Genomic DNA, 72,089 nt, shown 5'->3' on the forward strand with positions numbered 1-72,089 from the left:
ATTATCCGTTGCTTCCTAGGGGTATTAACATGAAATTGGTTTGGAAGTGGAGTACCCAAAACTCAGATTAGCACTGCAATATAGGATGTGGGCATCTGTTGTGACTGCTAACAAATTGGAAATCCTAGAGGAAAAATCAACAGATTCCTGGACATACACAATATACCAAAATTGAGTCATGAAGACACATAGAAAAGCTAAACAAACCAAAAACCAAGACAGAGATTGGATGAGTAATGAAGACCCTCCCAACAAGCAAAAGTCCAGGATCAGACAGCCTCACTATTGAATTCTACAGGACTTTTAAAGAACTAATCATTCTCAAATTATTCAACACAATTGAAAGAGAGACAATCCTCTCAAACTCCTTCTATTAATCCTGCATCACCCTAATTCTTCAACTAGAAAAAGATACAGTTGAGAGAGAGTACTATAGAAAAATATCCCTGATGGGGGCCAGTGCCATAGCACACTGGGTTGATCCTCCACCCGTGGAGACAGCATCCCCTATGGGTGCCAGTTCTGGTCCCGGTTGCTGCTATTCCAGTCCAGCTTTCTGCTCTGGACTGGGAGGGCAGTGGAGGATGGCCCAAGTGCCTGGATCCCTGCACCCGCATGGGTGACCAGGGAGATGCTCCTAACTCTGGCTTCCGATTGAACCAGCACCACCTGTTGTGCCATATGGAGCATAAACAAGCAGATAAAATACTTATGTCTCTCTGCCTCTGCCTCTCCCTATAATTAACTACACCTTTCAAATAAATAATTCTTTTGAAAAAGTCAACAAACAATAAAGGCTGGTGGAGAGGGAGAGAAAAAGGTACCCTAACCCACTGTTGGTGGGAATGAAGCCATTATGGAAGGCAGTATCAAAGTTCCTCAGAAATCTGAAAACAAACATACCATATGATCCTGCCATCTGACTCCTAGGAATTTATCCACATGAAATGAAATAGAATATGCATAGGCATGAGTTATCTGTACCCTCATGTTTATTACAGCTCAATTCATAATAGCTAACATGGAATCAACCCAGATGTCCATCAACTGGTGACTGGAACAAAAATATGAGCTATATATACAGTGTAAAATACTATTCAGCCATAATTGTGAATGAAATCCTATCTTTTGTAACTAAATGGATGAACTGGAAAAAAGTATGCTTCATGAAAGAAGCCAGCCCCCAAAAGACAAATACCATATGTTTTCTCTGACTGGTGGTAATTAATATATAGACAACGAAAAGTAGCATATGAGTTAAATTGATATTTTGAGATTTGAGTATTGTTCATAGCACTTTTCTGAACTCTTTGATAGAGTAAACAACATATACTCATTGATATTTCTGCTACTACTTGCTGAATTCTTTATTTTGTAGAGGGTTAAAGCTTGTGATTCTAAAATAAAATCAAAGCATGCAGCTGTCAAAATTAAAAGAAAATAAAACGAGAAGGAGGGAGTTGGAAATATGAGACCAAGGGAAGATAGGGTAGGATGTTATCAGTTTGCTCTTCAATCTGTATATATAAATTACATGAAGTTTGTTCACTTAATATGCATTTAAAAATATAAACTTAACACTGGAAAAAAAAGACCTGAGATCAGTGTTTTCTGGATCACCATTAAAAAAATTTAGTCTTCATTTATGTCTGACCATATTTAATTTCTTATTTATTTATTTTATAAGAAAATTAACATCACCATTCCTAACAAGTCCATCCTGCTTCATCCATATCTATCAGTTCCCACTATGCTAATAATTTCTCATGAACTTAAATCCATATCATCTTAAAGTGATGTAATGTGGGGCAGGCGCTGTGGCATACCAGATAAAGTTGCTTCCTGCAATGCTGGCAAGCCATGTGGGTGCCAGTTCAAGACGTGGCTGCTCCACTTCTGAACCAGCTCTCTGCTATGGCCTTGGAAAGCAGTAGAAGGTGGCCCAAGTCCTTGGGGCCTTGCACACATGAGAGATCCGGAAGTAGCTCCTGGCTTCGGATTGACACAGACCAGCCATTGCGGCCAACTGGGAGTAAACCAGCAGATGGAAGACCTCTATGTTTCTGTCTGTCTGTCTCTCTCTCTACCTCTCCCCTATTTGTGCAACTCTTTCAAATAAATAAATCTTTAAGAAAAAAGCCAGAATCATGTCATTATTTATGTGTTTTAGAGGCTTTGCAGATGTTGATTACATGTGCCATGAAAACCCATCAAAATGCAAATCCTATAAGAGGCAACTCCATGTGCACTAAACTGGTAAAATCCAGTGCATGTGTTGAGAAAAACACACTAGCAATACATTTCAAAAAGCTGTGAAATATTATAAGTGGCTGTCAAAAGCTAAAAATCTGACAATGACTCATTATGTCATTTATTTATACATAATGCTGAGAAAATCAGAAGTATTTGTTAAAAATTCTGCTAAAATGCACTAGATTTATAATTTTTAAATGCATCGTTCCTAGATGTAATGCAGTCCTGTGCTACTTTAGAGTATCAGAAATTTAAAATGCTGGACTTGTGCTGTGTTGGAGCAGGTTAACTCCCTGGCCTGAAGCACCAGCATCCCATATGGGGGCCGGCTCAATACTCAGCTGCTCCACTTCTGATCCTGCTCTCTGCTATGGACTGGGAAAGTAGTAGAAGGTGGCCCAAGTCCTTGGGCCCCTGTACCCATCTGGGAGACCTGGAACTAGCTCCTGGCTCCTGGCTTTGGATCAGCACAGCTCTGGCAGTTGCAATCAATTAGGGAGTGAACATCAGATGGAAGACCTCTCTCTTTCTCTCTGGCTCTTCTCTCTGTCTGTAACTCAACTTGTAAATAAATAAATAAATCTTTAAAACAATTAAGAAACTTAAAAAGGGAAAGGTTTTTAAAAATGTATTTATTTATTGTGAGGCAGAATTACAGATATAGAGAGGAAGAGAAAGAGAGGTCTTCTATCGACTGGTTCACCCCTAAATGGCCAGAATGGCTGGAGCTGGGCCGTTTGGAAGCCAGGTGCCAGAAGCCAGGAGCCAGCAGCTTCCTCCAGGTCTCTCACATGGGTGCAGGGGCCCAAGCACTCAGGGCATATTCCAGAGCTTTCCTAGGCCATTAGCAAAGAGCTGGATTGGAAGTGCAGGAGCAGGGACTCAAACTGGTGCCCATGTGGGATGCTGGTGCTGCAGGTGGATGCTTAATCTACTATGCCACAGAGTGGGCCCAGTGAATGGTTTTAGGAAGACATCTTTCATGTAGACTAGGCTGCAATATTGCAAGGTAAGGTTTAGCTTTTATTCCCACACATCAGTATTCATCTTTTAGCAACTATAAATACTGAATATCATACATATAGACATAAATATAGGTAATTGCAGATTTTTTTGTCATTCTTTCTAATTCTCTTTTTAATGTCTGCTAATAGGCCATCTTATGGATTATTATATTGATGTTACCCGTACACAACCATCAGGCATTTCCACTGTTGAATGTGTTTATGTGTACAGGTAGTTTTGTTTGTGTGTACATGAATGCACATTTGATGGAGATAGCACTGACAGTAATACTGTGAGAATTCCTAACGCTGATTTCAAACTTTCTGTCCTCCGCAGAGATGGCTGTCATTGAAGTAGACCACAGGGCCCCTTTTGCTGTTGTGAACTGAAATGTGCCTCCCTAAAACTCAAACACTGAAGTGCTAATCACCAACATGACTTTACCTGAGGAAAGTAGTTTTAAGCAGATCAAATGATAGATGTGTCTGTCACATCGGAGAAAGGCTTCTGGAAAACTCGAGCCTATTAGCACCTTGATCTGATATTTTCTACCTCTACAACTCTGAGAAGTAAAATTCTATGATGTAAATCATATTCTCTGTGGTATTTTCTTAGCAAATTAATATATCCTCATTTCTGCCAGCATTTTCTGCTGTCATCTAGAAGGTCCTCGTGATTAGCAGAGAAATATAGAAACTAATAACTATGATTTTTGATTACCAATTATCTACTAACACAAAAAAGATATCCCAGAAGCAACCTACTACCATCCTCCAGGACCCAGAAAAAAAAAAAAAAAAAAGGAATGAGTCAAGATGCAGGGCAGTAGAAAAAAGTGAATAATGAAAGATCACAGCAGAAGTAAATAAGGAAGGGTTTGATGCTGTGGTGTAGTGGGTTAAAGCCTTGGCCTGCTGTGCATGCATCCCATATGTTGCTGCTAGGAGACCAGGTGCTCCACTTCCAATCCAGCTCCCTACTAATGCACCTGGGAAATTGGTGGAAGATGGACCGTGTTCTACAGTTCTGGCACCCACATGAGAGACTTGGAAGAAGCATCTGGCCTTTCAAATAAATAAATAAATCTTAAAAAAAATAGAAGCAGTGTTAGCACTATTGGAAAACAGACAAATAGTTCAATGGAAAAGAATAGGCAGCTGAAATTTACCGACTTTTCTACAGGCAACTCCTATTTAACAAAGGAAAGAAAACAAACAGGAAAAAGAAGAATCCCTTTAGCATATGGTTTAAAGGAAAGTGATTATCCATATGTAGAAGCCTGAAAATATACCCAACACCTCATACACTATGTAAAAGCAACTCATGGTGAATTAAAAGTCTAAATATAAAACCAAAAACTAAGTAAACATATGAGAAACTATAAAACATAAGCATAGATAACAGTTTTGGGTAAGATTCCAAAAGCACAAGTAACAAAAATAAAATATAGAAATTTGAGCATATCAAATTAAGATACATCTTCACAACAAAGTATTCAACAGAATGAACATACAATGGACAGAATGGCAGGAAACATTGAAAACTCTGACTATGACAAAAGATTGATAGCCAGAACATACATATATAGAACTGGAAAAACTCCAAACAAGAAGTAAAATGTACACTTAAGAAATGGGCAATGATCAGAATAGATGTTTCTCAGAAGAGGAAATCTCAATGGTCAAGACATATATGAACATGCCCAATATCACTAGCCATTAGGGAAATGTAAATCAAAACCAATAGCAGACTCCATCTGTGGGAGAAGACAATGCTTGGGTTTTCATTTGTGCAACAAGTGGGTTTAGAGGACCCTGTTCACCATAAGAGGGCAGAGTCTACATGGAAGTAAGGAAACCTTAATGTTTTCCTAATGGGCTTGTTAAATTCTTGACCAGTGCCTATTACCTTTGCCGCAAACTTTCCAGTCTCACTACTTTCCTGCTTCTTCCTCTTCTCTGTGGCTTGCAAAAACAGTGTACCTTCTATATACGGAGGATACTTTTGTTTTGTTTTATTCCTCCTATCTCATGATGTTCCTCTAAGAAATCACAACCCTCCAAGTATTCATTAATTTATGCAGTCTGCAGTTTTCATGGGCTACTACATGGCAAAGTACTAGGTTAAAGGAAAGGTATAGGTCAGGAACTGAGCAAAGTTCACAATGATGAAGCCATTGGGGAAATGAACCTGATGGAAGACCTCTCTCTCTCTCTCTCTCTCTCTGCCTCTCCTTCTCTCTCTGTGTAACTCTGATTTTCAAATAAATAAATAAATCTTTAAAAACTAACTAAATAAATATACTAATAACCTGGTGGCAACACCTTTCTATAAGAACATGTGAAGCACTCAAACACAGTTTGTCCCAGAAAGTCAGCCATAGTTTTCAAGGGCACGTCTTCTCCATTTGTGGACACCTCTGTGTGGCGTAAGGGACACTTATTTCTTCCCCTCTTCTTTCTTACCACTCTCACAGTTATAACTTCTATCGATGCTTCCACAGACCAGTCTCTATGAAATTGTAGAACTAATATCCTCCCATGTCAAAAATGTCATGGGTTTAAACACAGAACCAAAATAAAACAAGTAACTGGCTTTCTTAATTACACAGTGTGGAAAGTAAGATTCTCAGTGGATCACTGGGTAACTGTAAAGTACTGCGCAGAGAAAAACTGTAACTTATCTGTATTTATGATGCTGTAATTCTCCACTTTATGCATACTCAGATTAAAAGAGCTCCCGTTAGTGTGCAGCACTGTTGCATAGTGAGTAAAGCTACTGCCTTCAGTGTCAGCATCTTATATGGGTGCTGGTTGGGATCCTGGCTGCTGCACTTCCCATCCAGCTCTCTGCTGTGGCCTGGGAAAACAGTAGAAGATGGCCCAAATCCCTCATCTCCTGCACCCACCTATGAGACCTGGACAAAGCTCCTGGCTTCTGGTTGTGGATCCAAACTGCTCCAGCCATCTATCTCTGTTTCTGCCACTCGGTAACTCTGCCTTTCAATTAAATAAATAATTATTTAAAAAAACAGCTTCATCCCAGAAGAAGTTCCTGGCTACAGGCTTCAGACTGGCACAGCTCCAGCTGTTGCTGCCAATTGGGGAGTGAACCATCGGACGGAAGACGTCTCTCTCTCTCTCTCTCTCTCTGTCTGTCTCTCTCCTCTCTCTGTGTAACTCTTTCAAATGAATAAATAAATCTTTAAAAATGTAGCTCCAGTTATTGACAACACAGTAGACTTGCATTAATTTTAGTTCCCTTCTCACTTTGCAAAGGGATCAGTGGCAGGTCAAAACAGTTGACAGCCTTGCTAACAGGAGAAGAGATAGCTGAAGACAGAAAATGAAAAGCAGCCAAATACATCATCAAAGAAAGAGAAGTGGACCCCATCCAACACAAACCTTTAAAAGTGGATGCTCACAATTAACGAGTGAAACAGCTGCCCACTGAAATCTTATCTAGGGAGGGAAGATGTCCTAAGTTCTGCTTTTGTAAACTTCAGTCATAAATCTGTCCTAATAAAGCTGTCCCTGGCATCTCTTTTACAAACACACTGGACCCACTGACCATTGGAAATTGTGGTCCTAAGTCATGTAGGCTGCCATTTAAACCCACCAATGCTGTAACAGCTAAGAAACTTGAATTTGATGCTGAGTTCTCAGGAAATCATTCCAGCTGTGCCTAGGGCCATTAATAGAAACTCCTTGGATCCTCCCCTGTCTCTGTGCCTGTTTGAAAGAAGGGAGTTTTCCCACCCCAGGTTTCTGGAACAGCTTCAAATTCCACATTGGAAAAATCTGATAACTAATACTTGAGAGGGATCAATGCATAAAGCAGCTATTCACGCTTCACACTGCTCCCCACCAGGAAGATGAGGTGCAGGATGAGAGCAGTGGGGCAGATCCTAGTCAGATCCTTCTTCCCACCCCTCTGCTGCCCCAGGCTCCCTGCTGAAGACCATCCAGCCCCACCCTGCAGGAACCAGCCCAGGAAACATCAAGAGACCAGGCCAGACTGCATTCTGAAAACACCCACAGTTGGAACCCAGCTTATTTAACTGTAGAGAGTGGGAGTCTTTCTGCCTTTCTTCCCTGCATATGCAAGTTCCCAGAACGCTGCCCTCTCTCTCCTGTAACCACTAAATAAAGCACATTAGGGACAGTTTGGATGAGGTTCTGCAGGAGAGAGTCCAGCCTGAGAAGCAGAGGTGGGAGACAGAACAGCCCAGGACCCAGCCCTGACCTCAGGGGAAGTTGCCAGGATCACTGGTGCCCTGGCACCCACCCTTCTCCCACACATGTCCCCACCCCTTACTGCATGTCAAACCTGCAGCAGAAAGTCCCTGGAGCAGGTACGCTTTCTTCCAGAAACATGGGGAGCGAAGCGGGCAGTGTGGGGAAGAGAGTCCCTGGTACATGGGACCCACAGGCAGAAGATGAAGAGGGAAGAAGCAGTAGGAGGCAGGCTCAGGGTGAGCACTTGGAAACTGCCTGGGATTGCACGTGCAGGGCAGGAGTTGCAGTAAATGCCAGAGAAGGAGAAGCACAGCCCCTAGGGCTGACCCTGATCAGGGAATGAACTCCCTCTGGTCCAACTCAGACCCCCAGGGACTGGCTGTTAGCAGGCACATGGGCACAGGCATTTGGAAGGCAGAATAGGTCGGAGCTCCTGGGAACTCTGGGAAATGGAGTCCAGTCCGCAGCATTCATAGAGACACCAGCTGGCCCTCCCCAAAGTCTGCAGTCGGGGGTGGGTGCCCACAACCAGAGGGCATTTCCTTTTGTTCAGTCCCTCCTTCCTTTCCTTCCCCTCCAAAAATCTCAGGGATCAGTTGCTGTTCTTCCTTTCCTGAATCAAATCTGAAAGAGTGACACTCACTGCTGCTAACTGACCCCAAATCCTGGCTCCCTCATAACCTCTGTCTCTTCCAGAAAAATCTTATTTACTACTTTGGCCCTAGAAATCATAAATGACTATGATAGAATGTAACTTTTAACAGAGGTGAGGAAGGCATGGTTTAATATCCAGTTTTGAGAATACAATTTTCATTTGTATTTTATTGATGTTTATAGTTCTTTTAAGATTTATTGATTTATTTGGAAGTCAGAGTTACAGAGAAGGAGAGGCACACAGAGAGAGAGAGAGAGGTGTTTTCCATCTGCTGGTTCACTCCCCAATTGGCAGCAGCACCACAGCGCCGACCCCTTATAGTTCTTTTCAAATCATTTTACACTGTCTTTTTATTCATCTAGTACAGAGACAGAAGAATGGACACAGAGCTAACATAGCTGAGTATTCAAGGAGACAGGTTAAGGGGTTAAATGCCTCATATCATATTATTTATACCTTAGATTAATTCTGGGGACAGTATTATCTGGAGTTTACAAAGTAGAAACTGAATGGAAAGAGCTTAGAAAAATACGGTGTTTTTTAATATCATTAAAAAGGCCTATCAAGGGGCCAGCACTGTGAAATAGCAGGTAAAGCTACTGCCAGCATGGACATTCCATATGGGTGGAGGTTGAGCCCGGCTAGTCTGCTTTCAATCCAACTCTCTGCTATGGCCAGGGAAAGCAGTGGAAGATGGCCCAAGTCCTTGGGCAGCTGCACCTGTGTGAGAGACCCAGAAGAACCCCCTGGCTGCTGGCATTGGAGCTGTACAGCTCCAGCCATTGTAACCAATTGGTGGGTGAACCAAAAGATGGAAGATGTCTCTCTCTCTCTCTCTCCCTTTCTACTCTGTGTAACTCTGACTTTCAAATAAATAAATAAATCTTTTTTTAGAGAGCCAATCAACATATAACACTAGCATAAAAATCTTTCTTTTGTCTTGGGTCTCAGTTTTTAAAATCTGATTTCTCAAAGGGAAAAAATGTGAGAGAGATGAAGTATACCAACAAAAATAATGTACTGTAATTATTTACTGTAATTATATATTGTAATGATGTACTGTAATTTACTGTAAAGAACCACATAGGATTATAACTTGTCTAGAAAACAAAGGAGATTCAAAGTTGCTATTATTTCATGGTTATTTTTTCTTATTTTTAATATCAAGATAGTATATAAATATTATGCACTCCTAGGTATTTGTGTGTTGTTTGATATGTTTTATTTTTAAGCAGAAATTCAAAGAGATAACTGGGTAACATGGAGTTCTGTGTTTCTGATTACTTCTCTCAATTAGAGATCATGGGATTAGAGTTGGTGCTAGATTAAGAATGCTTCAATTTTTATCCACTGACTTCACACCAGCATTTACTATGTTAAACAATATTCTTGGGGTAGATGGCTCTTTCTTGCCAGACTGTAAACTTCATGGGGTCTAGAAACATATTTGCTTTGACACTAAAACTCAGCATCTTGACAGTCAGTCTTTTAGTTGAATAAATACATGATATACAAAATAAATATTTCTGCCCCTCAAGAACTGCCTAAGAGAGAAGAAAATAGAAATCAATTTGATGATTCTCAGTATTAGGTGAATATATAATTTGTCGTTCTGACATAAGCTTGGTCATAAAAAGGGCATATGAATAATTACACACAGTTGAAGTGTATGAACACCTAGGGCCAAGCGGGATAAATGTTCACCCTAGCTATGTATGGCACTCCATGTCAATAGGAGAGGAAGGAGGAAGAGGGGAGGGAGTGTAGGTGGGGAGGTGGTTACGGAGGGAAGAATCACCATGCTCATTACTTAGCAGCAAAGAGGGAATCTGTGATCATTTGTTGCTTAAGAAACGGTGATAGGCATTATTTAATTATAATGCAGGCATCAGTGTTCTCCTGTCTCTGAAATAGGAAGTCTATAACTCAGAATTCCTTGCTGTTTCATCAAAAACAATTCAAAACAAAAACCTAATTAAGCATAAGAGGAAGTTATGCATTAGAAGTCTATTCTAATCTCTAGGAGGTTCAGGGGTTGGAAAATTCATCCAAAATCTTGCTGCCAAATGTCCCATACATTTTCCATGACCACTATCCATAAGCATAAGCTCTTTAAAAAAAGATTTATTTATTTGAAAGTCAGAGTTACACAGAGAGAGGAGAGGCACAGAGAGAGAGAGAGAGAGAGAGAATCTTCCATCTGCTGGTTTACTCCCCAATTGGATGCAATGGCCAGAGCTGAGCTGATCCAAAGCCAGGAGCTAGGAGTTTCTTCCAGGTCTCCCATGTGGGTTCAGGGGTGCAAAGACGTGGGCCATCTTATATTGCTTTCTCAGGCCATAGCACAGCTGGATCATAAGAGGAGCAGCTGGGACTTGAACCAGTGACCATATGGGATGCTGGCACTGCAGGAGGCAGCCTTACCTGCTACACCACAGCACCAGCCCCCATAAGCCCTATCTTCTGCAGAACCAGCACCCCAGACACCAGCCACCACATGGCATCCCATGGCACACTCACCCCTGGCAATGTGCTGCAGCTCCTGCTCCTCTCCACTTTCACTGGAAGAATCTGCAACTCCTTGTTTTCATGCAAGCAATTCTGATTCAGATGATGCCCCTGACACAATTGGCTGGCAAGTGCCATGGCATGTGTCCACGGCCTAGCTAAATGCAAAGCTGGAACATTTTAAACTTTTCACTACCATGGTGAGACACGGACTCCATCTAATGAAGTAGGGGATTTTTCAGGGAGTCTAGAGAATCAAATATGACAAAATGACAAATCTTAACCAAAGAGTGCCGTGGTACAGATGAAGAGAACCCAAAATGTATTTTTCTATCTTTTCTTTACTGAGTTAAGTGCCTAAAAACAAAGCCAATGAGGGTTAAACAGACCCATTCTGAAAATTCCTTAACATCTTCATTTTCATCCAAATTAATATATTGCTTGAAGAAAATAAATTTTACATAAATGAAAATGCAGTACCACAGACAAGTGTACAGAACATAGGCCCTCGGTTAGCTTCAAACCATCTGGGTCCATTAATGTGTTCTTCCAGAACCCAAGCTGCAGTACAATAGAACCACAGCCTCTGACATTCCTCCTCCACCCTGATGGATCTTGGGTTTTCCTCCCACCTCCCCTCTCCTGTGAATACATCAGTAGCAGAACAAATGGAATCCAAAGATACGATGATGTTATTTAACATGGAATAAACATAGTGTTTTAGTCAGTACAATCCTCAATACTACACTAATAATTCCGAGTTCACTGATTATGAAAGTAAGTATAAGAAATCTCTTCCTAAGTAATCATAACATCGAGAGCTGAATGTAGACTTTCAAAGTGAAAGAGAGAATTGTGTAGAGATGTGTATCTCTATAATACAGATTTACCGCTGTACTTTATAGACAGTACACCATGTTTGTATTTTTTTTGGCAGTCTAGCATAGTTTATTATATCCAGCTTGTCAGTTTGGAAATTTTATGATTAGACACTAATATACAATGAATTTTGAATCCTTACAGATAATATAGAGCACCCTAGGTCCTCCCAAGGGCAGAAAACAGACCAAGAGCTCATAGACTGGCTGCAACTGCAAGAAGCAGATGAAGATATCGTCAGAAAGATACATATTCCTGCAGTGTGGCTGCTGAGCAGTTCTGCCCTTATGGATCTCATCTCTGTTTCAGATCATTAAAGAAAGTTGATGCTTTATGAAATTTCTAAAGATTTCACTAATGAGAATCTAAGATATGTTCACTATGCTAAGAGCCTCAGAACAGCCCAAAGACTTGGGCCATCTATTGCTTTCCCAGGCCATAGCAGAGAGCTGGATCAGAAGAGGAGCAGCCGGGACTAGAGCCGGAGCCCATATGGGATGCTGACACTTCAGGCCAGTGCTTTAACCCGCTGTGCCACAGCACTGGCCACAATGTAGTATTTCTAATAGAAGAGATGGTTAAGTCATTAACTCCTCTAAAATACAAGTTAAGTATTAGTTTTTAAACTCTGCTTCATTCATGAGAACAACAAAATTTTCTCTCTTTGCTTCTGGGTATGTAAATTTTCTTCTAAGAAATTAATCATGACTTTTACATCTCAGACCCTATTATGAGTAAGTAGAGAATATTGTGGGGTCATACGCTCATTCTATCAAAAGAACATTTCTCCAATTAAAGAAAACATTATGGGCATCCCATATGGGCACTGGTTGGAGTCCTTGCTGCTCCACTTCTGATCCAGCTCCTTGCTATGGCCTGGGAAAGCAGTAGAAAATGGCCCAAGTGCTTGGGCCCATGCACATGCATGGGAGACCTTGAAGCTCCTGGCTCTTGGCTTCAGATGAGCCCAGCTCCAGCCGTTGCAGCCAACTGGAAAGTGAACCAGCAGATGGAAGACTTCTCTCTCTCTATGCAACTCTGCCTTTCAAATAAATAAATCAATCTTTGGGAAAAAAAAGATGTCCAAGTCTTACATCAGAGTACTGGGCTTCAGTGCCTAGCTCTGGTTCCTAACTCCAGCTTCATGCAAATACTGATCCTATAAGGCAGCACTGATGGCTCAAGTATTCAGGTTTCTGCCCACACATGGGAGATTAAGAATGAGTTCATGGGCTGGCGCCATGGCTCACTTGGTAAATCCTCTGCCTGCAGCACCAGCATTCCATTTGTGTGCCGTGTTCTAGTCCTGGTTATTCTTCTTCCAGTCCAGCTCTCTGCTGTGGCATGGGAGGGCAGTGGAGGATGGCCCAAGTGCTTAGGCTCCTGCACCTTCATGGAAAACCAGGAAGAAGCACCTGGCTACGGGCTTTGAATTGGCATAGTGCCAGCTGTAGTGGCCATTTGGGGAATGAACCAGCAGATGGAAGACCTTTCTTTCTGTTTCTCTCACTGTCTTTATCTCTACCTGTCAAATAATCAAAAAAATTGAGTTCACACTCCTGGCTTCAGCCTGACCCAGTTCTGGCTGTTGCAGGCATTTGGGGGAGTAAAGCAGAGAATCAGAGTGCATTTTCATTCTCTCTCCCTCTGCCTCCTAATTAAGTAAAAAAAAATTAAAGACACTCAAACTGGACTAAAGGAAATAATATAGGTAAGTGTCCCACTTCTTTCATATGACCAACAACTAGGTACTAAAAGTTTTCAGTTTTTCCACTCACCACATCCTTTGCCCATGGCATTTAATTTCCTAGGTTTTAATTTTTCTTTTCCCTAGGTAAAATGTGACCACTTGGTGCCAGTGCTGTAGCATGAGGTAAGACACTGCCTGCAATGCCGGTAACCCATATGGGTGCTATCTGAGTCTCAGCAGCTCCCCTTCCAATCCGGCTTCCTGCTAATGGTCCCAGAAAAGCAACAGAAGATAACTGGGGCCCTGCCACCCACATGGGACACCCAGATGAAGTTCCTGTCTTCAGTCTGGCCCAGCCCAGGCCACTGCAGCCACCTGAGGAGTAAACCAGCAGATAGATAATCTGTCTCTTCCACTCTGCTACATTTTCAAATATATGCATCAATCTTCCTTTAAAAAATAAAAACAAAAACCATTTAAGCTTTCAAAGGTATACAAGAAAGAAGTTTACAGCACTGATAAATTCAGGACCTAAACCATCTTCATGAGTGAAAAAAGCAAAGCAAAGAGCAATATACAGAATGATACTGAGTGGGTTTTTAAAAGCATATATTTTGATCCCTAAATTTCTAAACCATGAACATGATTATTACATAAATATATTTATATATTTTTAAGAATTGTTTTATTTACTTGAGAAAGGTCTTCCATCTGTGGCTTCACTCCCCAAATTACTGAAAACCTGGGGCTGGGCCAGGGCAAAGCCAGGAGTAGGGGCCAATGCTATGGCACAGCAGGTTTACAACCTTAGCTTGAAGCACTGGCTCCCATAAGGGTGCTGGTGAAAGACGGGGCTGCTCCACTTCTGATCAAGCTTACAGCTTATGGTCTGGGAAAGCAGTAGGAGATGGCCCAAGTCCTTGGGCCCCTGCACCTAAGTGGGAGACCTGGAAGAAGCTCCTGGTTCCTGGCTTCAGATCAGCACAGCTCCAGCCATTGCAACCAGTTGGGGAGTAAACCATCAGATGGAAGACCTCCCTCTCTCTCTCTGTGTGTGTGTGTGTGTGTGTGTAACTCTTTCAAATAAATAAACAAATCTTTAAAAAAAAAAAGCCAGGAGTCAGGGAAATTTCATCCAGGTCCCTCGCTTGGGTGCAGGACCCAAGGATTTGTACCATATTCTTCTGCTTTCCTAGGTATGTTAGCAGGGAGCTGGATCAGAAGTAGAACATGCAATTGGTGCCCATAGAGGATGCTAGTGCTGCAGCTGTTGGTATAACCCATTTTTGCCACAGTGCTGGCCCCGACAATTTTTAATTCCTAGGAATTAACAGGGATGAAAGAAGTATGGCAGGATACCTTTTTATCAGAAAAAATATTTTATTTATTTGAAAATGTTATATAGAGATGTAGAGAGAGAGAGAGAGAGAAAGAGAGAGAGAATCTTCTGTCTGCTGGTTCACTGCCCAAATGGCTACAATGGACAGAGCTGAGCTGATCTGAAGCCAGGAGCAAGGAGCTTTTTCTGGGTCTCCCACATGAGCAAAAGGGCCCAAGGACTTGGGCCATCCTCTACTGCTTTCCCAGGTGCATTAGCAGGAGGCTGGACTGGAAGTGGAGCAGCTGGAACTCTACCAGCTCTCATATGGGATGCCTGTATTTCAGGCCAGGGCTTTAACCTGATGTGCCACAGTGCTGGCTCCAACAGGTGACCTTTTACTCTCAATAATCTCTTCTTGCTATTGGCAGCAGTTTGTAATTTTTTGTTTATTTGCCTTCTTCTTAATCTATATTTTTAAAAAATTACAAAAAGTTCCAGCACCCTGAGAACCTCCATCACAATGGCGTACAATCAGATGTTCATCCACAAAGTGTGGTGTAGATGCAAGGTGGAAAATGCAAGGTGAGTTGATTCATCTTTCTCAGGCTGTGGTTTCCATGGGCAACTTTTACAACCAACTGCCTTATTTGTTCCTCTTCCACAGAGTGGAACACATGTTAAGTCATCCTATTTAGCCAAAAGCCAGTGGCAGCACTTCAATATGTCATCAATCCAGGGCCAGCATTGTGGCACAAAGGAGTAAGTTGCCAACTGCAACAGCAGCATGCCTTATGGCACTGCTTTGAGACTCACCTCCTTCACTTCTCATCCAGCTCTTTGCTTGGAAATGGAGCAAAGATTGCCCAAGAGTTTGGGTTCCTGCACCCACATGGGGGACTGGGACAGAGTTCCAGGGTCCTGGCTTCAGCCTGGCTAGCCCCAGCTATTGTGGCCATCTGGAAGTGAGCCAGCAGATGAAAGATAGAGATCTCTCTCTCTCCTTCTCTCTCTCTCTCTTCCTTTTACCTAAGCATACATTACATAAATAAATGAAAATGCATCAATATAGCAACTTTTTGAGGAAAAGTCTTCTGATTATTGCAGGTATTGTCTCAATGCATAAAAATATTCAGACACAAAAATTATAAACTGATTTATATTTATATTTCTCAACCACATACTTTTCAGAAAAAATTGTCTGCCATTCAGCATCAGGTATCAGTTTGAAAGCATTCATTAAAAAATCAAGTTATTTTACTAAACACAAAAACATCTAGTATAGGCTGCATATAAACCAGTGGCTTCCATGGGTATACACAGATTGATTTTTGTTAATTTACAGGGATCACTGCACTTCCCTGGCATGGAGCTGTCTGAAGAGTTTAAACACTGATTGGTGTGGCATTATTTCTGATATTTGCTTATTATCCAGAGTGCATTTATTAAATATCTATCTTGAACTCCACACTCTATAAATCTATTTCAAATATGTAGATATTTAATGGTACTTACACACTTACGAACTGAGCTAATCCTCCTAACTTCTCTCTGGAAAAGCTATGCCTTTGACATTGCTTTTTTTCACTCATATGGAAATGCATAATATGCTTCTGTATGGTACTTCAGAATTTATAAAAGGCTTTTCAGGTAAGATTTACATAACATCATGTGAAAGTGGCCAAAGGACACAGTCTTCTCATTACAGAGGGGAGAGGTATGAAGTCACTCTCTGAACAGTTACTCAGATTCTGTCAGTCAGGTTCAGAATCTTATTAGGTATCAGATACACATCTAGATTTTTTTCCCTACTGTCTCTGTCAGAATTCCCAGCCTATGAGTGAACTTTAGTCTGAATGAATGCTAATATTCAAGGTTCTAAGTGAAAAAATTACTGAGGTTTGTATTGGTGAGTAAAGCATGTGTCTAAACATTACATGTATTTAATAATAAGTATTGAATCACATGAAACTGAATATAAGATTATGCAAATTTTTAAGATAAAGAGCATATATTTAAAACCACATTCTTACATTTTGCAAACGTGTTGAAACAGCTTACTGGAGCATGTGTTTGGCATAGTGGTAAAGCCTTCCACATCCCAGTCAGAATGCCCAGGGCTCAAGCCCTAGCCCTGCTTCTGCTTCTGGCTTCCTGCTAACAGAACCCTGGGAGGCAGCAGCTGATGGCTCAAGTACTTGAGTCCCTGCCACCTGTGTGGGAGACCCACACTGAGTTCCTCGCTTCAGCCTGAACCAGCTCTGGTTGGTGCAGACATTTGAGGAATGAGCAGTAAATGGAAGGGCTCTCTCTGCCTTTCAAATAAACAAAAATAACTATACAGACCTTTTCTTAAGGTGTCTTGCTCACTTCTAAATGATTTCCCTTTTCACAGTAAAATACCTAACTGTCCTCTTTAGTAACAGTGCATGTTTTGCTCTCCATGTCCACTCCTGAGCTCCCAGTACTGGCAGCTCACCCTAGCAAACTGACTGGTTCCAATGTTCAAGTACTCATCTCCCATTCTCTTTTGGTGGGTCTACCGGAAAGAAAGGAGAGTATCTACAGTAATTAATATCTTACTGTTGCTCTTGCTGTCCACCTGCAGACCTGAAGGATGACCAGCTGAATACACACTGTGAAGTTCTGGACGTAGTTTCCAAACTTCAGTCACTTTGCAACAGAGGGACTCTGTTCTCATCAATCACCTGAAAGCCTGCAGGAGTAGGGAGAAGCTGTGTTTGAAGAATTCACAAATACAGTGCATTGAAGCCAACCACTACCACCCCCACCACACCCCTACTTCAGGGTTCTGGCAAATCCCAAACCAGGAGTTTGGGACCAGCAGTGGTTCAGGAGGTGACCTCAACTCCTTACTCTGAACAGCTCCAAAGTGCCTGGTGCACCCAGCGGGAGCTCAGCGCCTCGACTTCCCGCCCTCCTGCCCTCCCCACCAGGAATTCGGCTCCCAGAGCCTCCAGGAAGCCTGCAACAGACCCGCAGACAGGAATGTGTGTCCAGAGCTAACCCAAAATACAGGCCCAGCTCAAGTGTCACTTCCCCACAAAGTCACTGTCTTCTACTCCCTCCCGGACGGGTGTAGGCCAGCACCCAGCACTCGCAGTTGCAGCATTTGGGGTTCACCCGTTCTCCCTTGAGGGATGATGCCCCCGTGGGATCCCTGCTCCACCTGCGGGCAGGGCTGGGGGAAGAAGGGCTGAGCCAGCCTCCACCCTAGGAAAGTCCAGAGCCCCAGCGCCCTTGCAGGTCATGGGTTCTCCCTGAGTGTGCTCTGAGCCAGGGCCACAGCCATCAGCAGCTCTCTTGCTTCCAGAATCTGATGCTGGGCAGCTCAGGCTCAGCCCAGCAGGGGGCATCAGGCCAATCATTGCTGCCCTGGGGCAGGACTAGAGCTGCAAGACCCACCCCATGATAGGCTGGCTATGAAGGCAGTGGTCATTGGTGGGCAGCTAGTAGTTGCGGTGTGTGTGGGTGATGTGGGTGGTGTTAGGTTCTTGGCCGTCCCATTTTGTACCTTGTGGCTAGAATGCAGGTGGTGGCCCGAGAGTCAGGAGGGGCAGGAGAAGAAGAGAGAGACCTTGTGAGTGCAACTGTCCACCTCTCCCACCAGCCCTGCTGGCTGAGGCTTGCAGCATGTGCTGCAGTTGGGGAAGCAATGAAGGCTGAGTCTCAGCAGGAAAACCAAGTGCGTGGTGCTAATTTGCTCGCTGATGCAGCATCTATGTGGTCTGCATGGGCAGACAGGGGGAAGGGTTTGGTAGGAGGGTGCTGGAGGCACACTGGGCCCTTGTGCAGCAGGGGGGTGGTAGCTCATTGCCTCTTTCATCTCTCCATTCATGCAAGTCATTCATAAATCCCACATAGAGGAACAAGTGAGCAGGGGTCAGGAGCAGTGCTCTAATGTTTAGGCATTTTACTTTGTGGAGGGGGTTGTATCCTTGTCAGCCTACATTCAAAAAAGATACTCTGTCCCAGGAAAACAAGAAGACTAGGAAAGTCAGCATACCCAAGTTGTTTCTTTTAATTTTAAAGACTCTCTTGTGTCCAACTGTGGTCACTATGTTAAAAGGAATATTTAGAAGACTGTGAACATTTTGAATGTTGAGCAAGGAGTTGCTCTCCTATGACATGGGTGAATCTATTGTAAGAACAATATGCATGAGTACATTCTTATAGAATATTTCTGCAGTGGTTTTTGAGTTCTTACAGATTTGAGTTTTATAAAATGATGCCAAATCATTATATTTACTTGTTTACTCAAGAGACACAAATATTTTTCTTTAAAGTGAAGAAACAAATTGTAAATGTTGAGAAGCAATTAATTTTGGGATGTGGTAATTTGCAATAACCAGTAAGGATGGCTAATATATATATATATATACATATATATATGTACAAATTTAAAATGCAAACCAAGAAGTGAAAAATGTTTTTGTTACTTTAAAAATGAACGTTATAAATTCTCTCCTTAAACTATATTTCACCGGGTACGTGGCTCACAAGGCTAATCCTCCGCCTGCAGTGCTGGCACCCCAGGTTCTAGTCCCGGTTGCTCCTCTTCCAGTCCATCTCTCTGCTGTGGCCCAGGAGAGCAATGGAGGATGGCCCAAGTGCTTGGGCCCTGCACCCACATGGGAGATCGGGAGGCCATGGTGGCCATTTGGTGGGTGAACCAATGGAAGGAAGACCTTTCTCTCTGTCTCTCTCACTGTCTAACTCTGCCTGGCAAAAAATAAATAAATAAATAAATTTTGCCTTGTACACTCTCAGTTCTTATTCTGAAGATGTTAAAGTGTATCACATTTTTATTGAGAAGCAAAGAAAAATGTTCCACTTTAGAATATTAAAAACATACAATTTAAATTTTGCTGAACAGCTTGTAATAGTTGAATTTGTATTTTTAGGCATAAATGTGTTTTCTTCTTGATGTATTATGACAGATATATTATTTTCATGGTAGTGGAATGTATGAGGTAAATGATCCAACAGATTTGTTTTCATTAGATCAAACTTTCCATGGGGTACCTAAACTTAGAATGAGTTTGATATCACAACACTATTTACATTCTCTGTAAGAAAAATAAAGGACATTTGTCCCTAGATTTCAAATCACAGAATGAGATAGTCCAATTTATTTTTGGTTTTCCGTGATGTATTGCTGTGTTTTATAATACCATACATTCATGAAAAATAGATTTTTATTCAAAAGTTCACATTTGTGCCACTTTTTTTTCTGTAGGTCTAAAATTTTTCTAAAGGTCAATCTTTCTATAAAAAAGTTCATATGTGTTGCCTGATGTAATCAATTTCTTTTTTTCTAGATTTATTTTTATTTATTTGAAAGACAGAGTTATATAGAGAGGTAGAGACAGAGAGAAAAGTCTTCAATCTGCTGGTTCACTTCCCAATTGGCTGCAAAAGCCGGAGCTGAGCTGATCTGAAGCCCGGAGCCAGGAGCTTTTCTCAGGTCTCCCACACAGGTGCAGGGGCCCAAGGACTTGAGCCATCCTCTGATGCTTTCCCAGGTGCATTAGCAAGGAGCCAGATCAGAAGTGGAGCAACTGGAACTCAAACCAGCACCCATATGGGATGCTGGCACCCTAGGTTGGGGTTTTAACATGCTGTGCCACAGCACTGGCCCCTGTAATCAATTTCTAAAGTGTGTACACTGACAAGAAGAATTACACAAAGTACACTCATCTAACAAGGCATATCTTTGCTAAATTTAAAGACAATGGCTTTACCTGCTACACGTAATGCTAGCCTCAAGTATTTGCTTTGGAGCAATACTCATCTGCAGTTTTCATAGGTTTTATCAGAAAGTATCATTTGATAGTAAATCCTTTTAGTGAATATATGAAATAGATCAAACATTGAATTTGTGAAAAAAAATGGCTGCCATTCAGATCATGCCAAGTCTAAGGCTTTGCCACTTCATGATTATATATCCTTGGGCAAACCAGTTACTTACCTCTTCATGCCTCAGTTGCATTTTCTTTAAAGTTAAAATAACAGGAGCTACCTCCATTTTTCTGGAAACATAAAATTCAGGAAACATCACCTGGTATAAAATAAATGTTAGCAATTATTATTATTATCTATTCACATTTTCCTAAATAAAGGTATTTAAATATCTGTGCCTTTATGCTTAATGTTGTAGTGTACACATTTAGATACAACTCAAAATTTATTTGAAATTATATACATTCAAGTTTTGTAAAACTTCATATTTTGCTTGACATGGTAACTCAAACTAGATTCAATTCCTTTTAATTTGATGAGTGAGCCATTTCTTATCTAATTCCCTGGATAATGTAACTTATTCACTCATTTGTGCTTTGTGATGATACCTGCCTCTTTGTCAAAACAGTAACTAAACTGCATCCTTTTTGGTCAAAAATAAATCAATAGAGTAAATTGGTATTTAAAGAAAGGGACTATTCTTTGGCAGTAATCTTAAACTAGCACATTGATGCACTTTGGTAAGTGCATTGGAGACTTGCTGATTGTGTATGTACATTTGTGAATGTATGTATGGTACATGGGTATGTGTGTGTGTGTGTGTGTGTGTGTGCTCAATTTAAAGCTACAATAAAATTGTAGCATTATCCAAAGAAATAATTCTAGAAAATCATAGTTTGCAATGATTTTTGCTCTTTGGAGATTATGATGTTTAGATGATGCCTAAAGTTTCTGTGAATTTTTTTCAGAATTCTAGTAATATACAACACTGAAATTCATAAAGAAGGGGAAAATAGTTGGGTTCAAAGATATCATTAGACTACAGAACCAATCAGCCATAATTCAGGCCTCCAAATTAAACTACTTGTATGAGAAAATTTAAGTAGTTGTATTGATGTCACATATTGTTTGCAAACAAATGTATCTTTTTAAAAATTATTTATCTATTTACTTATTTATTTGAAAGCCAGTTACACAGAGAGAGAAGAAGAGGCAGAAAGAAGAGAGATAGGTCTTCCATCTGCTGGTTCACTCCCCAATTGGCTGCAATGACTAGAGCTGCACCGACCCAAAGCCAGGAGCCAGGAGCATCTTCTGGGTCCCCCATGCGAGTTCTGGGGCTCATGGACTTGGACCATCTTCCAGTGCTTTCCCAGGCCTTAGCAGAGAGGTGGCTCAGAAATGGAGCAGCTGGGACTCAAACTGGCATCCATTTGGGATGCTAACACTGCCAGGCTGCAGCTTTACCCGCTATGCCACAGTGCCAACCCCAAATGTATATTAACATTACTGTATTTGGTAAACACATAACATTAGTGTTGAAAGAATAAATAATTATAAACCTCAGTGAAGGCAATTTGTCATTAGGTAACAAAACCATGCAATGCATTCAACTGAATTCTAGTCCAGATATTTTTTCATAAAGAAATTTTAAACAAAATTATATTGATGCCAAAATATTCACAATAGAATGATTCCCTGAAGTGCAAACATATGGTAATCATTTACATTGGATGATTGCTTGATAAAATACATCGATAAATTTCATGTAGTCTATCATTTAATAAATCCTTTAAATTAATTGAATTAGTTTGAGGATATGCTTTGAAGAGTGTCTATAAAAAGTGTAGGGCAATAATTTATACTGACAATCATAACTTCCCCCACCCACCCATAACCCTCCTATTTCCTGCTCCCTCTCCCATCCCAGAAGATTACAAAATTGTATGAAGGACATTTGTACAGTAAACAAATATACTGATTTCTAATGCAATATTTGAATACTTGAAGCAGGAACGCTAAGTACTTCTTAGCCAAAATAACATGTTTTGTCCAGTGTAAAACCCATTTGCCATCCCAATACACAAAGGGATTTGGGGCAATAAGGAAAAAAAGAAGTCCACACATGCAGAAATTTTAAGCAAAACAAAATAGAGAATGTATTTAGTTTCATGTAAATCACACGAGAATTAATAGTATTCTACCAATTTCCAACAAATATTTTAACTTTAATGATGAATGAATTTTCAGTTACATAGCAGGAAACTTCTACCCTCTCCCATAAAACTGAAAGAGAAACTTTTTAAAAGTAAAAACTGATGAAAGAATTCTGCAATACATGTTAATGTTAAGTAGCGCAGCAGAGTTTATTTAGAAATACAAACACACACACAGAAAATAAATACATTAAAATCTTACTGAATAGTCCAGTAATAGTTCAGGATCCAATATGTGTGCAAAAGATTCTGGATTTCCCAGTCACTTTGTATAGGAAATGATGTGCTTTGCTATGTAGCATGTAACTTTAGATTTCTGAACACCTCCACTTTGTTTCTTACCCTGAGTCCCAGCAAATACAGGAACACAGCTGTTGAGTCATTTATTTTCTGGATTTGGGAATATCAAAGAATTAATGAGTATAGAAAGTTGTACAGCAAAAACCAAGAATATCCAAGGGAGTTCAGGAAAATCAATTGAACAAGTCAAAATACTATGAATGTATACTGAATGCTCTGTTTTTAATATGCCTTACTTACCTAAAAAGACATGAGGGCTATTGCTCTCTCTCTTAATACAACTAAGGAGAAGATATCACCAATGCTCAAGAAAAATGAATACACAGCAGAGCTAATACAAAATCCCAAAAATCCAAAACAGAAAAACTGGATATGCACTCTTTACACATACAATGAAGTGGCAATGAAGTAGAACAAATCTAAAATTAGAAAAAAATCTTTTTTTAAAGATTTATTTATTTATTTTAAAGTCAGAGTTACACAGAGAGGCAGAGAAGAGAGAGGGGTCTTCCATCCACTGGTTCACTCCCCAGTTGGCTGCAATGGCTAGAGTTGCACCGATCCAAAGCCAGTAGCAAGGAGCTTCTTCCAGGTCTCCCACATGGGTGCAGGGGCCAAGGACTTGGGCCATCTTCTACTGCTTTCCCAGGCTATAGCAGAGATCTGGATCCATATGAGATGCCAGCACTGCAAGTGGTGGCTCTACCCACTACGCCACACCGCTGGCCCCAAAAATTCTTGTCAAATTAAGAACATTTAACCTTTGTTTTAGAATGAATTATTAAAATATCTAAACTGGGGGAATACATAATTTCTTTCTTTAGAAATCAGAAGAGAAAAAGAACACTTCAAGGCTACTCTGACACCACACAGAAGGAATGGAGAATCATGACCTCAATTAGCCTAGGGACAGAATAAAAGGGAGGGAAATAGGAACAACAGAATTAAGATGAATAAGCTTTGACAGCTGAGAGAATCTGAATGTAAAGAAAAGGCATCCAGTTAACTGAACCAATAGAGATAAGTCTGAGAGGAAAAAACATTGTTAAGACATATTAATGGGGCCAGAGCTGTGGCTTAGTAAAGTCAAAAAAAATCAAAAATTTGTCGTTAAATTATATAATTAAAAAAGATAAAAAAGATATTCAATCTTAAGTCTCTACAGCATAAGATATACATCAATTTTCCCAGGTTCTATTTGCATTAATTAACAAAGTTTCATGGGTATAATCACTAGAGTGGCTCCAATAAGTCTTTTTATAAAAATTATTTTTTAGTTTGACAGGCAGAGTGGACAGTGAGAGAGAGAGACAGAGAGGAAGGTCTTCCTTTTTCTGTTGGTTTACCCCCCAGTGGCCGCTGCGGCCAGTGTGCTGCGGCCGGCACACTGCGCTGATCCAAAAGCAGGAGCGGGGTGCTTCCTCCTGATCTCCCAAGCACTTGGGCCATCCTCCACTGCACTCCTGGGCCATAGCAGAGAGCTGGACTGGAAGAGGAGCAACTGGGACAGAATCTGGTGCTCCCACCAGGACTAGAACTCGGTGTGCCTACACCGCAGGTGGAGGATTAGCCTATTGAGCCATGGCGCCTGTCTCCAATAAGTCTTAACCTGGGATGCAACTAAATTTAACAAGGATACTCAATAGGAATTTTAGAAGAATTCCCAAAATATGTTATCTGAATAAAAATAAGTACTTTACTTGGTACATCTCATATTAACTATACTATTGTCTAAATTTCCAATTGTCAGGTGTACTAAAAAAATCCCAGAAGCAGCACAGTTGGTCCAACATGATGAAGAATAAAATAAAGATTTTCAGTTACAACTTGCCTAGAGAAAATGAGAATTCACAGATCCCAGATTAAAATAGCCAAGAAGGCCCAATAAAAGAAAACTCAATGTATTCATATACTAACATTTATTACCTCAGATTTATTTAACAAAAAGGTGATTATTCCAGCTATATCCCATTAGGTAGCCCAATTTTACCTGCTAAATCCATTAAAAGAAAAAAGCACCTCATGATATGCTACTAAAATCATATTTCTATATGAAATCCACCATGTCCCCTGTACCTTATATTTAATGTTAACAGATCTGATGAAAATCAATAGATAAATGATGTGTCTTAACCAAGTGTGCAAATGCATTTTGCTCCAAGTTTTTCCAAAAACCCCTCAGTTTAAGTTTGCCTTCACCTTGAAAAGACACTTCTGAGGTTTACAAATCAGTCCAGCTTCTTTGGGCCTCCCTCCAATGAAAGGGCTAAAATCCATCAAAATAAACTCTAGGCACTGTCCTTGTGCTCCCAGTGACTTTTTCACTCTAAGGGCTCACAAACCTTCTAAATTCTTTAGATCACCTGTGATGTCCATTAGTTCTCAAAGACTACGATGCAAGTAATTTCCCCTCTTGGAACCTTGTTATTAACTGTGCTGTATGAGAAATGAAGTCTCCTACACACCTTGTGCTTACGATTCTCCAAACCATGTTGCCTGCTAGGACTTTGGCCATGAATATAGGACAGCAATACCTGAACATGATTACTGAGATCTCCTTAATAAAGGATAGACTGGGGCCAGCACTGTGGTGCAGTGGTGTAATCCTTTACCTGCAATGCTGGCACCCCATATGAGCACCAGTTCTAGTCCCCATTTCTCCTTTTCCCATCCAGCTCTCTGCAATAGCCTGGGAAAGCAGTAGAAGCTGTTCCAAGTGCTTTGGTCCCTGCCAAAATATGGGAGACCTGGAAGCTCCTAGCTCAGATTGGCCCAGCTGCAGACATTGCAGTCATTAGGGGAGTAAATGAGCATATGGAAGACCTTTCTCTCTGTCTCTTCTTCTCACTCTCTGTAAGTAAACCTGTCAACTACATAAATAAATTCTTTATATATATATTTACATTTATTTATATATTTATGTATATAAATATATTCATATATAAAATATTATAATTTATCATACAATATATTATATAATATATAATTATAAACAGATAATATTATATAATTTATTATATGTATTATATATATATATATATATATTATTGAGATGACTTCAATAGCCAGAGTGTGGCCAGGTTGAAACCAGGAGCTTTTCCTCTGATGTGTGTCCCAGGAACCCAGGTACTCGGAGCATCTTTCACTGCTTTTTCAATCCATTGGTAAGGAGCTGGATCAGAAATAATTATTTATATATAAATAACAAATTCATATATAATAATTATATACAATTATATATTTATAATAATTATATGCAATTCTATATTATGTATAGAAATATATAATATAATATATAATATAATATATATTATAATATATAAATATATATATGATGGACCAAAATATGGTATTCTCCATTTGGCAGAAGGGACAGGCTCCAATATCTACTGTCTATGACAGTATGTCAGCATAATGCAGGAGGTAACCCCTCTACCAAATAAGAAAAGCTATTTCAGTTCAGCTGGACATCATTCTGCTGACTGTTGACCTTATTACTGTTAGTCTGGATGCTTTCATTGGTTGCAATCCAGAGACCCAATTTTCCCATAGATATAAACATCAGCAAACATGAAAATTTGGTAAGAAAAGCTTAAACTGAGAGTTATGATTAATAACTATTTTAACAAAATTTCTCAGAACCCATCTAATCCAAACCTTGGACAATTGGAAGACATTGTACTTGGCCCACCCATAATCAAAATGGATTCTAAATCCTTCAACTGCAAGGAGAGTATCATAGACATTAATGCTCCAAACGGATCTAGTTCTCTGCTAATGTGTCTGGAAAAGCAGCACAGGGTGACTCAAATATTGGGGCTCCTGCACCCTTGTGAGAGACCTGGAAGAAGCCCCTGGCTCCTGATATCAGTCTGGCCTAGCCGCAGTCATTGCAGCCATTTGAGGAGTGAACAAACCAGGAGGAAGATCAATCTCTCCCATTCTCTCTATCTAGTGCTGCCTTTCAAATTCATAAAAGGATCTTTAAGAAAATAGATCACTTCAATAAATTTGCCATTGCTCAGTCATGATGACTTTTACTACCTTCAGTTCTTTTTCAAAAGATTTATTTATTGGAAAGGCAGATAGAGGAGCTGGTGGTTGTGGTGCAGTGGACAAAGCTGCTATCTGTTACATTGGCATCCTGTATATGCACCAGTTCAAGTACCAGCTATTCCATTTCTGATCCAGCTCCTTACCAATGGACTGAAAAAGCAGGGAAAGATGGCCCAAGTGCCTGGGATGCTGCCACGCACATTGCAGGAAAAGCTCCTTGCTGCCATGCACATCGGAGGGAAAGCTCCTGGCTTCAACCTGGCCACACTCTGGCTATTAAAGTCATCTCAAAAATGAATTAGGTGGTGGAAGATTTCTGTCTCTCCCTCTCTCTGTAACTCTTTCAAGTAAGTAATTAAATATTTTAATATGATAAAAAAGGCAGAGACACACAGAGACAAAGAGAGAAGGAAAGAGAAGCAGAGAGATCTCCCATCTGCTGGTTCACTTTCTATATGGCTACCACTGTGCAAGACCAGGTTCTCATGTCCCCATTGAGGTTACAGTTCTCCAATTTGACGACAGGAATGAAAGAATTTGAGCTATTATACATTGCTTCCCAGGGATATTAACATGAAGCTGATTTGGAAGTGTAGTACCCAAAACTCAGATTAGCACTGCAATATAGGCTGTGGGCATCTGTTGTGACTGCTAACAAATTGGAAATCCTAGAGTAAAAATCAACATATTCCTGGACATACACAATATACCAAAATTGAGTCATGAAGACACATAGAAAAGCTAAACAAACCAAAAACCAAGACAGAGATTGGATGAGTAATAAAGACCCTCCCAACAAGGAAAAGTCCAGGATCAGACAGCCTCACTATTGAATTCTACAGGACTTTTAAAGAACTAATGCTTCTCAAACTATTCAACACAATTGAAAGAGAGACAATCCTCTCAAACTCCTTCTATTAATCCTGCATCACCTTAATTCTTTAACTAGAAAAGATACAGTTGAGAGAGAGTACTATAGAAAAATATCCCTGATGGGGGCCAGTGCCATAGCACACTGGGTTGATCCTCCACCCGTGGAGACGGCATCCCATATGGGTGCCAGTTCTGGTCCCGGTTGCTGCTATTCCAGTCCAGCTTTCTGCACTGGACTGGGAGGGCAGTGGAGAATGGCCCAAGTGCCTGGGTCCCTGCACCCGCATGGGTGACCAGGGAGATGCTCCTGACTCTGGCTTCCGATTGAACCAGCACTACCTGTTGGGCCATATGGAGCATAAACAAGCAGATAAAATACTTCTGTCTCTCTGCCTCTGCCTCTCCATCTCTGTAACTCAATCTTTCAAATAAATAATTCTTTTGAAAAGGTCAACAAACAATAAAGGCTGGTGGAGAGGGAGAGAAAAAGGTACCCTAACCCACTGTTGGTGGGAATGAAGCTAGTGCGACCATTATGGAAGGCAGTATCAAAGTTCCTCAGAAATCTGAAAACAAACATACCATGTGATCCTGCCATCTGACTACTGGGAATTTATCTGCATGAAATGAAATAGAATATGCACAGGCATGAGTTATCTGTACCCTCATGTTTATTACAGCTCAATTCACAATAGCTAACATGAAATCAACCCAGATGTCCATCAACTGGTGACTGGAACAAAAATATGAGCTATATATACAGTGTAAAATACTATTCAACCATAATTGAGAATGAAATCCCATCTTCTGTAACTAAATGGATGAACTGGAAACAAGTATGCTTCATGAAAGAAGCCAGTCCCCAAAAGACAAATACCATATGTTTTCTCTGACTGGTGGTAATTAATATATAGACAACAAAAAGCAGCATATGAGTTAAATTGACATTTTGAGATTTGAGTATTGTTCATAGCACTTTTCTGTACTCTTTGATAGAGTACACAACATATACTCATTGATATTTCTGCTACTACTTGCTGAATTCTTTATTTTGTAGAGGGTTAAAGCTTGTGATTCTAAAATAAAATCAAAGCATGCAGCTGTCAAAATTAAAAGAAAATAAAACAAGAAGGAGGGAGTTGGAAATATGAGAACAAGGGAAGATAGGATAGGATGTTATCAGTTTGCTCTTCAATCTGTATATATAAATTACATGAAATTTGTTCACTTAATATGCATTTAAAAATATAAACTTAACACTGGAAGAAAAAGACCTGAGATCAGTGTTTTCTGGATTACCATTAAAAAAATTTAGTCTTCATTTATGTCTGACCATATTTAATTTCTTATTTATTTATTTTATAAGAAAATTAACATCACCATTCCTAACAAGTCCATCCTGCTTCATCCATATCTATCAGTTCCCACTATGCTAATAATTTCTCATGAACTTAAATCCATATCATCTTAAAAAGATGCAATGTGGGGCTGGCGCTGTGGCATAGCAGATAAAGTTGTTGCCTGCAGTGTTGGCAAGCCATGTGGGTGCCAGTTCAAGTCGCGGCTGCTCCACTTCTGAACCAGCTCTCTGCTATGGCCTGGGAAAGCATTAGAAGGTGGCCCAAGTCCTTGGGGCCTTGCACACATGTGAAAGACCCTGAAGAAGCTCCTGGCTTCAGATTGACACAGACCAGTCATTGCGGCCAACTGGGAGTAAACCAGCTGATGGAAGACCTCTCTGTCTCTGTCTGTCTCTCTCTCTCTCTCTACCTCTCCTCTATTTGTGCAACTCTTTCAAATAAATAAATTAATATTTAAGAAAAAAGCCTGATTCATGTTATTATTTATGTGTTTTAGAGGCTTTGCAGATGTTGATTACATGTGCCATGAAAACCCATTAAAATGCAAATCCTATAAGAGGCAACTCCATGTGCACTAAACTGGTAAAATCCAGTGCATGTGTTGAGAAAAACACACTAGCAATACATTTCAAAAAGCTGTGAAATATTATAAGTGGCTGTCAAAAGCTAAAAATCTGACAATGACTCATTATGTCATTTATTTATATATAATGCTGAGAAAATCAGAAGTATTTGTTAAAACTTCTGCTAAAATGCACTTGATTTATAATTTTTAAATGCATCTTTCCTAGATGTAATGCAATCCTGTACTACTTTAGAGTATCAGAAATTTAAAATGTTGGACTGGTGCTGTGGTGGAGCAGGTTAACACCCTGGACTGAAGTGCCAGCATCCCATATGGGGGCCGGTTCAATACTCAGCTGCTCCACTTCTGATCCTGCTCTCTGCTATGGCCTGGCAAAGTAGTAGAAGATGGCCCAAGTCTTTGGGCCCCTGTACCCATCTGGGAGACTGGGAACTAGCTCCTGGCTCCTGGCTTCAGATCAGCACAGCTCTGGCAGTTGCAATCAATTAGGGAGTGAACACCAGATGGAAGACCTCTCTCTTTCTCTCTGTCTATCCTCTCTGTCTGTAACTCGACTTGTACATAAATAAATAAATCTTTAAAACAATTAAGAAATTTAACATGTGAAAGGTTTTTAAAAATGTATTTCTTTATTGTGAGGCAGAGTTACAGATATAGAGAGGAAGAGATAGAGAGGTCTTCTATCAACTGGTTCACCCCTAAATGGCCAGAATGGCTGGAGCTGGGCCGATCTGAAGCCAGGTGCCAGAAGCCAGGAGTCAGCAGCTTCCTCCAGGTCTCTCACATGGGTGCAGGGGCCCAAGAACTCAGGGCATATTGCACTGCTTTCCTAGGCCATTAGTAAAGAGCTGGATTGGAAGTGCAGGAGCAGGGACTCAAACTGGTGCCCATGTGGGATGCTGGTGCTGCAGGTGGATGCTTAATCTACTATGCCACAGAGTGGGCCCAGTGAATGGTTTTAGGAAGACATCTTTCATGTAGACTAGGCTGCAATATTGCAAGGTAAGGTTTAGCTTTTATTCCCACACATCAGTATTCATCTTTTAGCAACTATAAATACTGAATATCATACATATAGACATAAATATAGGTAACTGCAGATTTTGTTGTCATTCTTTCTAATTCTCTTTTTAATGTCTGCTAATAGGTCATCTTATGGATTATTATATTGATGTTACCCATACACAAGCATCAGGCATTTCCACTGTTGAATGTGTTTATGAGTACAGGTAGATTTGTGTGTACATGAATGCACATTTGATGGAGATAGCACTGACAGTAATACTGTGAGAAATCCTAACGCTGATTCCAAACTTTCTGTCCTCCGCAGAGATGGCTGTCATTGAAGTAGACCACAGGGCCCCTTTTGCTGTTATGGACTGAAATGTGCCTCCCTAAAACTCTAACACGGAAGTGCTAACCAGCAACATGACTCTACCTGAAGAAAGTGCTTTTAAGCAGATCAAATGGTAGATGTGTCTGTCACATCGGAGAAAGGCTTCTGGAAAAATCGAGCCTATTTAAGCACCTTGATCTGATATTTTCAAGCTCTACAACTCTGAGAAGTAAAATTCCATGATTTAAATCATATTCTCTGTGGTATTTTCTTAGCAAATTAATATATCCTCATTTCTGCCAGCATTTTCTATTGTCATCCAGAAGGTCCTAGTGATTAGCAGAGAAATATAGAAACTAAAAACTGTGATTTTAGATTACCAAGTATCTACTAACACAAAAAGATCCCAGAAGCCACCTACTACCATCCTCCAGGACCCAGAAAAAAAACAGGAAGGAGTCAAGTTGCAGGGCAGTAGAAAAAAGTGAATAATGAAAGATCACAGCAGAAGTAAATAAGGAAGTGTTTGGTGCTGTGGTGTACTGGGTTAAAGCCTTGACCTGCTGTGCATGCATGCCATATGTTGCTGCTAGGAGACCAGGTGCTCCACTTCCAATCCAGCTCCATACTAATGCACCTGGGAAATTGGTGGAAGATGGACCATGTTCTACGGTGCTGGCACCCACATGAGAGACTTGGAAGAAGCATCTGGCCTTTCCAATAAATAAATAAATCTTAAAAATATAGAAACAGTGTTAGCACTGTTGGAAAACAGACTCATAGTTCAATGTAAAAGTATAGGCAGCTGAAATAAACCGACTTTTCTACAGGCAACTCCTATTTAACAAAGGAAAGAAAACAAACAGGAGAAAGAAGAACCCCTTTAGCATATGGTTTAAAGGAAAGTGATTATCCATATGTAGAAGCCTGAAAATATACCCAAAACCTCATACACTATGTAAAAGCAACTCAAGGTGAATTAAAAGTCTAAATATAAAGCCAGAAACTAAGTAAACATATGAGAAACTATAAAACATAAGCATAGATAACAGTTTTGGGTAAGATTCCAAAAGCACAAGTAACAAAAATAAAATATAGAAATTTGAGCATATCATATTAAGATACATCTTCACAACAAAGTATTCAACAGAGTAAAGATACAATGGACAGAATGGCAGGAAACATTGAAAACTCTGACTATGACAAAAGATTGATAGCCATAACATACATATATTGAACTGGGAAAATCTCCAAATAAGAAGCAAAATGTACAGCTAAGAAATGGGCAAGGATCAGAACAGATGTTTCTCAGAAGAAGAAATCTCAATGGTCAAGACATAGATGAACATGCCCAATATCACTAGCCATTAGGGAAATGTAAATCAAAACCAATAGCAGACTCCATCTGTGGGAGAAGACAATGCTTGGGTTTTCATTTGTGCAACAAGTGGCTTTAGAGGACCCTGTTCACCATAAGAGGGCAGAGTCTACATGGAAGTAAGGAAACCTTAATGTTTTCCTAATGGGCTTGTTAAATTCTTGACCAGTGCCTATTACCTTTGCCGCAAACTTTCCAGTCTCACTACTTTCCTGCTTCTTCCTCTTCTCTGTGGCTTGCAAAAACAGTGTACCTTCTATATACGGAGGATACTTTTGTTTTGTTTTATTCCTTCTGTCTCATGATGTTCCTCTAAGAAATCACAACCCTCCAAGTATTCATTAATTTATGCAGTCTGCAGTTTTCATGGGCTACTACATGGCAAAGTACTAGGTTAAAGGAAAGGTATAGGTCAGGAACTGAGCAAAGTTCACAATGATGAAGCCATTGGGGAAATGAACCTGATGGAAGACCTCTCTCTCTCTCTCTCTCTCTCTCTGCCTCTCCTTCTCTCTCTGTGTAACTCTGATTTTCAAATAAATAAATAAATCTTTAAAAACTAACAAAATATACTAATAACCTGGTGGCAACACCTTTCTATCAGAACATGTGAAGCACTCAAACACAGTTTGTCCCAGAAAGTCAACCATAGGGCATATCTTCTACTGCACTTGTGGACATCTCTGAGGGGGGTAAGGGGCACTTATTTCTTCCCCTCTTCTTTCTTAGCACTCTCACAGTTATAACTTCTATCGATGCTTCCAAAGACCAGTCTCTATGAAATTGTAGAACTAATATCCTCCTATGTCAAAAGTGTCATGGGTTTAAACACAGAACCCAAAATAAGATAAGTAACTGGCCTTCTTAATTACACAGTGTGGAATGTAAGATTCTCAGTGGAGCACTGGGTAATATAAAGTGCTGGGCAGAGAAAAACTGTTACTTATCTGTATTTATGATGCTGTAATTCTCCTCTTTATGCAAACTCAGATTAAAAGAGCTCCCGTTAGTGGGCAGCACTGTTGCATAGTGGGTAAAGCTACTGCCTGCCTTGTCAGCATCCTATATGGGTGCCGGTTGGGATCCTGGCTGCTGCACTTCCCATCCAGCTCTCTGCTGTGGACTGGGAAAACAGTAGAAGTTGGCCCAAATCCCTCATCTCCTGCACCCACCTATGAGACCTGGACAAAGTTCTGCCTTTCAAATAAATAAATAATTATTTAAAAAAACAGCTTCATCTCAGAAGGAGCTCCTGGCTACTGGCTCCAAATTGGCATACCTCCAGCTATTGCTGCCAATTGGGGAATGAACCATCGGATGGAAGACCTCTCTCTCTTTCTCTCTCTCTCTCCTCTCTCTGTGTAACTCTTTCAAATGAATAAATAAATCTTTAAAAAAGTAGCTCCAGTTATTGACAACACAGTAGACTTGCATTAATTTTGGTTCCCTTCTCACTTTGCAAAGGGATCAGTGGCAGGTCAAAACAGTTGACAGCCTTGCTAACAGGAGAAGAGATAGCTGAAGACAGAAAATGAAAAGCAGCCAAATACATCATCAAAGAAAGAGAAGTGGACCCCATCCAACACAAGCCTTTAAAAGTGGATGCTCACAATTAATGTGTGAAACAGCTGCCCACTGAAATCTTGTCTAGGGAGGGAAGATGTCCTAAGTTCTGCTTTTGTAAACTCCAGTCATAAATCTGTCCTAATAAATCTGTCCCTGGCATCTCTTTTACAAACATACTGGACCCACTGACCATTGGAAATGCGGTTCTAATCATGTAGGCTGCCATTTAAACCCACCAATGCTGTAACAGCTAAGAAACTTGAATTTGATGCTCAATTCTCAGGAAATCATTCCAGCTGAGCCTAGGGCCATTAATAGAAACTCCTTGGATCCTCCACTGTCTCTGTGCCTGTTTTAAAGAAGGGAGATTTCCCACCCCATGTTTCTGGAACAGCTTCAAATTCCACATTGGAAAAATTTGATAATTAATACTTGAGAGGGATCAACACACAAAGCAGCTATTCACTCTTCACACTGCTCCCCACCAGGAAGATGAGATGCAGGATGAGAGCAGTGGGGCAGATCCTAGACAGATCCTCCTGCCCACCCCTCTGCTGCCCCAGGCTCCCTCCTGAGGGCCATCCAGCCCCACCCTGCAGGAACCAGCCCAGGAAACATCAAGAGACAAGGCAGACTGCATTCTGAGACCACCCACAGTGGGAACCCTGCTTATTTAACTGTGGAGATCAGGAGTCTTTCTGCCTTCCTTCCCTGTGAGTGCAGGTTCCCAGAACGCTGCCCCCTCTCTCCTGTAACCACTAAATAAAGCACATTAGGGACAGTTTAGGTGAGGTACTGCAGGAGAGAGTCCGGGCACTTTGAGCCTGGGAAATAGAGGTGGGAGACAGAGCAGCCCGGGTCCCAGCCCTGACCTCGGGAGAAGCTGCCAGGATCGCTGGCACACTTCTCCCACATGTGTCTCCGCCCCTTACTGCATGCCAAACCTGCAGCAGAAAGTCCCTGGAGCAGGTACCCTTTCTTCCAGATACACGGGGAGTGAAATTGGGAGTGTGGAGAAGAGAGTCCCTGGCATGTGGGACCCACAGTTGGTGGATGAAGAGGGAAGAAGCAGCAGGAGGCAGGCTCAGGGTGAGCACTCGGAAACTGCCTGGGATCGCATGTGCAGAGCAGGAGTTGCAGTAAATGCCAGAGAAGGAGCAGCATAGCCCCCAGGGTTGACACTGATCAAGGAATGAACTCCCCTGGTCCAACTCTGAGCCCCAGGGACAGGCAGTGGCAGGTGCATGCCCACAGGTATTTGGAAAGCAGAATACCTCGGAGCTACTGGGAACTCTGGGAAATGGAGTCCAGGCTGCAGCATCCCTAGAGACACCAGCTGTTCCTCCGAAAAGCTGCAGTCAGGGGTGGGTGCCCACAACCAGAGGGCATTTGCTTTTGTTAAGTCCCTCCTTCCTTTCCTTCCCACACCAAAATCTCAGGGATCAGTTGCTGTTCCTTTCCTGCATCAAATCTGAAAGAGTGACACTCACTTCTGCTAACTGACCCCAAATCCTGGCTCCCTCATAACCTCTGTCTCTTCCAGAAAAATCTTATTTACTACTTTGGCCCTAGAAATCATAAATGACTATGATAGAATGTAACTTTTAACAGAGGTGTAGAAGGCATGGTTTAATATCCAGTTTTGAGAATACAATTTTCATTTGTGTTTTATTGATGTTTATACTTCTTTTAAGATTCATTTTTTTTATTTAGAAGTCAGAGTTACAGAGAAGGAGAGGCACAGAGAGAGAGAGAGAGAGAGAGAGAGGTGTTTTCCATCTGCTGGTTCACTCCCCAATTCGCAGCAGCACCACAGCGCCGACCCCTTATAGTTCCTTTCAAATCATTTTACACTGTCTTTTTATTCATCTAGTACAGAGAGAGAAGAATGGACACAGAGCTAACTCTGTCCAAAATCTTGCTTGTATTGCATCAGAATACAAAATTTGGGAAGGAAGAAGGCAAAACTGACTCACACCCAGAAAACATGTAGGAAATTGCCACTCAAGAAACCAAAAGTCAGCTGAGGCACCCAAAACAAGGACAGCAAGCCAGAATTGGAGCAAGCCAACAGCTGTGCCCTGATTGAAAAAGACCATTCCTCTTGTGCCCTGAACGCAATATTGCCACCTCAAAACAAAAGCTCACATCAGAAAATTCATTACAAACCATGATACATAAGAAAAAAGAGAAAAAAACCAAAGAAATGCAAGAATCCATAATGATATTGGGCTTGATTTAGTCGCAGGGAAACCGGCCGTTCCCGGATTCATTCACCCCTCCAGCTGACTGCCTGTGGAATTCTGACTGAATTTACCTGAAAATCACAGTGAAACTCAATTTGGAGGCAATTAATATCTGTCACCTCAGCCAAAGTGTTCCATTTGATTTTCCAAAACACAAAAACTCACCTTGGTCATGATACCTCTAAATTTCTAAGCTTCAAATGCCTATTAGTTGTCTTTTTAAATTCATAATGGCTACTCTGTCCAAACTCTTGTTTGTATGGTGTCAGAATACAAAATTTGGGAAGGAAGAAGGCAAAACCAACTCAGACCCAGAAAACATTTAGGAAATTGCCGCTCAAGAAACCAAAAGTCAATTGAGGCACCCAAAACAATGACAGCAAGCCAGAATTGGAGCAAGCCAACAGCTGTGCCCTGTTTGAAAAAGACCATTCCTCCGGTGCCCTGAACTCTATATTGCCGCCTCAAAACCAAAGCTCACATCAGAAAATTCATTACAAACCATGATAAATAAGGGAAATGTGGAAAAACCAAAAAAATGCAAGAGTCCTTTGTAATATTTGACTGGATTTAGACACAAGGAAACTGGCTGTTTCCAGATTCGTCCCCCTTCCACAGACTGACTTTGGAATCTGATTGAATTCATCTCAAAATCGCACTCACACTCAATTTGGAGGGTATTAGTATCTGTCCCATCAGCAGAAGGGTTCCATTTCATTTTCCAAAACACAGAAACTCATCTTGGTCGTGTTGCCTGTAGATTTCTAATCCTGAAAGGCCAATTTGCTGTGTTTTTTTCTTCTTTCCTAACGGCTACTCTGTCCAAAATCTTGCTTCTATTGCATCAGAATACAAAATTTGGGAATAAGAAGGCAAAACTGACTCAGACCCAGAAAATATGTAGAAATTGCCACTCAAGAAACCACAAATCAGCTGAGGCACCCAAAACAATGACAGGAAGCCAGAATTGGTGCAAGCCAACAGCTGTGCCCTGTTTGAAAAAGACCATTCCTCTTGTGCCCTGAACTCAATATTGCCACCTCAAAACCAAAGCTCACATCACAAAATTCATTACAAACTATGATAAATAAGGGAAATGTGAAAAAGCCAAAGAAATGCAAGAGTCCTTTGTGATATTTGGCTGGATTTAGACACAAGGAAACTGGCTGGTTCCAGATTCATTGCCCCCTTCCACAGACTGACTTTGGAATTCTGAGTGAATTGACCTCAAAATGGCACTCACACTCAATTTTTAGGGAGTTAGAATCTGTCCCCTCAGGAAAAGGGTTCCATGTCATTTCCCAAACACAGAAACTCATCTTGGTCGTGTGCCTGTAGATTTCTACTCCCGAAAGGGCAATTTGCTCTGTTTTTTTTTTTTCTTTCCTAATGGCTACTCTGTCCAAAATCTTGCTTGTATTACATCACAATACAAAATTTGAGAATAAGAAAGCAAAACCGATTCAGACCCAGAAAATATTTAGGAAATTGGCACTCAAGAAATCAAAAATTAGCTGAGGCACCCAAAACAATGACAGCAAGCCAGAATTGGAGCAAGCCAACAGCTGTGCCCTGTTTGAAAAAGACCAATTCTCTTGTGCCCTGAACTCAAAAAAGCAGGCTCAAAACCAAAGGTCACATCAGAAAATTCATTACAAACCATGATACATAAGAAAAATGAGAAAAAAGCCAAAGAAATGCAAGAATCCATAATGATATTGGGCTTGATTTAGTCGCAAGGAAACTGGCCGTTCCCGGATTCATCCACCCCTCCAGCTGACTGCCTGTGGAATTCTGACTGAATTAACCTGAAAATCGCAATGAAGCTCAGTTGGGAGGCAATTAATATCTGTCACCTCAGCCAAAGTGTTCCATTTGATTTTCCAAAACATAAAAACTCACCTTGGTCGTATTACCTATAGATGTCTAAGCTTCAAAAGCCTATTTGTTGTGTTTTTTTATTTCATAATGGTTACTCTGACAAACTCTTGTTTGTATGGCATCAGAATACAAAATTTGGGAAGGTAGACGGCAAACCCAACTCAGACCCAGAAAACATTTAGGAAATTGCCGCTCAAGACACCACAAATCGGCTGAGGCACCCAAAATAATGACAGTAAGCCAGAATTGAAGCAGGCCAACAGCTGTGCCCTGTTTGAAAAAGACCATTCCTCTTGTGCCCTGAACTCAATATGCCAGCCTCAAAACCAAAGCTGACATCAAAAAATTCATGAGAAACCATGATAAATAAGAAAAATGAGAAAAAAGCCAAAGAAATGCAAGGATTCATAATGATATTGGGCTTGATTTAATCACAAGGAAACCGGCTGTTCCCGGATTCATCCACCCCTCCAGCTGACTGCCTGTGGAATTCTGACTGAATTAACCTGAAAATCACAGTGAAACTCAGTTTGGAGGCAATTAATATCTGTCACCTCAACCAAAGTGTTCCATTTGATTTTGCAAAACACAAAAACTCACCTTGGTTGTGGTACCTGTAGATTTCAAAGCTTCAAATGCCTATTTGTTGTGTTTTTTATTTCATAATGGCTACTATGCCGAAACTCTTGTTTGTATGGCGTCAGAATACAAAATTTGGGAAGGAAGAAGGCAAAACCAACTCAGACCCAGAAAACATTTAGGAAATTGCTGCTCACAAAACCACAAATCGGCTGAGGCACTGAAATCTATGATAGCAAGCCAGAATTGGAGCAAGCCAACAGCTGTGCCCTGATTGAAAAAGAACCTTCCTCTTGTGCCCTGAACTCCATATTGCAACCTCAAAACCAAAGCTCACATCAGAAAACTGATTACAAACCATGATAAATAAGAAAAATGAGAAAAAAGCCAAAGAAATGCAAGAATCCATAATGATATTGGGCTTGATTTAGTCGCAAGGAAACCGGCTGTTCCCAGAATCATCCACCCCTCCAGCTGACTGCCTGTGGAATTCTGAGTGAATTAACCTGATAATCGCAGTGAAACTCAGTTTGGAGGCAATTAATATCTGGCACCTCAGCCAAAGTGTTCCATTGTATTTCCCAACACACAAAAACTCACCTTGGTCGTGTTACCTGTAGATTTCTAAGCTTCAAACGCCGATTGGTTGTGTTGTTTATTTAATAATGTCTACTCTGTCCAAACTCTTGTTTGTATGGCGTCAGAATACAACATTGGAGAATGAAGAAGGCAAAACCAACTCAGACCCAGAAAACATGTAGGAAATTGCCGCTCAAGAAACCACAAATCGGCTGAGGCACCCAAAAAATGACAGCAAGCCAGAATAGGAGCAAGCCAACAGCTGTGCCCTGTTTGAAAAAGACCATTCCTCCGGTGCCCTGAACTCAATATTGCAACCTCAAAACCAAAGCTCACATCAGAAAATTCATTACAAACCATGATAAATAAGAAAAATGAGAAAAAAGCCAAAGAAATGCAAGAATCCATAATGATATTGGGCTTGATTTAGTTTCAAGGAAAACGGCTGTTCCCGGATTCATCCACCCCTCCAGCTGACTGCCTGTGGAATTCTGACTGAATTAATCTGAAAATCGCAGTGAAACTCAGTTTGCAGGCAATTACTATCTGTCACCTCAGCCAAAGTTTTCCATTTGATTTTCCAAAACACAAAACCTAACCTTGGTTGTGTTACCTGTAGATTTCTAAGCTTCAAACGCCTATTTGTTGTGTTTTTTATTTCATAATGGCTACTCTGCCGAAACTCTTGTTTGTATGGCATCAGAATACAAAATTTGGGAAGGAAGACCGAAAACCCAACTCAGACCCAGAAAACATTTAGCAAATTGCTGCTCAAGAAACCAAAAGTCAGCTGAGGCACCCAAAACAATGACAGCAAGCCAGAATTGGAGCAGGCCAACCGCTGTGCCATGTTTGAAAAAGACCATTCCTCTGGTGCCCTGAACTCCATATTGCAGCCTCAAAACAAAAGATCACCTCAGAAAATTCATTAAAATCCATGATAAATAAGAAAACGGAGAAAAAAGCCAAAGAAATGCAAGAATCCATAATGATATTGGGCTTGATTGATTCACAAAGAAACCTGCTGTTCCCGGATTCATTCACCCCTCCAGCTGACTGCCTGTGGAATTCTGACTGAATTAACCTGAATATCGCAGTGAAACTCAGTTTGGAGGAAATTACTATCTTTCACCTCAGCCAAACTGTTCCATTTGATTTTCCAAAACACAAAAACTCACCTTGGTCATGTTACCTGTACATTTCTAAGCTTCAAACGCCTATTTGTTGTGTTTTTTTATTTCATAATGGCTACTCTGACAAACTCTTGTTTGTATGGCGTCAGAATACAAAATTTGGGAAGGAAGAAGGCAAAACCAACTCAGACCCCGAAAACATTTAGCAAATTGCTGCTCAAGAAACACACATCAGCTGAGGCACCCAAAACAATGACAGCAAGCCAGACTTGGAGCAGGCCAACAGCTGTGCTCTCTTTGACAAAGAACCTTCCTCTTGCACCCTGAACTCCATATGCCAGCCTCAAAAACAAAGCTCACATCAGATTTTCATTACAAACCATGATAAATCAGAAAAAGGAGAAAAAAGCCAAAGAAATACAAGAATCCATAATGATATTGGGCTTGATTCAGTCGCAAGGAAACCGGCTGTTCCCAGATTCATCCACCCCTCCAGAAAATTTGAGAAGGAAGACGGCAAAACCAACTCAGACCCAGAAAACAATTAGGAAATTGCCACTCAACAAACCAAAATTCAGCTGAGGCAACCAAAATAATAACAGCAAGCCAGAATTGGAGCAAACCAACAGCTTTGCCCTTTTTTAAAAAGAACCTTCCTCTAGTGCCCTGAACTCCATATTACATCCTCAAAACCAAAGCTCACATCAGAAAATTCATTACAAACCCTGAAAAACAAAAAAAATGAGAAAAAAGCCAAAGAAATGCAAGAATCCATAATGATATTGTGCTTGATTTAGTCACAAAGAAACCGGCTGTTCCCGTATGCATCCACCCCTCCACCTGACTGCCTGTGGAATTTTGAGTCAATTAACCAGAAGATCGCAGTGACACTCAGTTTGGAGGCAATGAGTATCTGTCACCTCAGGCAAAGTGTTCCATTTTATTTTCCAAAACACAAAAACTCACCTTGGTCATGTTACCTCTAAATTTCTAAGCTTCAAACGCCTATTTGTAGTGTTTTTTATTTCATAATGGCTACTCTCCCCAAACTCTTGTTTGCATGGCGTCAAAATACAACATTTGGGAAGGAAGAAGGCAAAACCAACTCAGACCCAGAAAAATATTTAGTAAATTGCCGCTCAAGAAACCAAAAGTCAACTGAGGCACCCAAAGAAATGACAGCAAGCCAGAATTGGAGCAGGCCAACAGCTGTGCCCTGAATGAAAAAGGACCTTCCTCTTGTGCCATGAACTCCATATTGCAGCCTCAAAACCAAAGCTCACATCAGAAAATTCATTACAACCATGATATATAAGAAAAATGAGAAAAAAAACAAAGAAATGCAAGAATCCATAATGATATTGGGCTTGATTTAATCACAAGGAAACCGGCTGTTCCTGGTTTCATTCACCCCTCCAGCTGACTGCCTGTGGAATTCTGACTGAATTAACCTGAAAATCACAGTGAAACTCAATTTGGAGGCAATTACTATCTGTCACCTTAGCCAAACTGTTCCTTTTCATTTTCCAAAACAGAAAAACTCACCTTGGTCGTGTTACCTGTACATTTCTAAGCTTCAAATGCCTATTTGTTGTGTTTTTTATTTCATAATGGCTACTCTGCCCAAACTCTTGTTTTCATGGCGTCAGAATACAAAATTTGAGAAGGTAGACGGAAAACCAACTCAGACCCAGAAAACATTTATCAAATTCCCACTCAAGAAACACACATCAGCACAGGCACCCAAAACAATGACTGCAAGCCAGACTTGGAGCAGGCCAACAGCTGTGCCCTGTTTGAAAAGAACCTTCCTCTTGCACCCTGAACTCCATATTGCAGCCTCAAAACCAAAGCTCACATCAGAAAATTCATTACAAACCATGATAAATAAGAAAAATGAGAAAAAACCCAAAGAAATGCAAGAATCCATAATGATATTGGGCTTGATTCAGTCGCAAGGAAACCGGCTGTTCCCGGATTCATCCACCCCTCCAGCTGACTGCCTGTGGAATTCTGACTGAATTAACCTGAAAATCACAGGGATACTCAGTTTGGAGGCAATTAATATCTGGCACCTCAGCCAAAGTGTTCCATTGTATTTCCCAACACACAAAAACTCACCTTGGTCGTGTTACCTGTAGATTTCTAAGCTTCAAACGCCGATTGGTTGTGTTTTTTATTTAATAATGTCTACTCTGTCCAAACTCTTGTTTGTATGGCGTCAGAATACAACATTGGAGAATGAAGAAGGCAAAACCAACTCAGACCCAGAAAACATGTAGGAAATTGCCGCTCAAGAAACCACAAATCGGCTGAGGCACCCAAAAAATGACAGCAAGCCAGAATAGGAGCAAGCCAACAGCTGTGCCCTGTTTGAAAAAGACCATTCCTCCGGTGCCCTGAACTCAATATTGCAACCTCAAAACCAAAGCTCACATCAGAAAATTCATTACAAACCATGACACATAAGAAAAATGAGAAAAAAGCCAAAGAAATGCAAGAATCCATAATGATATGTGCCTTGATTTAGTCGCAAGGAAACCGGCTGTTCCTGCATTCATCCACCCCTCCTGCTTACAGCCTGTGGAATTCTGACTGAGTTAACCTGAAAATCGCAATGAAACTCAGTTTGGAGGCAATTACTATCTGTCACCTCAGCCAAAGTGTTCCATTGTATTTTCCAAAACACAAAAACTCACCTTGGTCGTGTTACCTGTAGATTTCTAAGCTTCAAACGCCTATTAGTTGTGTTTTTTATTTCATAATGGCTACTCTGCCGAAACTCTTGTTTGTATTGCGTCAGAATGCAAAATTTGGGAAGGAAGAAGGCAAAACCAACTCAGACCCAGAAAACATTTTGCAAATTGCTGCTCAAGAAACCAAAAGTCAGCTGAGGCACCCAAAACAATGACAGCAAGCCAGAATTGGAGCAGGCCAACCGCTGTGCCATGTTTGAAAAAGACCATTCCTCTGGTGCCCTGAACTCCATATTGCAGCCTCAAAACAAAAGATCACCTCAGAAAATTCATTAAAATCCATGATAAATAAGAAAACGGAGAAAAAAGCCAAAGAAATGCAAGAATCCATAATGATATTGGGCTTGATTGAATCACAAAGAAACCTGCTGTTCCCGGATTCATTCACCCCTCCAGCTGACTGCCTGTGGAATTCTGACTGAATTAACCTGAATATCGCAGTGAAACTCAGTTTGGAGGAAATTACTATCTTTCACCTCAGCCAAACTGTTCCATTTGATTTTCCAAAACACAAAAACTCACCTTGGTCATGTTACCTGTACATTTCTAAGCTTCAAACGCCTATTTGTTGTGTTTTTTTATTTCATAATGGCTACTCTGACAAACTCTTGTTTGTATGGCGTCAGAATACAAAATTTGGGAAGGAAGAAGGCAAAACCAACTCAGACCCCGAAAACATTTAGCAAATTGCTGCTCAAGAAACACACATCAGCTGAGGCACCCAAAACAATGACAGCAAGCCAGACTTGGAGCAGGCCAACAGCTGTGCTCTCTTTGACAAAGAACCTTCCTCTTGCACCCTGAACTCCATATGCCAGCCTCAAAAACAAAGCTCACATCAGATTTTCATTACAAACCATGATAAATCAGAAAAAGGAGAAAAAAGCCAAAGAAATACAAGAATCCATAATGATATTGGGCTTGATTCAGTCGCAAGGAAACCGGCTGTTCCCAGATTCATCCACCCCTCCAGAAAATTTGAGAAGGAAGACGGCAAAACCAACTCAGACCCAGAAAACAATTAGGAAATTGCCACTCAACAAACCAAAATTCAGCTGAGGCAACCAAAATAATAACAGCAAGCCAGAATTGGAGCAAACCAACAGCTTTGCCCTTTTTTAAAAAGAACCTTCCTCTAGTGCCCTGAACTCCATATTACATCCTCAAAACCAAAGCTCACATCAGAAAATTCATTACAAACCCTGAAAAACAAAAAAAATGAGAAAAAAGCCAAAGAAATGCAAGAATCCATAATGATATTGTGCTTGATTTAGTCACAAAGAAACCGGCTGTTCCCGTATGCATCCACCCCTCCACCTGACTGCCTGTGGAATTTTGAGTCAATTAACCAGAAGATCGCAGTGACACTCAGTTTGGAGGCAATGAGTATCTGTCACCTCAGGCAAAGTGTTCCATTTTATTTTCCAAAACACAAAAACTCACCTTGGTCATGTTACCTCTAAATTTCTAAGCTTCAAACGCCTATTTGTAGTGTTTTTTATTTCATAATGGCTACTCTCCCCAAACTCTTGTTTGCATGGCGTCAAAATACAACATTTGGGAAGGAAGAAGGCAAAACCAACTCAGACCCAGAAAATATTTAGTAAATTGCCGCTCAAGAAACCAAAAGTCAACTGAGGCACCCAAAGAAATGACAGCAAGCCAGAATTGGAGCAGGCCAACAGCTGTGCCCTGAATGAAAAAGGACCTTCCTCTTGTGCCATGAACTCCATATTGCAGCCTCAAAACCAAAGCTCACATCAGAAAATTCATTACAACCATGATATATAAGAAAAATGAGAAAAAAAACAAAGAAATGCAAGAATCCATAATGATATTGGGCTTGATTTAATCACAAGGAAACCGGCTGTTCCTGGTTTCATTCACCCCTCCAGCTGACTGCCTGTGGAATTCTGACTGAATTAACCTGAAAATCACAGTGAAACTCAATTTGGAGGCAATTACTATCTGTCACCTTAGCCAAACTGTTCCTTTTCATTTTCCAAAACAGAAAAACTCACCTTGGTCGTGTTACCTGTACATTTCTAAGCTTCAAATGCCTATTTGTTGTGTTTTTTATTTCATAATGGCTACTCTGCCCAAACTCTTGTTTTCATGGCGTCAGAATACAAAATTTGAGAAGGTAGACAGAAAACCAACTCAGACCCAGAAAACATTTATCAAATTCCCACTCAAGAAACACACATCAGCACAGGCACCCAAAACAATGACTGCAAGCCAGACTTGGAGCAGGCCAACAGCTGTGCCCTGTTTGAAAAGAACCTTCCTCTTGCACCCTGAACTCCATATTGCAGCCTCAAAACCAAAGCTCACATCAGAAAATTCATTACAAACCATGATAAATAAGAAAAATGAGAAAAAACCCAAAGAAATGCAAGAATCCATAATGATATTGGGCTTGATTCAGTCGCAAGGAAACCGGCTGTTCCCGGATTCATCCACCCCTCCAGCTGACTGCCTGTGGAATTCTGACTGAATTAACCTGAAAATCACAGGGATACTCAGTTTGGAGGCAATTAATATCTGGCACCTCAGCCAAAGTGTTCCATTGTATTTCCCAACACACAAAAACTCACCTTGGTCGTGTTACCTGTAGATTTCTAAGCTTCAAACGCCGATTGGTTGTGTTTTTTATTTAATAATGTCTACTCTGTCCAAACTCTTGTTTGTATGGCGTCAGAATACAACATTGGAGAATGAAGAAGGCAAAACCAACTCAGACCCAGAAAACATGTAGGAAATTGCCGCTCAAGAAACCACAAATCGGCTGAGGCACCCAAAAAATGACAGCAAGCCAGAATAGGAGCAAGCCAACAGCTGTGCCCTGTTTGAAAAAGACCATTCCTCCGGTGCCCTGAACTCAATATTGCAACCTCAAAACCAAAGCTCACATCAGAAAATTCATTACAAACCATGACACATAAGAAAAATGAGAAAAAAGCCAAAGAAATGCAAGAATCCATAATGATATGTGCCTTGATTTAGTCGCAAGGAAACCGGCTGTTCCTGCATTCATCCACCCCTCCTGCTTACAGCCTGTGGAATTCTGACTGAGTTAACCTGAAAATCGCAATGAAACTCAGTTTGGAGGCAATTACTATCTGTCACCTCAGCCAAAGTGTTCCATTGTATTTTCCAAAACACAAAAACTCACCTTGGTCGTGTTACCTGTAGATTTCTAAGCTTCAAACGCCTATTTGTTGTGTTTTTTATTTCATAATGGCTACTCTGCCGAAACTCTTGTTTGTATTGCGTCAGAATGCAAAATTTGGGAAGGAAGAAGGCAAAACCAACTCAGACCCAGAAAACATTTTGCAAATTGCCCCTGAAGAAACCACAAATCAGCTGAGGCTCTCAAAACAATGACAGCCAGCCAGAATTGGAGCATGCCAACAGCTGTGCCCTCTTTGAAAAAGACCATTCCTCCAGTGCCCTGAACTCCATATTGCAGCCTCAAAACCAAAGCTCACATCAGAAAATTCATTACAAACCATGATAAATAAGAAAACGGAGAAAAAAGCCAAAGAAATGCAAGAATCCATAATGATATTGGCCTTGATTCAGTCGCAAGGAAACCGGCTGTTCCCGGATTCATCCACCCCTCCACCTGACTGCCTGTGGAATTCTGACTGAATTCACCTGGAAATCGCAGTGAAACTCCGTTAGGAGGCAATTAATATCTGTCACCTCAGCCAAAGTGTGCCATTTGATTTTCCAAAACACAAAATCTCACCTTGGTCGTGTTACCTGTAGATTTCAAAACTTCAAACGCCTATTTGTTGTGTTTTTTAATATCATAATGGCTACTCTGCACAAACTCTTGTTTGTATGGCATCAGAAAAGAAAATTTGAGAAGGAAGATGGCAAAACCAACTCAGATCCAGAGAACATTTAGGAAATTGCCACTCAAGAAACCGAAAGTCAGCTGATGCACCAAAACAATGAAGGCAAGCCAGAATTGGAGCAAATCAACAGCTGAACCCTGTTAGAAAAAGACCATTCTTCCAGTGCCGTGAACTCCATATTGCAGCCTCAAAACCAAAGCTCACATCAGAAAATTCATTACAAACCATGATAAATAAGAAAAATGATAAAAAAGCCAAAGAAATGCAAGAATCCATAATGATATTCGGCTAGTTTTAGTCGCAATGAATCCGGCTGTTCCCGGATTCATCCACCCCTCCAGCTGACTGCCTGTGGAATTCTGACTGAATTAACCTGAAAATCACAGTGAAGCTCAGTTTGGAGGCAATTAATATCTGTCACCTCAGCCAAAGTGTTCCATTTGATTTTCCAAAACACAAAAACTCACTTTGGTCATGTTACCGGTAGATTTATAAGCTTCAAATGCCTATTTGTTGAGTTTTTTGTTTCATAATGGCTACTCTGCCGAAACTCTTGTTTGTATGGCGTCAGAATACAAAATTTGGGAAGGAAGAAGGCAAAAGCAACTCAGACCCAGAAAGCATTTAGGAAATTGCCGCTCAGAATCCACAAATCGGCTGAGGCACCCAAAACAATGACAGCAAGCCAGAATTGAAGCAGGCCAACAGCTGTGCCCTGTGTGAAAAAGATCATTCCTCCGATGCCCTTAACTCCATATTGCAGCCACAAAACCAAAGCTCACATCAGAATATTCATTACAAACCATGATAAATAAGAAAACGGAGAAAAAACCCAAAGAAATGCAAGAATTCATAATGACATTTGGCCTTATTATTCACAAGGAAACCAGCTGTTCCCAGATTCATCCACCCCTCCAGCTGACAGCCTGTGGAATTCTGACTGAATTCACCTGAAAATCGCAGTGAAACTCAGCTTGGAGGCAATTATTATCTGTCACCACAGACCATTTTATTTTCCAAAACACAAAAACTCACCTTCGTCGTGTTACCTGCAGGTTTATAAGCTTCAAAACATATTTGTTATGTTTTTTATTTCATAATGGCTACTCTGTCCAAACTCTTGTTTGTAAGGCATCAGAATACAAAATTTGTTAAGAAGAAGGCAAAACGAACTCAGACGCAGAAAACATGTAGGAAGTTGTTGCTCAAGAAACCAAAATTCAGCTGAGGCACTCAATACAATGAAAGCAAGCCAGAATTGGAGCAGGCCAACAGCTGTGCGCTGTTTGAAAAAACAATTCCCCCAGTGTCCTGAACTCCATATTGCAGCCTCAAAACCAAAGCTCACCTCAGAAAATTCATTACAAACCATGATAAATAAGAAAAATGAGAAAAAACCCAAAGAAATGCAAGAATCCATAATGATATTGGGCTTGATTCAGTCGCAAGGAATCCGGCTGTTCCCGGATTCATCCACCCCTCCAGCTGACTGCCTGTGGAATTATGACTGAATTAACCTGAAAATCGCAGGGAAACTCAGTTTGGAGTCAATTAATATCTGTCACCTCAGCCAAAGTGTTCCACTTGATTTTCCAAAACACAAAACCTCACCTTGGTAGTGTTACCTGTAGATTTCTCAGCTTCAAACGCCTATTTGTGGAGTTTATTTCATAATGGCAGCTCTGTCCAAACTCTTGTTTGTATTTCCTCAGAATACAAAATTTGGGAAGGAAGAAGGAAAAACCAACACAGACGCAGAAAACATTTAGGAAATTGCCGCTCAAGAAACCACAAATTTGCTGAGGCATCGAAAAAAAATGACAGCAAGCCAGAATTGGTGCAAGACAACAGCTGTGCCCTGATTGAAATAGAACCTTCCTCTTGTGCCATGAACTCCATATTGCAGCCTGAAAACCAAAGCTCACATCAGAAAATTCATTACAAACCATAAAAAATAAGAAAAATGATAAAAAAGCCAAAGAAATGCAAGAATCCATAATGATATTGGGCTTGATTTAGTCGCAAGGAAACCGGCTGTTCCCAGATACATCCACCCCTCCAGCTGTCTGCCTGTGGAATTCTGAGTTTATTAACCAGAGAATCGCAGTGAAACTCAGTTTGGAGGCAATTAATATCTGTCACCTCAGCCAAAGTGTTCCATTTTATTTTCCAAAACACAAAAACTTACCTTGGTCGTATTACCTGCAGATGGATAACCGTCAAACACCTATTTGTTGTGTTTTTTATTTCATAATGGCTACTCTGTCCAAATTCTTGTTTGTATTGCGTCAGAATACAAAATTTGGAAGGAAAAAAAAAAAAAAACTCAGACCAGAAAACATTTAGGAAAATGCCGCTCAAGAAACCACAAATCGGCTGAGGCACCCAAAACAATGTCAGTAAGCCAGAATTGGAGCAAGCAAACAGATGTGCCCTGTTTGAAAATGAGCATTCCTCTTATGCTCAGATTTCAGTATGCCATCCTCAAAACCAAAGCTCACATCAGAAAATTCATTACAAACCATGATAAATAAGAAAAAAGAGAAAAAAGCCAAAGAAATGCAAGAATCCTTAATGATATTGGGCTTGATTTAGTCACAAGGAAACTGGCTGTTCCCTGATACATCCACCCCTCCAGCTGACTGCCTGTGTAATTCTGACTGAATTCACCTGAAAATTTCAGAGCAGCTCAGTGGGGAGGCAATTAATATCTGTCACCTCAGACGATTTTATTTTCCAAAACACAAAAACTCACCATGGTCGTGTTACCTGTAGATTTCTAAGCTTCAAAACATATTTGTTGTGTTTTTTATTTCATAATGGCTACTCTGCCCAAACTCTTGTTTGTACTCTGTCAGAATACAAAATTTGGGAAGGAAGAAGGCAAAACCAACTGAGACCCTGAAAACATTTAGGAAATTGCTGCTCAAGAATCCAAAAGTCAGCTGAGGCACCCAAAACAAAGACAGCAAGCCAGAATTGGAGCAGGCCAACAGCTGTGCCCTGTTTGAGAAAGAACCTTCCTCTTGCGCCCTGAACTCCATATTGCAGCCTCAAAACCAAAGCTCACATCAGAAAATTCATTACTAACCATGATAAAGAAGAAAAAGGAGAAAAAAGCCAAAGAAATGCAAGAATCCATAATGATATTGGGCTTGATTTAGTTGCAAGGAAACCGGCTGTTCCCGGATTCATCCACCCCTCCAGCTGACTCCCTGTGGAATTCTGACTGAATTAACCTGAAAATCGCAGTGAAACTCAGTTTGGGGGCAATTAATATCTGTCACCTCAGCCAAAGTGTTCCATTTGATTTTCCAAAACACAAAAACTCACCTTGGTCATGTTACCTGTAGATTTGTAAGCTTCAAACACTTATTTGTTGTGTTTTTTATTTCATAATGGCTACTCTGCCCAAACTCTTGTTTGTATGGCATCAGAATACAAAATTTGGGAAGGAAGACGGCAAAACCAACTCAGACCCAGAAAACATGTAGGAAATTGCCGCTCAAGAAACCACAAATCGGCTGAGGCACTCAAAACAATGACAGCAAGCCAGAATTGGAGGAGGCCAACAGCTGTGCCCCATTTTAAAAAGACCATTCCTCTTGTGCCCTGAACTCAATACGCCAGCCTTGAAACCAAATCTCACATCAGAAAATTCATTACAAAGCATGATAAATAAGGGAAATGTGAAAAAGCCAAAGAAATGCAAGAGTCCTTTGTGATATTTGGCTGGATTTAGACACATTGAAACTGGCTGTTTCCAGTCATCCCCCCGTACCACAGACTGACTTTGGAATTCTGATTGAATTCTCCGCAAAATCGGACTGACACGAAATTAGGATGGAATTAGAATCTGTTCCCTCAGCAGAAGGGTTCCCTGTCATTTTCCAAAACACAGAAACTCAACTTGGTCGTGTTGCCTGTAGATTTCTAATCCTGAAAGGGCAACTTGCTGTGTTTTTTTTTTTCTTTCCTAATGGCTACTCTGTCCAAAATCTTGATTGTATTGCACCAGAATACAAAATTTGGGAATAAGAAGGCAAAACCAACTCAGACCCAGAAACATTTAGGAAATTGCCGCTCAAGGAACCACAAATCGGCTGAGGCACCCAAAACAATGACAGCAAGCCAGAATTGCAGCAAGCCAACAGCTGTGCCCTGATTGAAAAAGAACCTTCCTCTGGTGCCCTGAACTCCATATTGCAGCCTCAAAACCAAAGCTCACATCAGAAAATTCATTACAATCCATGATAAATAAGAAAACAGAGAAAAAAGCCAAAGAAATGCAAGAATCCATAATGATATTGGGCTTGATTCAGTCGCAAGAAAACGGGCTGTTCCCGGATTCATCCATTGCTCCAGCTGACAGCCTGTGGAATTCTGACTGAATTCACCTGAAAATCGCAGTGAAACTCAGTTTGGAGGCAGTTATTATCTGTCACCTCAGACCATTTTATTTTCCAAAACACAAAAACTCACCTTGGTCGTGTTACCTGTAGATTTCTCAGCTTCATACACCTATTTGTTGTGTTTTTTATTTCATAATGGGTACTCTGCCCAAACTCTTGTTTGTAAGGCATCAGAATACAAAATTAGTTAAGGAAGAAGGCAAAACCAACTCAGACCCAGAAAACATGTAGGAAATTGTTGCTCAAGAAAAAAAAATTCAGCTAAGGCACTCAAAACAATGACAGCAAGCCAGAATTAGAGCAGGCCAACAGCTGTGCCCTGTTTGAAAAAAACTATTCCCCCGGTGCCCTGAACTCCATATTGCAGCCTCAAAACTAAAGCTCACATCAGAAAATTCATTACTAACCATGATAAATAAGAAAAAGGAGAAAAAAGCCAAAGAAATGCAAGAATCCATAATGATATTGGGCTTAATTTAGTCGCAAGGAAACCGGCTGTTCCCGGATTCATCCACCCCTCCAGCTGATTGCCTGTGGAATTCTGACTGAATTTACCTGAAAATCGCAGTGAAACTCAGTATGGAGGTAATTAATATTTGTCACCTCAGCCAAAGTGTTCCATTTCATTTTCCAAAACATAAAAACTCACCTTGGTCGTGTTACCTGTAGATTTATAATCTTCAAGTGACTATTTGCTGTGTATTTTATTTCATAATGGCTACTCTGCCCAAACTCTTGTTTGCATGGCGTCAGAATACAAAATTTGGGAAAGAAGAAGGGAAAACCAACTCAGACCCAGAAAACATTTAGGAAATTGCCGCTCAAGAATCCAAAATTCAGCTGAGGCACCCAAAACAAAGACAGCAAGCCAGAATTGGAGCAAGCCAACAGCTGTGCCCTGTTTGAGAAAGAACCTTCGTCTTGCGCCCTGAACTCCATATTGCAGCCTCAAAACCAAAGCTCACATCAGAAAATTCATAACAAACCATGATAAAGAAGAAAACGGAGAAAAAAGCCAAAGAAATGCAAGAATCCATAATGATATTGGGCTTGATTTAGTTGCAAGGGAACCGGCTGTTCCTGATTCATCCACCCCTGCAGCTGACTGCCTGTGGAATTCTGACTGAATTAACCTGAATATGGCAGTGAAACTCAGTTTGGAGGCAATTAGTATCTGTCACCTCAGCCAAAGTGTTCCATTTCATTTTCCAAAACACAAAAACTCCCCTTGGTCGTGTTACTTGTAGATTTCTAAGCTTCAAATGCTATTTCTTGTGTTTTTTATTTCATAATGGCTACTCTGTCCAAACTCTTGTTTGTATTGCGTCAGAATGCAAAATTTGGGAAGGAAGAAGGCAAAACCAACTGAGACCCAGAAAACATTTAGGAAATTGCCGCTCAAGAAACCACAAATTGGCTGAGGCACTCAAAACAATGACTGCAAGCCAGAATTGGAGCAGGCCAACAGCTGTGCCCTGTTTGAAAAAGACCATTCCTCCGGTGCCCTGAAGTCCATATTGCAGCCTCAAAATAAAGCTCACATCAGAAAATTCATTACAAACCATGATAAATAAGAAAAAGGAGAAAAAAGCCAAAGAAATGCAAGAATCCCTAATGATATTGGGCTTGATTCAGTGGCAAGGGAACCGGCTGTTCCCGGATTCATCCACCCCTCCAGCTGACTGCCTGTGGAATTCTGACTGAATTAACCTGAAAATCACAGTGAAACTCAGTTTGGAGGCAATTAATATCTGTCACCTCAGCCAAAGTGTTCCATTTGATTTTCCAAAACACAAAAACTCACCTTGGTCGTGTTACCTGTAGATTTAAAAGCTGCAAATGCCTATTTGTTTTGTTTTTTATTTCATAATGGCTACTCTGTCCAAACTCTTGTTTGTACTCTGTCAGAATACAAAATTTGGGTAGGAGGAAGGCAAAACCAACTCAGACCCAGAAAACATTTAGGAAATTGCCACTCAACAAACCAAAAATCTGCTGAGGCACCCAAAACAATGATAGTAAGCCAGAATTGGAGCAAGCAAAGAGCTGTGTCCTGTTTGAAAAAGAACCTTCCTCTTCTACCCTGAACTCAAAATGCCAGCCTCAAATCCAAAGCTCACAGCAGAAAATTTATTACACACCATGATAAATAAAAAAAGGAGAAAAAAGCCAAAGAAATACAAGAATCCCTAATGATATTGGGTTTGATTTAGTCGCAAGAAAACCGGCTGTTCCCGGATTCATCCAACCCTCCAGCCTACTGCCTGTAGAATTCTGACTGAATTAACCTGAATTGAGGTAATTACTATCTGTCACCTCAGCCAAAGTGTTCCATTTTATTTTCCAAAACACAAAAACTCCCCTTGGTCGTGTTACCTGTAGATTTCTATGCTTCAAACGCCTATTTGTTGTGTTTTTTATTTCATAATGGCTACTCTGCCCAAACTCTTGTTTCTATGGCAGCAGAAAAGAAAATTTGGGAAGGAAGACGACAAATCCAACTCAGACCCAGAAAACATTTAGTAAATTGCCGCTCAAGAAACCACAAATCAGCTGAGGCACCCAAAACAATGAAGGCAAGCCAGAATTGGAGCAAGCCAACAGCTGTGCCCTGTTTGAAAAAGACCATTCTTCCAGTGCAGTGAACTCCATATTGCAGCCTCAAAACCAAAGCTCACATCAGATAATTCATTACAAATCATGATAAATCAGAAAAATGAGAAAAAAGCCAAAGAAATGCAAGAATCCATAATGATATTGGGCTTGATTCAGTCGCAAGGAATCCGGCTGTTCCCGGACTCATCCACCCCTCCAGCTGACTGCCTGTGGAATTATGACTGAATTAACCTGAAAATCACAGGGAAACTCAGTTTGGAGTCAATTAATATCTGTCACCTCAGCCAAAGTGTTCCATTTGATTTTCCAAAACACAAAAACTCACCTTGGTCGTGTTACCTGTTGATTTCTAAGCTTCAAAAGCCTATTTGTTGTGTTTTTTATTTCATAATGGCTACTCTGTCCAAACTCTTGTTTGTATGGCGTCAGAATACAAAATTTGGTAAGGAAGAAGGCAAACCCAACTCAGACCCAGAAAACATGTAGGAAATTGTCGCTCAAGAAACCAAAAGTCAGCTGAGGCACCCAAAAGAATGACAGCAAGCCAGAATTGGAGGAAGCCAACAACTGTGCCCTGTTTTCAAAAGACCATTCTTCCAGGGCTGTGAACTCCATATTGCAGCCTCAAAACCAAAGCTCACATCAGAATATTCATTAAAACCATGAAAAAGAAGAAAACGGAGAAAAAAGCCAAAGAAATGCAAGAATCCATAATGCTATTTGGCTTGATTCAGGAGGGCGGAGCCAAGATGGCGGAATATTGAGGGCGCGCACCGATAGTCCGGGAAAATTTAGTTTAATGAAAGGGGAGTTAAGGTAGCCGCAGAAAATAGAACCAAGAAAAAATTGCAGGGGAAACCCTTCTGGATGGAGCAGCCGTGAATCGGAGGACCTACTGGGAGAACAAGGTCACCCACCGCGGGGAAGCCAAGTCGCGGGACCGAGCTGCAGAAGCCCCAGGGTCTGTGCGCCAGTGCTTCAAGGGGAGTGCATGCCACACAGACAATAGCGGGGAGACTTGGGATGCTCTGGGCACCGAGTCCACACATCGGCGCTGGAAGGGGAGGTGAGCTCAATAACCCGAGACATTGGTGGGGAAACGGGGGTCAGAATCTAGAGGGGGGCCGGAAAGTGCAGCAAACTTACTACCGGAAAGAAGGGGAAAAAAAAGCTTCGGGGTTTCTCTTCCCCCTAACCTTGCAAAGGTTACAAGGCTGCAAGGCTTGAAGAATTCCCAAGAGACAAAGAGCAGGCCTCCTCTCTGGATTTACATATCAATGGGGAAGAGTTAAGGAACTGAGTCACTACAATTCAGTAGCCTAGGCAACCCAGTGGGAGTCCAGAGGAGCCAAAGACTGGAAGCTAAATACCATCAATTCTGCACAGCCCTGCCCTGCGGTGTTACTTACCCCCTGAATAAATAAAATAAATAAATAAATAAAAAGAGAGAGATTTACCAAGCATAACCTGAGGGTGTCACCTTTGCACACCCTTAACCAGGAAGAACCAGGCAGAGCTCTCAGGCCGCACCTATCTCAAGCCTCCAAGGCTCCTCCAACAGCAGGCAGTCCACTTAACACAGACACAGTATAAAAAAAAAAAAAAAGAAAAAACCGCACAGTGACACAAGAAGAATTAACTATGCCAAGTAACAAACACAGAAATAGAGGGAGCAAGATCAACGATGACACTATGATGCCTCCAAATAAGCAAAACACCCCAAGCCAAGAGTATGAAGATGATGAGATAGAAGAAATGCAAGATACGGATTTCAAAAAATTTATGATAAGAACATTTAGAAGTTTTCAAAAGCAAATCCTTGAACTACAGAAATCCTTAATGGACAAGATTGAAAATCTCTCTCGTGAAAATGAAATTTTAAGGAAGAGTCAAAATGAAACTCAGAAACCAGTAGAACAGGAAAGTGTAATAGTCAAGAGAAATCAAAATGAAATGAAGAGCTCAATAGATCAAATGACAAACACATTAGAAAGCCTTAAAAACAGAATGGGTGAAGCAGAAGAGAGAATATCGGACTTAGAAGATAGAGCACAGGAAAACATACAGTCAAACCAAAGAAAAGAAGAGGAAATTAGAAACCTAAAAAATATTGTTGGGAATCTACAGGATACTATTAAAAAAACCAACATTCGAGTTCTAGGAGTTCCTGAAGGCATGGAGAGAGAGAAAGGATTGGAAGGCCTTTTTAGTGAGATACTAGCAGAGAACTTTCCAGGTTTGGAGAAGGACAGAGATATCCTAGTACAGGAAGCTCATAGAACCCCCAATAAACATGACCAAAAGAGATCCTCACCACGACACGTGGTAATTAAACTTACCACAGTGAAACATAAAGAAAAGATCCTAAAATGTGCAAGAGAGAAACGTCAGATTACTCTCAGAGGATCTCCAATCAGACTCACAGCTGACTTCTCATCAGAAACCCTACAAGCTAGGAGGGAATGGCGAGACATAGCACAGGTGCTAAGAGAGAAAAATTGCCAGCCCAGAATATTATATCCTGCCAAGCTCTCATTTGTGAATGAAGGTGAAATAAAGACCTTTCATAGCAAACAGAAATTGAAGGACTTTGTGGCCACTCGTCCGGCCCTGCAAAAGATACTTAAAGATGTGCTACACTCAGAAACACAGAAACACGGCCATCAATATGAAAGAAGGGAAAGGAAGAACACCTATCAGTAAAAGAGCATGGGAAGCTCAAAGCATATACTAGAAAATATTTCCGGGAAAATGGCAGGGCAAAGTCACTACATATCAATAGTCACATTGAACATTAATGGTCTGAATTCTTCAGTTAAAAGACACCGTTTGGCTGACTGGCTCACAGAACACAACCCAACTATTTGTTGCCTACAAGAAACACATCTCTCTAACAAAGAGGCATGCAGACTGAAAGTGAAAGGTTGGAAAAAGATATTCCATGCCAACAGAAACCAAAAAAAAGCAGGTGTAGCCCTATTAATATCAGACAAAATAAACTTTAATACAAAAACTGTTAAGAGAGACAAAGAGGGACACTATATAATGATTAAGGGTTCAATTCAACAGGAAGATGTAACTATTATAAATGTATATGCACCTAATTACAGGGCACCGTTCTATTTAAAAGATATGTTAAGGGACTTAAAGTGAGATTTAGATTCCAATACAATAGTACTGGGGGACTTCAATACTCCACTCTCAGAAATAGACAGATCATCCGGACAGAAGATCAACAAGGAAACAGCAGATTTAATTGACACTATTGCCCAAATGGATCTAACAGATATCTACAGAACTTTCAACCCTACATCTACAGACTTCACATTCTTCTCAGCAGCGCATGGAACCTTCTCTAGGATTGATCACATACTAGGCCATAAAGCAAGTCTCAGCAAATTTAAAAGAATTAGAATCATACCATGCAGCTTCTCAGACCACAGCGGGATGAAGCTGGAAATTAGCAACTCAGGAAACCCCAGAAAGTATGCAAACACATGGAGACTGAACAACATGCTCCTGAATGAACACTGGGTCATTCAAGAAATCAAAAGAGAAATCAAAAACTTTCTGGAAGTAAATGAAGACAACAACACAACATATCAAAACTTATGGGATACAGAAAAAGCAATATTGAGAGGCAAATTTATAGCAATAGGTGCCTATATCAAGAAATTGGAAAGGTACCAAATAAATGAGCTTTCAGCGCACCTCAAGGACCTAGAAAAACTGCAGCAAACCAAACCCAAATCTAGTAGGAGAAGAGAACTAATTAAAACCAGAGAAGAAATTAACAGGATTGAATCCAAAAAAACATTACAAAAAATCAGCCAGGCGAGAAGCTGGTTTTTTGAAAAAATAAACAAAATTGACACCCCATTGGCCCAACTAACTAAAAAAAGAAGAGAAAAGACCCAAATCAATAAAATCAGAGATGAAAAAGGAAACGTAACAACAGACACCACAGAAATAAAAAGAATCATCAGAAATTACTACAAGGACCTGTATGCCAGCAAACAGGAAAACCTATCAGAAATGGATAGATTCCTGGACACATGCAATCTACCAAAATTGAACCATGAAGACATCGAAAACCTAAATAGACCCATAACTGAAACAGAAATTGAAACAGTAATAAAGGCCCTCCCAACAAAGAAAAGCCCAGGACCAGATGGATTCACTGCTGAATTCTACCAGACATTTAAAGAAGAACTAATCCCATTTCTTCTCAAACTATTCAGAACAATCGAAAAAGAGGGAATCCTCCCAAATTCTTTCCATGAAGCCAGCATCACCTTAATCCCTAAGCCAGAGAAAGATGCAGCACTGAAAGAAAATTACAGACCAATATCCCTGATGAACATAGATGCAAAAATCCTCAATAAAATTCTGGCCAATAGAATACAACAACACATCAGGAAAATCATCCACCCAGACCAAGTGGGATTCATCCCTGGTATGCAGGGATGGTTCAACATTCGCAAATCAATCAATGTGATTCACCACATTAACAGACTGCAGAAGAAAAACCATACGGTTATCTCAATTGATGCAGAGAAAGAATTTGATAAAATTCAACACCCTTTCATGATGAAAACTCTAAGCAAATTGGGTATAGAAGGAACATTCCTCAATATAATCAAAGCAATTTATAAAAAACCCACAGCCAGCATCCTATTGAATGGGGAAAAGTTGGAAGCATTTCCACTGAAATCTGGCACCAGGCAGGGATGCCCACTCTCACCACTGCTATTTAACATAGTTCTGGAAGTTTTAGCCAGAGCCATCAGACAAGAAAAAGAAATCAAAGGAATACAAATCAAGAAGGAAGAAGTCAAACTATCCCTCTTTGCAGACGACATGATTCTGTACTTAAAGGATCCAAAGAACTCTACTAAGAGACTATTGGAACTCATAGAGGAGTTTGGCAAAGTGGCAGGATATAAAATCAATGCACAAAAATCAACAGCCTTTGTATACACAAGCAATGCCATGACTGAGAAAGAACTGCTAAGATCAATCCCATTCACAATAGCTACAAAAACAATCAAATACCTTGGAATAAACTTAACCAAGGACGTTAAAGATCTCTACGATGAAAATTACAAAACCTTAAAGAAAGAAATAGAAGAGGATACCAAAAAATGGAAAAATCTTCCATGCTCATGGATTGGAAGAATCAACATCATCAAAATGTCCATTCTCCCAAAAGCAATTTATAGATTCAATGCAATCCCAATCAAGATACCAAAGACATTCTTCGCAGATCTAGAAAAAATGATGCTGAAATTCATATGGAGGCACAAGAGACCTCGAATAGCTAAAGCAATCTTGTACAACAAAAACAAAGCCGGAGGCATCACAATACCAGACTTCAGGACATACTACAGGGCAGTTGTAATCAAAACAGCATGGTACTGGTACAGAAACAGATGGATAGACCAATGGAACAGAATTGAAACACCAGAAATCAACCCAAACATCTACAGCCAACTTATATTTGATCAAGGATCTAAAACTAATTCCTGGAGCAAGGACAGTCTATTCAATAAATGGTGCTGGGAAAACTGGATTTCCACGTGCAGAAGCATGAAGCAAGACCCCTACCTTACACCTTACACAAAAATCCACTCAACGTGGATTAAAGACCTAAATCTACGTCCTGACACCATTAAGTTATTAGAGAACATTGGAGAAACCCTTCAAGATATTGGCACAGGCAAAGAATTTCTGGAAAAGACCCGGGAGGCACAGACAGTCAAAGCCAAAATCAACTATTGGGATTGCATCCAATTGAGAAGTTTCTGTACTGCAAAAGAAACAGTCAGGAGAGTGAAGAGACAACCGACAGAATGGGAAAAAATATTTGCAAACTATGCAACAGATAAAGGGTTAATAACCAGAATCTACAAAGAGATCAAGAAACTCCACAAAAACAAAACCAACAACCCACTTAAGAGATGGGCCAAGGACTTCAATAGACATTTTTCAAAAGAGGAAATCCAAATGGCCAACAGGCACATGAAAAAATGTTCAAGGTCACTAGCAATCAGGGAAATGCAAATCAAAAGCACAATGAGGTTTCACCTCACCCCGGTTAGAATGGCTCACATACAGAAATCTACCAACAACAGATGCTGGCGAGGATGTGGGGAAAAAGGGACACTAACCCACTGTTGGTGGGAATGCAAACTGGTCAAGCCACTATGGAAATCAGTCTGGAGATTCCTCAGAAACCTGAATATAACCCTACCGTTCGACCCAGCCATCCCACTCCTTGGAATTTACCCAAAGGAGTTTAAATTGATAAACAAAAAAGCGGTCTACACCCTAATGTTTATTGCAGCACAATTCACAATAGCCAAGACCTGGAACCAACCTAAATGCCCATCAATGGTAGACTGGATAAAGAAATTATGGGATATGTATTCTTTAGAATACTATACCGCAGTAAGAAACAACGAAATCCAGTCATTTGCAACAAAATGGAGGAATCTGGAACACATCATGCTGAGTGAAGTAAGCCAGTCCCAAAGGGACAAATACCATATGTTCTCCCTGATCGGTGACAACTGACTGAACACCAAAAAGGAAACCTCCTGAAGTGAAATGGACACTATGAGAAATGGTGACTTGATCAGCATAGCCCTGACTGCTAATGGACAACTTAATACATTATCCCTCATAGTATTTTTTTTTGTCTGTTCTACTTAATATGACTGGTTTAATTCTGTAATTATCACACAGTTATTCTTAAGTGTTGAAAATTAACTGAAATGTGATCCCTGTTAAACATAAGAGTGGGAATAAGAGAGGGAAGAGATGTATAATTTGGGGCATGCTCAGGCTGACTTGCCCCAATTGGTAGAGTTGGAAACATACCAGGGGATTCCAATTCAATCCCATCAAGGTGGCATGTGCCAATGCCATCTCACTATTCCAAGTGATCAATTTCAGTTCACAATTGATCATAATGAAAGGACTAAGAGTCAAAGGGAGCACATAAACAAGTCTAGTATCTGCTAACACTAACCGATAGAATAAATAAAGGGGAGAGTGATCCAACATGGGAAGTGAGATACTCAGCAGACTCATAGAATGGCGGATGTCCTAAATAGCACTCTGGCCTCAGAATCAGCCCTAAAGGCACTCGCATCTGGCTGAAAAGCCCATGAGAGTATTTCAGGCATGGAAAGCCAAGACACTCTGGCAAAAAGATCTCTGTGAGTGAGATCCCAGTGGAAAGAACAGGTCTTCAAAGAGGGAGGTGCCTTTCTCTGAAGGGAGGAGAGAACCTCCACTTTGACTATGACCGTGTCTAAACAAGATAAGAGTCGGAGAACTCAAGGGGCTTCCATAGCCTTGGAAACTCATGACTGGTGCATAGGGAGATTACTGATGCCATAAACAGGAGTGTCAATTTGTAAAGTCAACAACAGGAGTCACTGTGCACTTACTCCTCATGTAGGATCTCTGTCCTTAATGTGCTGTACACTGAGGCTTAATGCTATAACGAGTACTCAAACAGTATATTTCACTTTGTGTTTCTATGGGGGTGCAAACGATTGAAATCTTTACTTAATGTACACTAAACTGATCTTCTGTAAAAAAAAAAAAAAAAAAAAAGAAAGAAATTATCAATTCCCAACTTGACTCTCACTGGGATTAAACATGACAATAGGTCTGCTCTGATTTCATCATCATTTAAAAAAAAATCATCTATTATTTTTCACTTTATGTTTCTGTGTGGGAGCAAACTGTTGAAATCCTTACTTAAGGTATACTAAGCTGATCTTCTGTATATTAAGATAATCGAAAATGAATCTTGATGTGAATGGACGGGGAGAGGGAGTGGGAAAGGGGAGGGTTGTGGGTGGGAGGGACGGTATGGGGGGGTAAGCCATTGTAATCCATAAGTCGTACTTTGGAAATTTATATTCATTAAATAAAAGATAAAAAAAAATTAAAAAAAAACAAATGCAAAAAAAAAATAAAAGGATCTGTGCTATCAAAAAAAAAAAAAAAAGGAGAAAAAAGCCAAAGAAATGCAAGAATCCATAATGATATTGGGCTTGATTCAGTCGCAAGGAAACCGGCAGTTCCCGGATTCATCCACCCTCTAGCTGACTGCTTGGGGAATTCTCACTGAATTAATCTGAAAATCGCAGTGAAACTCAGGTTGGAATCCATTAATATCTGTCACCTCAGCCAAAGTGTTCCATTTGATTTTGCAAAACACAAAAACTCACCTTGTTCATGTTACCTGTAGATTTATAAGCTTCAAATGCCTATTTGTTGTGTTTTTTATTTCATAATGGCTACTCTGCCCAAACTCTTGTTTGTATTGCGTCCGAATACAAAATTTTGGTAGGAGGAAGGCAAAACCAACTCAGACCCAGAAAAAATTTAGGAAATTGCAACTCAAGAAACCAAAGTTCAGCTGAGGCACCCAAAACAATGACAGCAAGCCAGAATTGGAGCAAGCCAACAATGTGCCCTGATGGAAAAAGAAACATCCTCTTGTGCTCTGAACTCAAAATGTCAGCCTCAAAAGCAAAGCTCACATCAGAAAATTCATTACAAAGCATGATAAATAAGAAAAATGAGAATAAATCTAAAGAAATGCAAGATTCCATAATGATAAAAGGCTTGATTTAGTCGCAAGGAAACCGGTTGTTCACAGATTCATCCACCCCTACAGCTGACTGCCTGTGGAATTCTGACTGAATTAACCTGAAAATCACAGTGAAACTCAGTTTGGAGGCAAATAATATCTCTCACCACAGCCAAAGTGTTCTATTTTATATTCCAAAACACAAAAACTTACCTTGGTCATGTTACCTGTAGATGTGTAAGCTTCAAATGCGTATTTGTTGTGTTTTTTATTTCATAATGGCTACTCTGTCCAAACTCTTGTTTGTATTGCGTCAGAATACAAAATTTGGGAAGGAAGAAGGCAAAACCAACTCAGACCCAGAAAACATTTAGGAAATTGCCGCTCAAGAAACCAAACTCAGCTGAGGCACCCAAACCAATGACAGTAAGCCAGAATTGGAGCAAGCAAAGATCCGTGCCCTGTTTGAATAAGACCCTTCTTCCGGTGCCCTGAACTCCATATTGCAGCCTGAAAAGCAAAGCTCACATCAGAAAATTCATTACAAACCATGATAAATAAGAAAAAGGAGAAAAAAGCCAAAGAAATGCAAGAATCCATAATGATATTGGGCTTGATCTAGTTGCAAGGAAATCGGGTCCTCCCAGATTCATCCCCCCCTCCAGCTGACTGCCTGTGGAATGCTGACTGAATTAACCTGAAAATCCCAGGGAAACTTAGTTTGGAGGCAATTAATATCTGTCACCTCAGCCAAAGTGCTCCATTTGATTTTCCAAAACACAAAAACTCACCTTGGTGGTGTTACCTGTAGATTTATAAGCTTCAAACGCCGATTTGTTGTGTTTTTTATTTCATAATGGCTACTCTGCCCCAACTCTTGTTTGTATTGTGTCTGAATACAACATTTGGGAAGGAAGAAGGGAAAACCAACTCAGACCTAGAAACATTTAGGTAATTGCCACTCAACAAACCAAAATTGAGCTGAGGCACCCAAAATAATGACAGCTAGCCAGAATTGGAGCAAGTCAACAGATGTGCCCTGATTGAAAAAGAACCTTCCTCTTGTGCCCTGAACTCAATATGCCAGCCCCAAAATTCAAAGCTCACATCAGAAAATTCATTACAAACCATGATAAATAAGAAAAATGAGAAAAATCCAAAGAAATGCAAGAATCCATAATGATATTGGGCTTGATTCAGTCGAAAGGAAACCGGCTGTTCCCGGATTCATCCACCCTCCAGCTGACTTCTTGGGGAATTCTCACTGAATTAATCTGAAAATCGCAGTGAAACTCAGTTTGGAGTCAATTAATATCTGTCACCTCAGCCAAAGTGTTCCATTTGATTTTCCAAAACACAAAAACTCACCTTGGTCGTGTTACCTGTAGATTTCTAAGCTTCAAACGCCTATTTGTTGTGTTTTTTTATTTCATAATGGCTACTCTGCCCCAACTCTTGTTTGTATTGCGTCAGAATACAACATTTGCGAAAGAAGAAGGCAAAACCAACTCAGACCCAGAAAACATGTAGGAAATTGCCACTCAACAAACCAAAATTGAGCTGAGGCACCCAAAATAATGACAGCAAGCCAGAATTGGAGCAAGTCAACAGCTGTGCCCTGATTGAAAAAGAACCTTCCTCTAGTGCCCTGAACTCAATATGGCAGCCACAAAACCAAAGCTCACATAAGAAAATTCATTACAAACCATGATAAATAAGAAAAATGAGAAGGAAGCCAAAAAAATGCAAGAATCCATAATGATATTGGGCTTGATTCAGTGGCAAGGAAATGGGCTGTTCCCGGATTCATCCACCCCTCCAGCTGACTGCCTGTGGAATTCTGACGGAATTAACCTGAAAATCGCAGTGAAACTCAGTTTGGAGTCAATTACTATCTGTCACCTCAGCCAAAGTGTTCCATTTGATTTTCCAAAACACAAAAACTCACCTTTGTGGTGTTACCTGTAGATTTCTAAGCTTCAAACGCCGATTTCTTGTGTTTTTTATTTCATAATGGCTACTCTGCCCCAACTCTTGTTTGTATTGTGTCAGAATACAAAATTTGGGTAGGAGGAAGGCAAAAGCAACTCAGACCCAGAAACATTTAGGAAATTGCCGCTCACGAAAGCAAAAGTCAGCTGAGGCACCCAAAAAATGACAATAAGACAGAATTGGAGCAAGCAAAGAGCTGTGCCCTGTTTGAAAAAGATCCTTCCTCTTCTGCAATTAACTCCATACTGCAGCCTCAAAACCAAAGCTCACATCAGAAAATTCATTACAAACCATGATAAATAAGAAAAATGAGAATAAATCCAAAGAAATGGAAGATTCCATAATGATATTAGGTTTGATTTAGTCACAAGTAAACCGGTTGTTCCCGGATTCATCCACCCCTACAGCTGACTGCCTGTGGAATTCTGACTGAATTAACCTGAAAATCACAGTGTAACTCAGTTTGGAGGCAATTAATATCTGTCACCACAGCCAAAGTGTTCTATTTTATATTCCAAAACACAAAAACTCACCTTGGTCATGTTACCAGTAGGTGTCTAAGCTTCAAACGCCTATTTGTTGTGTTTTTTATTTCATAATGGCTACTCTGTCCAAACTCTTGTTTGTATTGCGTCAGAAGATAACATTTGGGAAGGAAGAAGGCAAAACCAACTCAGATCAGAAAGCATTTAGGAAATTGCCGCTCAAGAAACCAAACTCAGCTGAGGCACCCAAACCAATGACAGTAAGCCAGACTGGAGCAAGCAAAGAGGTGTGACCTGATTGAAAAAGAACCATCCTCTTCTGCCCTGAACTCCATATTTCATCCTCAAAATAAAGCTCACATCAGAAAATTCATTACAAACCATGATGAATAAGAAAAAGGAGAAAGAAACCAAAGAAATGCAAGAATCCATAATGATATTAAGCTTGATTTAGTCGTAAGTAAACCGGCTGTTCCCGGATTCATCCACCCCTCCAGCCGACTGCCTGTGGAATTCTGAATGAATTAACTTGAAAATCGCAGTGAAACTCAGTTTGGAGGCAATTAATATCTGTCACCTCAGCCAAAGTGTTCCATTTGATTTTCCAAAACACAAAAACTCACCTTGGTCGTGTTACCTGTAGATGTATAAGCTTCAAACGCCTATTTGTTGTGTTTTTTCTTTCATAATGGCTACTCTGCCGAAACTCTTGTTTGTATTTCGTCAGAATACAAAATTTGGGAAGGAAGAAGGCAAAACCAACTCAGACCCAGAAAACATTTAGGAAATTGCCGCTCAGAAAGCACAAATCGGCTGAGACACCAAAAACAAGACAGCAAGCCAGAATTGGAGCAAGTCAACAGCTGTGCCCTGATTGAAAAAGAACCATCCTCTTGTGTCCTGAACTCAAAATGCAGGCCTCAAATCCAAAGCTCACATCAGAAAATTCATTACAAACCATGATAAATAAGAAAAAGGAAAAAAAAAAGCCAAAGAAATGCAACAATCTATAATGATATTGGGCTTGATTTAGTCGCAAGGAAACCAGCTGTTCCCGGATTCATCCAGCCCTCCAGCCGACTGCCTGTGGAATTCTGACTGAATTAACCTGAATTGAGGCAATTAATGTCTGTCAGCTCAGCCAAAGTGTTCCATTTTATTTTCCAAAACACAAAAACTCACCTTGGTCGTGTTACCTGTAGATTTCTAAGCTTCAAACGCCTATTTGTTGTGTTTTTTATTTCATAATGGCTACTATGCCCAAACTCTTGTTTGTATTGCGTCAGAATACAACATTTGGGTAGGAAGACGGCAAAACCAACTCAGACCCAGAAAACATGTAGGAAATTGCCACTCAACAAACCAAAATTGAGCTGAGGCACCCAAAATAATAACAGCAAGCCAGAATTGGAGCAAGTCAACAGCTGTACCCTGATTGAAAAAGAACCTTCCTCTAGTGCCCTGAACTCAATATGGCAGCCTCAAAACCAAAGCTCACATCAGAAAATTCATTACAAACCATGATAAATAAGAAAAAGGAGAAAGAAACCAAAGAAATGCAAGAATCCATAATGATATTTGGCTTGATTGAGTTGCAAGGAAACTGGCTGTTCCCGGATTCATCCACCCCTACAGCTGACTGCCTGTGGAATTCTGACTGAATTACCCTGAAAATCGCAGTGAAACTCAGTTTGGAGGCAATTAATATCTGTCACCTCAGCCAAAGTGTTCCATTTGATTTTCCAAAACACAAAAACTCACCTTGGTGGTGTTACCTGTAGATTTCTAAGCTTCAAACGCCTATTTGTTGTGTTTTTTATTTCATAATGGCTACTCTGTCCAAACTCTTGTTTGTATTGCGTCAGAAGATAACATTTGGGAAGGAAGAAGGCAAAACCAACTCAGATCAGAAAGCATTTAGGAAATTGCCGCTCAAGAAACCAAACTCAGCTGAGGCACCCAAACCAATGACAGTAAGCCAGACTGGAGCAAGCAAAGAGGTGTGACCTGATTGAAAAAGAACCATCCTCTTCTGCCCTGAACTCCATATTTCATCCTCAAAATAAAGCTCACATCAGAAAATTCATTACAAACCATGATGAATAAGAAAAAGGAGAAAGAAACCAAAGAAATGCAAGAATCCATAATGATATTAAGCTTGATTTAGTCGTAAGTAAACCGGCTGTTCCCGGATTCATCCACCCCTCCAGCCGACTGCCTGTGGAATTCTGAATGAATTAACTTGAAAATCGCAGTGAAACTCAGTTTGGAGGCAATTAATATCTGTCACCTCAGCCAAAGTGTTCCATTTGATTTTCCAAAACACAAAAACTCACCTTGGTCGTGTTACCTGTAGATGTATAAGCTTCAAACGCCTATTTGTTGTGTTTTTTCTTTCATAATGGCTACTCTGCCGAAACTCTTGTTTGTATTTCGTCAGAATACAAAATTTGGGAAGGAAGAAGGCAAAACCAACTCAGACCCAGAAAACATTTAGGAAATTGCCGCTCAGAAAGCACAAATCGGCTGAGACACCAAAAACAAGACAGCAAGCCAGAATTGGAGCAAGCCAACAGCTGTGCCCTGATTGAAAAAGAACCATCCTCTTGTGTCCTGAACTCAAAATGCAGGCCTCAAAACCAAAGCTCACATCAGAAAATTCATTACAAACCATGATAAATAAGAAAAAGGAGAAAAAAGCCAAAGAAATGCAAGAGTCCTTTGTGATACTTGGCGGGATTTAGAAACAAGGAAACTGGCTGTTTCCGGATTCATCCCCCCATCCACAGACTGACTTTGGAATTCTGATTGAATTCTCCGTAAAATCAGACTGACACTAAATTAGGATGGAATTAGAATCTGTTCCCTCAGCAGAAGGTTTCCATGTCATTTTCAAACCACAGAAACTCATCTTGGTCATGTTGCCTGTAGATTTCTAATCCTGAAAGGCCAATTTGCTGTGTTTTTCGTTTTCTTTCATAATGGCTACTCTATCCAAAATCTTGATTGTATTGCATCAGAATAGACATTTGGGAAGGAAGAAGGCAAAACCAACTCAGACCCAGAAAACATTCAGCAAACTGACCCTCAAGAAACCAAAACTCAGCTGAGGCACCCAACAATAACAGCAAGCCAGAATTGGAGCAAGCAAACAGCTGTGCCCTGATTGAAAAAGACCATTCCTCTTGTACCCTGAACTGAATATGCCAGCCTCAAACCAAAGCTCACATCAGAAAATTCATTACAAACCTTGATAAATAAGAAAAATGAGAAAAAAGCCAAAGAAATGCAAGCATCCATAATGATATTGGGCTTGATTAGTCGCAAGGAAACCAGCTGTTCCCGCATTCATCCAACCCTCCAGCTGACTGCCTGTGGACTTCTGACTAAATTAACCTGAAAATCCCAGTGAAACTCAGTTTGGAGGCAATTACTATCTGTCACATCAGCCAAAGTGTTCCATTGTATTTTCCAAAACACAAAAACTCACCTTGGTCGTGTTACCTGTAGATTTATAAGCTTCAAATCCTATGTGTTGTGTTTTTTTATTTCATAATGGCTACTCTGTCCAAAATCTTGTTTGTATTGCGTCAGAATACAAAATTTGGGAAGGAAGAAGGCAAAACCAACTCAGACCCAGAAAACATTTAGGAAATTGCCGCTCAAGAAACTACAAATCAGCTGAGGGACCCAAAACAATGACAGCAAAGCAGAATTGAAACAAGCCAACAGCTGTGCCCTATTGAAAAATACAATTTCTGGTGCCTTGAACTCAATATGCCAGCCTCAAAACCAAAGCTCACATCAGAAAATTCATTACAAACCATGACAAATAAGAAAAATCAGAAAACAGCCAAATAAATGCAAGAATCCATAATGATATAGGGCTGGATTTAGTCGCGAGGAAACCGGCTGTTCCTGGATTCATCCACCCCTCCAGCTGACTGCCTGTGGAATTCTGACTGAATTAACCTGAAAATCACAGTAAAACTCAGTTTGGAGGCAATTACTATCTGTCACCTCAGCCAAAGTGTTCCATTTGATTTTCCAAAACACAAAACCTCACCTTGGTCGTGTTACCTGTAGCTTCAAAAGCCTATTTGTTGTGTTTTTTATTTCCTAATGGCTACTCTGTCCAAACTCTTGTTTGCATTGTGTCAGAATACAAAATTTGGGAAAAAGAAGGCAAAACCAACTCAGAACCAGTAAACATTTAGGAAATTGCCACTGAGGAAACCACAAATCAGCTGAGGCACCAAAACCAATGACAGCAAGCCAGAATTGGAGCAAGGCAACAGCTGTTCCCTGATTGAAAAAGACCATTCCTCAGGTTCCCTGAACTCCATATTGCAGCCTCAAAACCAAAGAATACATCAGCAAATTCATTACAAACCATGATAAATAAGAAAAATGAGAAAAATGCCAAAGAAATGCAAGAATCCATAATGATATTGGGCTTGATTTAGTCGCAAGGAAACCAGCTGTTCCCGCATTCATCCAACCCTCCAGCTGACTGCCTGTGGACTTCTGACTAAATTAACCTGAAAATCGCAGTGAAACTCAGTTTGGAGGCAATTACTATCTATAACATCAGCCAAAGTGTTCCATTGTATTTTCCAAAACACAAAAACTCACCTTGGTCGTGTTACCTGTAGATTTATAAGCTTCAAACGCCTATGTGTTGTGTTTTTTTATTTCATAATGGCTACTCTGTCCAAAATCTTGTTTGTATTGCGTCAGAATACAAAATTTGGGAAGGAAGAAGGCAAAACCAACTCAGACCCAGAAAACATTTAGGAAATTGCCGCTCAAGAAACTACAAATCAGCTGAGGGACCCAAAACAATGACAGCAAAGCAGAATTGATGCAAGCCAACAGCTGTGCCCTATTGAAAAATACAATTTCTGGTGCCTTGAACTCAATATGCCAGCCTCAAAACCAAAGCTCACATCAGAAAATTCATTACAAACCATGGCAAATAAGAAAAATCAGAAAACAGCCAAATAAATGCAAGAATCCATAATGATATAGGGCTGGATTTAGTCGCGAGGAAACCGGCTGTTCCTGGATTCATCCACCCCTCCAGCTGACTGCCTGTGGAATTCTGACTGAATTAACTTGAAAATCGCAGTGAAACTCAGTTTGGAGGCAATTAATATCTGTCACCTCAGCCAAAGTGTTCCATTTGATTTTCCAAAACACAAAACCTCACCTTGGTCGTGTTACCTGTAGCTTCAAATGCTTATTTGTTGTGTTTTTTATTTCATGATGGCTACTCTGTCCAAACTCTTGTTTGCATTGTGTCAGAATACAAAATTTGGGAATAAGAAGGCAAAACCAACTCAGAATCAGTAAACATTTAGGTAATTGCCACTGAGGAAACCACAAATCAGCTGAGGCACCCAAACCAATGACAGCAAGCCAGAATTGGAGCAAGGCAACAGCTGTTCCCTGATTGAAAAAGACCATTCCTCAGGTTCCCTGAACTCCATATTGCAGCCTCAAAACCAAAGAACACATCAGCAAATTCATTACAAACCATGACAAATAAGAAAAATGAGAAAATAGACAAAGACATGCAAGAATCCATAATGACATTGGGCTGGATTTAGTCGCAAGGAAACCGGCTGTTCCCGAATTCATCCACCACTCCAGCCGACTGCCTGTGGAATTCTGACTGAATTAACCTGAACATCGCAGTGAAACTCAGTTTGGAGGCAATTAATATCTGTCACCTCAGCCAAAGTGTTCCATTTTATTTTCCAAAACACAAAAACTCACCAAAAGTCAGCTGAGGCACCCAAAACAAGGACAGCAAGCCAGAATTGGAGCAAGCCAACAGCTGTGCCGTGATTGAAAAAGAACCTTCGTCTTGTGCCCTGATCTCAATATGCCAGCCTCAAAACCAAAGCTCACATCAGAAAATTCATTACAAATCATGATAAATAAGGGAAATGTGAAAAAGCCAAAGAAATGCAAGAGTCCTTTGTGATATTTGGCTGGATTGAGACAGAAGGAAACTGGCTGTTTCCAGATTCATCCCCCCCTTCCACAGACTGACTTTGGAATTCTGATTGAATTCACCTCAAAATCGCACTCACACTCCATTTGGAGGGAATTAGAATCGGTCCCCTCAGCAGAAGGGTTCAGTGTCATTTTCCAAAACACAGAAACTCATCTTGCTCATGTTGCCTGTAGATTTCTAATCCTGAAAGGGTAATTTGGTGTGTTTTTTTTTTTTCTTTCATAATGGCTACTCTGTCCAAAATCTTCCTTGTATTGCATCAGAATACAAAATTTGGGAATAAGAAGGCAAAACCAACTCAGACCCAGAAAACATTTAGGAAATTACCACTCAAGAATCCACAAATCGGCTGAGCGACACAAAACAATGACATCCAGCCAGAATTTGAGCAAGACAAAAGCTGTGCCCTGTTTGAAAATGTACATTCCTCCGGAGCCCTGAACTCAATATGCCAGCCTCAAAAACAAATATCACACCAGAAAATTCATTACAAACCATGATGAACAAGAAAAATGAGAAAAAAGCCAAAGAAATTCAAGAATGCATAATGATATTGGGATTGATTTAGTTGCAAGGAGACCGGATGTTCCCGGATTCATCCAACCCTCCAGCTGACTGCCTGTGGACTTCTGACTAAATTAACCTGAAAATCACAGTGAAACTCAGTTTGGAGGCAATTAATATCTGTCACCTCAGCCAAAGTATTCCATAGTATTTTCCAAAACACAAAAACTCACCTTGCTCGTGTTACCTGTAGATTTATAAGCTTCAAACGCCTATGTGTTGTGTTTTTTATTTCATAATGGCTACTCTGTCCAAACTCTTGTTAGTATTGCGTCAGAATACAAAATTTGGGAAGGAAGAAGGCAAAACCAACTCAGACCCAGAAAACATTTAGGAAATTGCTGCTCAAGAAACCTCAAA

Source organism: Oryctolagus cuniculus, chromosome 18 (genome assembly GCF_051225735.1).
Source record: "Oryctolagus cuniculus isolate XC-2025 breed Fujian yellow rabbit chromosome 18, ASM5122573v1, whole genome shotgun sequence".
NCBI classification, from domain to species: Eukaryota; Metazoa; Chordata; class Mammalia; order Lagomorpha; family Leporidae; genus Oryctolagus; species Oryctolagus cuniculus.